Below are 55,523 nucleotides of genomic sequence, written 5' to 3'. Positions count from 1 at the left end.
GAACAAGACAAATTTACACTGTATAGACATGGTCTTTGAATGCCAGCCGATAGCCGCGAAAGTACCGTAATTTCCTCTATATAACTGGAGGAGAGAAAATCTGCAGGGTAATAATGAATCCAAAATTTGAAACTGCTGTACACGTCCCCTCATTTATGGAAGTAATTAGAGATCCCTCATCTTATTCTTCAACAACCCGTGTATATATCAAAACAGTACAGTGTACAAAGTAGTAAAACCAGTTTTTCAAGGTCGCGCGATCATGATACACGGTGGGAAAAGTGTTGGGGAGAGGGTTTTCTCTCTACCTTTTTTGCTTAGAACTAGGAAAGAGCGTGTCCCGGAGGACGCGTGAACAAAATTTTTACGCGTAGTTTTCCGAAATTCTGGGTATTTGACACGTTATAGCGCATCAATGGCATCTCTGAGCCTCAAGAGAGACATGGCAACAATTTTTTATTTGGGTTTTTTAGGACGGTGTTTGTATGAAAAGTTACTTTTTTTAATTTTAATAATTATACAACCTTTTGTAACGTGAATGACATATCTGAGCAATACACATTATTTTGATACTTTTTTCTAATTGGAATTATGCATCTAGGATGAACAGTTCCCCAATAATTCAACGTAAGAGAGAGAGGAGTTGGCTGCACCCTGTATATAAAGACTCAGTATATATCTGTAAATTAAAAGGAGCTGCAAGTTATAAATATAAAACATTTAATTAAAAATACACATGTTTCGTCATTGGCACAGAAGATTCATGTTGAACAAATGTCTCATTGTTGGGCGACCATGAGGGCAGTTCTAGAAGATCAATAGTAAAATAAAAAGTATGAGAAACATGCTCGTATAATTGAACTTTTAAAAAATGGGTATGAAATTAAAATTTAAGAAATTTGCAAAAATATTTAATTTGGAGAAAATTATTTTAATACTTGAAATATTTGTAAAAATTAGGATATCCATATTGCTAAAGGTTTAGCTTAGAGTTCTGATAACTGATTTTGTAAGTGTCATCGTTATAAAAGAAAAACATACAACATATTATAAACAGGTTAGAACAGAGAAAAGAAGTTATTTGTTTGCAAAAGTAATTACTAAACCGGAGTAAACTTTTCACATTATTTCAGGGCCTGACAAATTTAAGAAAAATTTAGGCACCAGCGAAATTTTAGGAGCCAAACATATTTTTTTCTAAGAAAAAATGGTTCTGAATAATGTATTTTTTGGACTTAGAAACCCTTTTCTGTGTTAATAGATATGCTAAAATAAATTCAAAAAATGTTATGTTGTCCTCAACCCCCAATTTAATGATCAGGCTTAAAAAATTCTAGTTGCCAATACAGATTTTTCAGTTGCTATGACCACCTAGCACCTTTGATTTATCAAGCCCTGCATTATTTAACTTTTGAAAATATACACATATCAAAACTCTAGGAATAAATTGAGCATCAGTATATAGATAGATCTATTGCCAGACATGCTCGGACATGTGAAAATTTTGACCAGGCATGTTTTTTTTTTCAATCATGTTTGACATTGGCAAGTGAAATATTTATTTGTGCATGTATTATTTAAACCAGTGTTTCCCAAAGTGGGCGATGGAATGGTCCAGGGGGCCATCGATTTAGGATTTTATATTCGAATTAAGATTTAATATGGAATATAGGATTATATGCTTGATTTATGATTTTATACTTAGATTGTGATTTTATAGTTGTTATGATTGTAATGTGTATTTTGTAACGTATGCTTTTTTATGAATAAATTGCCAGAGGTATTCAGTCCGTGACAACAATGAGTCGGTATTGCCATATGGCGATACGGCCTGGGTATCTTTCGGTTTGATGGTCCAGGGGACCAATAGAAGCTACAGACTTAACATTGGATTCTATGGGTTCACTTGAGTTGGGGACGATGAGAGGAAAAAAAATTGCTGATGAAGGGGCGATGGAATGCAAAGTTTGGGAAACTATGATTTAAACCCTTTAAAGGGCTATTTTTTTTCTAGTACATAATGGTACATTATTTTTGGGATTGAGATTAATTTAAGAAAAGAAATTCATTTAGCTTATTAGATAAAATTAATTTTTTTAAATAATAAATTAGATAAATTTTTTTCTGTTTCTGAAGTTATTGATAGATGTTACCTGTAATAAGATGTGGTAAAATAGCTTTCCATGGACATTTAAAAATTGATGAATTTGGTGGGAGGTGTACTTCCAATGGCCTTTAGAAAGGGTTAAGTAACATAGTTACATGCCTAGTCTACTTCACCGTGCACCAACTCTGGCCATATCATTATGCTGTAATTTACTGCTGTTAAGGAGTTGGGATGGAAATGAAGGCACTATCTCTTGGTGTTAGCATCAAGCTTATCCAGATATAATATCTAGTTATATATATATACGTATATATTCTAGGCTGTTGAACAGTCTTTACGTGTTAAATAGAAGACCCTTCAATTGCTTCATTATGAAGACTAGAAGGAATCGACTAGGAGTCAATTCCTTTTCATGGTGCAGCCTGTAAGTAGCCAGGTTTAGCACATGGTGAACGGATGCAGATGGGCATCCTCCAACCCGCACTGGCCCGCGTGAAGGATTACAGCCAAAAACCCTCTAAAAAGAAATATGAACTTTGTCTGTAAACTAAGGTCCTCAGTTCTCAGCAGTCTGAGTGTCCCTGGTTACGGCAGCGACCAGCAAGGCATGAAGACAGAAGATGCTAAGAATCTTTAGGTTGGACCAGGATGCCATAAGATGACCTTGGCCACGTATAATGGATGATCTCTTTCTTCTGAAATTCGTTTGCAGGAGTTAGAAGAACTGGAAGGAATAAACTGGGGCATCCTAGGCATCTGTGAAGTAAGAAGTAAAGAAGAGGAGAAAATCGAACTTGCCAGTCGACAGAGGAACAGATAATGGAAGAACTAGTGGAGTAGGATTTATCATTTATAAAAAGTGGGAATGCCACATGGTTGAGTTGAATAGTACATCTGATAGAGTTGCAAAGTTGGTTATGCATATATCGGATACAGATTATACAAGTCTATGCACCAACAAGCGAGTCTGAGGAAGAAGTAGAAGACTTTTATGAAGAATGAGACGAGATGAATAGTAAAGAAAACCATCATATCAAAATAGTAATGGGTGACTTCAATGCTAGAATTGGAGGGAGAAGAAATGGCGAAAGCTCAGTGAAAAGTCATGGTTACGGTGTACAAAATGAGAGAGGAGACAGACTCATTGAATTTGCAGTGGGTAAACAGTTATGCATCATGAATTCGTTCTTTAAGAAGAAACCCCAAATAAAGTGGACCAGGAGAAGCCCAACTGGAACAACAACCAAGATCGTCTAAATCCTATCTAATAAAAAGCATATGATCCAAGACTGAAGTGTTCTCAACAAATTCAATACAAGAAGTGATTATCGACTGGTTAGATGTAGAATAATGCTTAATACTAGAATGGAAAGAGTGAAACTTATCAAAAATACAAAAACAGTCACTGATATGGGAAAGCTTCAAGAACATCGATATAAATTCCAGTTAGAGATGATTTGACAACCGATTTGATTTGCTATATAACACCACTGAAGATGGACAAGATGTCACCATGATGAACAGAACTTTAACCACATCCCTAAAACAAGTAGCAAAAAAGTCGCTGGAGAAAAAGAAATCGAACCAGTGAAAAAAATAACAGATGAGAGACCGGAGAGAATTTCAGATTAAGAAGAATGACCCTAAATCAAAAGTGAAATATGCAGAACTTTGTAAGACAACATGAAAGTGAATTACAGATGATGTCAGGAAGTTCAATTGCTATATTGTAAAGAAAACATTGGAAGATAATAGGAGCTTAAAATCAGCAAACAAAAATTGTGTGTTGAGAGAAAAGAAATTTTTGCGCTAAAAAGGAGAGATGGAACCATCACAAAAGATGGAAGTAAAATTATTAGTGTTATTGAGGAATTTTATAATACCCTATGCATACATGAAGAACAGGACCGGAACAAAGGAAAGGGAGCGGGAAAAAAAGAAAATTGAGCAGAATTCGTACAAGTAGCACCTGTGCTGAAAGAAGAAAGCTATAAGATGCATGAAAAAAAAAATGCCCAGGTGAAGATGGGATTACAATAGACATCATTAAAGAAGCAGGAGAATAATTTGCCAGCATGCTAGCTGCTTTGTTCACAAATTGTCTCACAAAATCGGATGTGCCTGAAGATTGGAATAACGCAATGATGGTGCTTCTTTACAAAAAGGATGAACAAGAGGATATCAAGAATTATCGACCAATCAATCTCTTAAATCTTATAAAATCTTCACCAATGTGCTGACATATAGGCTTGAATCCAAATTGGACGAAGCTCAACCAAAAGAACAGGCAGGATTTCGAAGTGGATTCAGTACAATGGATCACATCCAAACAAACTGGGAACTCGTAAAGACACACAAGGAATACAAATCACTATTGTGTATGACCTTCATTGATTTTGAGAAAGCGTTTGACTCTGTCTTCACATCTGCTGTTGTTAAAGCTCTAGATGTAATTGTGGTAAAGAAGACTTACATCAATATCATCAAGAAAATATATGACAAAGCAACTGTAACGACTCGCTTGGATAAAGGAAAAGCAAAGATTGAACTTGAAAAAAGTCAGACAGGGTGATACTATATCATAAAAACTCTTTACCCTGTTTTAGAAGAAGTATTCAGAAAACTGAATTGAGATGAGAGAAAGGAATTAAAACAAATGGAGAAGTTTTCAACCATTTGTGTTTTGCTGACGACATTGTTATTATCAGCAGTAATGGTAAAAGAACTTGCGAAGGCAAGTATTTAGGTGGGTTTGAAAATGAATCAACAAAAGTTATGTTCAACTCCTTTATGTTGAAGAAGAACGATCTTGCTCAACAACAGAAAGATAAAAGTAGTAGAAAGCTATGTATACCTGGGACAATAAATTACCATGGACAACGGAATCATTAATGAAATAAACAGAAGTATCAGGATTGGATAGAGCACTTTTGGCAAAAACTGTGTAATTCTGAAGTCACAAGCCACTATGCCTGAGAAGAAAAATGTTTAACCAGTGTGTGTGCTGCTAGCGCTGACTTATGGAGCTGAAACTGGACACTCACAAGTAAGACGATACAAAGGCTACAGACAACACAAAGGAGCATAGAAAGATGTATGCTAGGCATCGCAAGAAGAGACAGTAAACAAATCACTTGGATAAAGAACCACACAAAGGTATATGATATCATGGAGAGAATTAAAAGTCTAAAATGGAAATGGGCTGGACATATTGAAAGAATACGAGACAACAGATGGGCCTCCAGTATTCTAGATTGGTACCCCAAGGGTGTTAAATGTCCAAGAAGGTGTCCCCACGCAAGATGGATCGACGAGATCATAAAAGTGGCTGGAGTCAACTGGAAGGCTAAAACATCAGACAATCAGACAGAGCAAAATAGAAAAATTGAAGAGACCCTTCATCCAGCAGTGGATTGAAAATTGTTGACGATGAAATATATATTCTATATATATTTTCCCCCCAGATTGAACCTGGGACCTGACGGCAACCTTCATGATGGTAAACGAGAATCTTACCACCACACCACTCGGGCAATAAATGTCTAGTCTGGCATGTAAAGTTTTGAAGATTTGGTCAACATTGGTATATAATCAGTCTTCTCTAAGGAAAATGAATGTTCACTCACCCAGGGATGTTCAATTTCTCCCATGTGTTGTACCAGCTAAAAAAGTTAATGAACAAAGTTTTAATGAGAAACATAGGGGAAAAAATCAACTGTTTCACAATACTATTACTAATTTTTTAATGAAGTTTTCTTAATAATTAGCCTCAAATACAAGCCAGTTCCCCCCCCCCCCTAAAAATAGCCTTACTGCAAAGAGCAGGCAGACCCACAAACAGCAAAATTGTTACAAGACATACATTTTAGTCTAATCTTTATAAGACAGTGGTTCTTAAACATTTATAATTTGCAGTTCCTTCATCTCAGTCAAAGTTTATTCATGGCTCCCTAGTGTAGTAAAATACAATCAGCTGCTGTGCATTCATGCTGGACTCTCAATGTGATGATCCAGGTTTGAACCCTCTTGACGCACAGTGGTGGTCGGCTGAAGTCAATTTTCCAACATTGAGGTGAGAATGCAAGCTAGTCTCCCATTTACAAAGGTCTCTCCGCTGAGAGCAGGCAGACCTACAACAGTCACGTGCCTGACATAACATAAGTATTTCTATCTTTACTTCAAAATATGGAAGTTTGATGGCAGCACCAGCAAGAAGACAAAACAAGCACGATTCCGACAATATAAATACATTAGGACCACACATACCCCTCAAAACACACATTCTGGCATACACCAATTTGTAGAATTAGAAATTCTGTAAAGGAATGTGTATGGGTGCATATTTGAATACACTGAACAGGTGCACATCAATATCAATAGCTCATTGTGATGCCCCTAGGAGCCACAACACGCATTTTGAGAAACATTGTAGCAAGGGTTTTTGAACTTCAAAAATCTGCATGCAGCATCTCAGAGATTTCAATGTTTGGACACGCCTCCCCATGTTTTATTTTTTTTTAAATATAGTGCTCAAAATTATTGTAAAAAAGACCATCGTTAAGTTTCTTTACAAATTAGAAGGTATCCTGTAAAAGGATATGTATCTATTCCTAGACTCCCTAAAAATGCTCACAGTGTTGAAAACTCCTGATCTATTATGCTTATTTAATGACAAGCATCGCATCAATTTCAATTACAGAAAAGTAATTTCACAATCCATTGGTTATAGTAAAAATGAGAATAGTTAAAAGTTTTTAATAGAAATGAAGATATTTTCAGGTTTATAAACATATACATTATATCTATATAAATAATTGATTTTCTGTCTGTGCATGTTTTCTAAACAAATCTATAATTTTAGATTGATCGTCACTAAATTTTGCATATATATACCCAACAGGGCCTGGATTGAACAATAGGCTACTTTAAAAGTTTCTCAGGGCAGGGCAAACGCCTGAAATGAACGAAAAACCATTGGTCAACATTGGTTCCTGGAACTCAATGATCACTTTCGGAATGTTTACTTTGGTTACTGTGGTTCCCTAGCAGTACGTTTCAGATATACATATGCCTTTACAATGGTTTGTCACTTCTTTAATTCTACCAGTATTATGTATAATAGTTTATAATGGTGTATCACTTTTTCAATCCTCCCAGTAATTGAAGAAAACCCGGGTAGCGTCTGGTATTATAGCTAGTACCCAATAAGTCAGAGATTTTTTGCAAATTTCTAGAACAATACTGGATGAATTGTTTGAAATTTTGTTCATGTAAATTCTATATTTATGCACACAATTTCAAGTGAAAATTTGAGAGACCAATACAAAATTAATTTTGAAAAAAAAGGGGGGATTTTGATAGACCCTATATTAGAAAAAGCTGCAAAAGATTTGTAACTTCCACAAAATATTTTACTTGCTATTTCCATGAAAATTGTACATATATCTTTACAAAGATATGAATGTTTCTTTTAAACATTCAAATTTTTATCTCATGTTTTTTGCTTACAAGTACAGAATTATAAGTACTGAATTTCACGAAACTTCGAGAATTTGACATCATAAAAATTACACATTATCTTGGAATTTAAAATCAAACTATCTAATGAGCATTTAACCCTTTAAATGACAATAGAAATCACTAAACTCTCTTTAAAATGCCACATCTTTTTGATGAAGTAGGCTTTCTGCTGATTTTCAGAAGGTGCAAACTAAAGGGTATAGGAAACATTTTTCCATGGAAAAATCAAATTCATAAAATATCTGGCCTTGTCAGTGCTAAAATAAGAAACTTATGGAGGCAAGATATATCATCATCGCCGCTTAAAGGAAATAATTTTTAAGTATGCATGTGCAAAAGATGTCAATTTTTTTTTTCATAATTTAGTTGACAACCATATAGAGCAATTTTTATGGAAATTACAGTTGAATATCATGAAAAAACGATATTGGCGATACATTGGCTGTATTACTTCCTGAAAGTAGCTGGATGACGAGGGATTTTCCACAAATCGTCTTATCGGTTATCTTCTGTCATTTGATTATTTTGAGAATAAGCCCACAGCATTATGTGAATGAGCAAAGACGTTTGGCTGATGCTGTACAAGACAAACACTTGAGTATTATGTCAATAGAAAAAAAAAGATAAGAAATAATCAAATGACAGAAAATAACCGAAATATTGATTTGTGGAAAACTCCTTGTCATCCAGATACTTTCAGGCAGTAACTTGAATACAGCTCATTCTATTGCGTACATCTGTTTTTTCATGATATTCAACTGTATTTCTCACAAACGTTGCTCTATATAGTGGGCAATGAAATTGTAAAAAATAAATTTGATATCTTTTGCACAAGCATACATAAAAATCATTTTCTTTAAATGCTCATATCTCATGAAATATTGCATGCTTTTATTTTAAATTTCAATATATGAAATTTTTACATTGCCAAATTCTTTGCAAGTTTTGTCAAATTTCGTGGAGAAAGCTCCACTTTTCAAAGCAGAAAAAATTCAATGAAAATTAGAATTTTTAGAAAAAACATTCATATCTTTGTGGAAGTACGTGAAATTTACACAAAAATTCATACAAACATTGAAAATAAAATATCAAACATTTTGTGAGAAAGTTACAAATCATTTGCAGTTTTTTCTGATAAAGGGTTGATCAAAAATACCTTATTATTTAATTTTTTGTCTTTCCCCTAGATACACCCGTGAATATCATGAAATGAATATATCGGAAAACACAATGCATAAAATGTAAATAAGTAAGAACAAATAAAAATCATTAAAATGGATAAAATAAAGGGATATAAAATTGACAGTATGTCACATAGATATGAAAAATTCGAAAAACATAAAATGAATAAAAATTGATAATAAAATGCAAGGAAAAAAACAATGTATAAAATAGATAATAAAACATGAAATCTTAAATATTTACACATTACACATGAAATCTATTAAATTTTAAAGGGAATTGTGAGTACAAGCATAGAGTTTACATGATCGAAATTTCGGAACAATTTATTAATTTTCTAGAAATTTGAAAAAAACTCTTTTTATTCCAAAGTTTCCCGTGACTTACAATTTTATTTGCGTGTATTACAGTTAAAACTTGATAATAAATACAAGCAATGCTAATGCAACATTTGAAATAATTTACCTTCTTCATGATTCTATGTGAGATGGGTGTCCCTATCATCACAGACTTACGACATGCTCTTGAGGCAAACATTTTACATATTTTGGATGGTCTACACATTCTTCCCTAGTGTGAATAAAAAAGAGGAAATTAGTGAGAGAACAATCAATCACAAGTTCTACTGGTATTTGCAATATGAAAAAACTTTCTTTCAACTCTTCATGCAACTTGTTACTTTGACTATATACTGTGAAACCTAAGAACGAACACTGTACGAGGCAGAAACCTGTCTTAAACACAATAAAAATATAGTCTATTCAATGATTAGTGCTTTTATTTGCACTTTTATAAAATGAAAATTTGTCTGAAACGGAATATTATTTCAGTCTATTGACTTTCTGTTTCGTACAGTCACCCATCAGCACCCCTGTTTTACATCCAAATAAAAATATCCCCTCAAAAAGCCTATTTAAAGTATGTATTTCAAACTCCTGTTTAACAGTCATCCTCAGATACTTTCACGGACACCATTTTCATCATTTGTTCCTTTGGACAACCCAATATATATGTTACTGCTAAAACCCGAAGTTTGTCACTTCACAAACTGGCTGGCCCAGTTAATCTGGTGAATGTCCGAATTTGGAGCTTTTGCTGGGCTTTGGCCGGCCCCATATATGGGTAACATTCTGTCGATCCCTGTGGGATAACGAAGGTCTTGATATTCAGATTCCTTTGATCATTAAGATTACCATAGCTAACCATATTATGGTTAGTTGTGGCTAATCATAAATGGCCATAATTATCCCAAAGAAATATGGCAGAGGTGATGACCCCAAATCATAGGAATCGATATATATGGGCTGAATAAAACCTGAATTTCAGACATTGACAGGGTCAACTGGACCACCCATTTCGTAAAGTCGCCACCTTTGGGCAAATAGTGAGAGAGGGTATGGCATTTTACTGGCAAACCATTGATCCTAGAGGTATGCTTCCAATTAGAAAAAGTTTTCAAATAACGTTTAGAACTAACAAGACATTTATGTTGCAAGGGGTTGTATAGTTATTGAAACAAAAAAACAACTTTTTAGACAGACACACCGTGCCGAAAAACCCAATTAAAAAATTGTTGCCAACAAAAAAAATTCCCTGTTTCTAATCGCAATATTCACTGTGATATCCAAATTCAAAAAACAGAGGAAAGTTGGGGAAAAACAGTTCTAGATGCGGAAAAACTTTTACCAGCATTTAACAGGGTTTTTTTTTTTTGTGCAAATTTGAATCTCTCAGTGAAAATTGCACTTAGAAACATGGATTTTTTTTTTCCAATCAGGAGAGACAGGGCATCAACTTCCTATTTGGGTTTTGGGGCACTGTTATAAAAGTTATTTTTTGTACTCTGATAAGTCATTCATGTTGCAAGGGGTTGTATAGTAATTAAAATAAAAAAGGTAACTTTTTATATGGACACCCTGTGCTCAAAATCCAATTAGAAAGTTATTGCCGTTTCTCATGATGCCACGAAAAAAAAGAAAATTTGTGTTTCTAAGAGCAATATACACTGAGATATTCGAATTCAAAAAACAGAGGAAAGTTGGGAAAAAACAAAGTTAAATGTGGAGAAAACATATTACCAGTATTTAACACTGTTTCTTTTATTAATTTTCTTCTGTTTTTTGAATTTGAATATCTTAGTCAATATTGCAGAGATATTACAAACATGGAATTTTTTTTGTTGTTATCAGGAGAGACAGGGCAACAACTTTGCAATTGAGTTTTTGAACACAGCGTGTCGGTATAGAATGTTTGAATTTTTATTTTAATAGCCCCTTGCAACATGAATGACATATCTGTGTACTACAAGTTATTTGGATACTTTTTCTAATTAGAAGTATGCCTCTAGGATCAATGGTTCACCAGTAAAATGCCATACACCCTGTTTTACCTAGGCACCCTGTATTATATATATGTATATAAGAGTGGTCATAAAATAACTTTGCTGATATACACATAGGTGCCGGGGGGTAAGGGGGTATTTGAGCCCCCCAAATAATTAATGAATGTGTAACGCAATGCAATCCTACCTTCTCACGTACATGCTCGACTCCCCTATATACAGGACGACTGGCAACCCCCCTCCCCAACAATGTTTTCTTCATGTCCGTGCCTCTGAATATACAAGTTTCTACAAATCCCAGATGCCAAGAGGACTAGAAAAATCTGTATAGATGGTGCTTACAATTTTTCATGTGTGATCATTAAAAATTGTTGTTTGAGGACAAACTAAAATTTATTTCAGCACATCTACTAACACCGAAAGGGATCATTAAGTCAAAAACAAAATCATTATTTTTTCATTTTACACACGGTTTTTCTTGGAGAAAAATATGCTTGGCTCCTAAGAAATTTGACAGGAGCATAAATGTTTCTTCAATTTTTCAAGCTCTGCTGTAAGTTAGGTGTCTTTTGAACTGTTTCGAACATTTTACTTGTCCTCTGGTTCAAGAAAGTAGCAGAAGTGCTGATCTAACCCTTTCACAAACATATTTTATTTTGTCATGAAAAACAAAAATTCCTATTATAATTTCACATTTAGTGATTCTTTCCCTTTTTGAAATTACTGTAGTGTAAAATTTACTTTTTCATACTCACAGGGTTATCTGCCAACATAAATATGAGTTCATCAATATCTGTAAAAAGATACAAAAAGTATTAACATCCCAGTTGCATATTACCATCAACTGTAATAACTGAAAAATATTTACGGACAATAAATGATAAAATGACATTTATAATTTTTTTGCAGTATATGAATCATCATGCATGAAAAGCTAAGGTACTGAAAATGCAAAACCATGCAGCTTCCTCTATGTTTTTAGTAAATACAGTAGGATTTGCATATAGCAAGGAGCTTCTTGCTAACGAAAATGCTCGTAAAATCTGGTCAATTGCTAAATCTGTTTTTAAGTTTAAAAAAATCCAGAAATTCCTCAACCCCTCCAATGGTTTTTTCCTCACTTCTTTCAATGAAATGCATTTTATCTTCCCTGATGAAGAAATTCACCAAAAATGTAAACTGGGTTTTCGAGAAAACAGGGGGGAAAAGAAATTATATTCTTGGTTAGATTATTTTTTATATGCTTCCACATGCAAGATCACTTTCACAAACAGGTTTCGGGGGTTCAATAACAATAGAAGATGTGGTATATATAGATGGGGGGGGGGACAAGGGGACACCTATTAGTAAATATTCAGCATTGGATTAGGTAGCGATTTTCGACCCTTCAGGAACAAAGTATTTATCATATGTTTCTCATTTTGAAACAAGCCCCGTTTTTTTTTACACAAGAGATTTTAAAACTGAATTAGGAACATTAGGAACTTTTTATACTACTACGTTACAAATTTTTTAGACTTATTTTATTACGGAAGAATGAATACAGATAGAACCTGTTTATTTGGAGTTTTTTTTAAGTAACTCTCCTGTGAAATTATGTATTTTTGCCATTGTTGGGAACCACAGAAAACCAGCTTCAACCGACCACCACTGTGGCAACGGTGGGGTTCGAACCTGTGACCTCACGACGTGAGTCCGTCACTATGACCACTCAACCACCACAACGGCTTGCTATGTAACCGTACATACACCTTGCACATATTCCTCTGCAGAATTTCCAAAGAATCTGTGCATGCCAGAATGTGTGTTCTGAGTTGTATGTATGGCCTCTAACATATTTATATTGTCAGAGTTGTGTTTATTTTGTGTTGCTGCTGGTGTTGCTATCTCTTTTCTTTTATATTTTGAAGTAAAGATGGTAAACTAGTCTGCAATACTATGCAACAACAAAATCATATGCTCAAAATGTATTTATTGATCTCAAACAGAGTAGCTGAAAAGTATTTTATATGTAAATATGCAAACCTTCTTTGCCAAAGCTCCATTTTTGACTGACAGGAACAGAGATGAGTTTGACTCTTTGGCCATGCCTACCTTCTTCAGAAACACTGAACTTGAAGCCATTCTTTTCAAACACACTAATGTTGTCAATCAATGTTGCTTCTGATACAGCTGTGAGTTCAAGGATCTGTGGACTATTAAATAAATATTGAAATTCATCACATTCAATATGGATAAAATTTTCCTTGGTTCTATTACTGGTAATAGATTCAAATTAATTCAAATTCATAAAGAAAAAGAAAAAAGACACAGGTTTTTTTTTTTTTTTTTTACTGGTATTTCACTTGAAAAATATAAACCATGTGACAGCAACTAATAAAATTCACTTAACGATGGCACTTGGTTGATAGGAAGAGTAATAGGTAGTTTCAGTGATTTTATATGAATGGTGTTCTGATGCTATTGTCTGTTTGTGTCACACCAAGGCCACTGTATCAACTACATGTTGTAACTGGAACTGGGCCTTTACTTCAGAGCCAATACCAAGAGGCTGGATGAAGACAACCATACCTCTATACCTGTGATTCACAATGTGTGGTCCATGCCTGACATGGGCAATTTGATTTTTAACGGGAGTAATCAGGATTTATGAAAATAAATATTTGATGAAAAATAATTTTTAAGAAAATGAAAACTTCATATCCAATGAAAAAATAATTTCAGAATTAATGGGAATTAATATTTGATAAATATAATAGATAAGGGAATAATCTAGCAAACTAATGAAAATTCATATTTAATGAAAAAATAATTTCCTAATTAATGACATGCATATCCAACAAAAAAAAATCATTCCTAAATTAATGAAAATTCATACCATACTTAATGAGGAAAACAATTTAAGTATCAATCAAAATTTATATTTAATGAAAAAATAACTTCAGAATTAATGGAAATTCATACTTAATGAAAAAAAATCTGAGAATAAATAAAATTCCCCAGTAATATATGGCTTAAGCTTTAGGCGTCATAAAATTTTTTTTTTGGCCCACACAGTCTATAAGGTTGAAAAACTGCTGTAGATCAGGTTAATAGCCTTTTGGGCTTTCCTCTCATGGACAGGAATTCCCTTTTTGAATAAAAACTGTCATGGAAAGGGGATAGGGATATAAGCAGGAACTACTTTTGGGGAAGGGGATACACAGGCTAATTTTGAGGTTTGAAGGAGCAGAAAATCTTACGAAGAAGAAATTGAGTTTTTAACTTTCAGAAAGTGTTTCAAAATCATAGAAATCGATTGAAATAGCATTAAAAAATTTTTTCCACTATTTTAACTTTTTTTTCTTCAATTTTCAATCATCTTGGGGAGGGGGGCTGGATGGGCTCCATATTCCTGTCATGTGTGTCTTTTAGAGGGGAAATATCAGGATTTTACAAGATGCTTAGGTGGGGCATGAGGAAAAAGGTTGGGAATCACTGCTTTATACCCTGTGCAGCCAAAAGTTGCTATACCGACTACATGACTACTAAACTGTGTGCTCTGAGCAAAATTAATAGCCAAATTACTGTTCAAATTTAATTACTGCATTTACTTTTTAAACTGATCATGGATTTTCTTAGAAATGAACATTAGAATTTAAAAACTCTTTGAAATCCCTCAATCAGCTTGATCCCATTTAATTAAATTTTTTTTAAGGTTAACTGAACTATAAAATTAAAAAATATTTCTAATTTAATTTCTTTTCATTTTGTGGAAACAGTAAGCTATTAGATTGGCTTGTAGCTATAATTTGGATCAAAACCTTCTTTGCCATCACACATTCTCTATCTCATGTTTTTCAGTCATGTGGATTGTTTTGTCTTAATATGTAAGACTGTTAACCACTAATGCAATCAGTATTCTTTATTGTTGTGGGATGCACAATATATGCCTATAAGAAATGTTACATTAATGCAACCAATATATAGTTTGCACACCAGAGATGGGACGAATGGTGATTTTGACGAATAACCAAATACTGAATATTCCAGCTAATGTTTTGACAAAACACTGAATATTTGGTGACCCAATATTTATTTTCTTAAAATTCATTACAATTATAGATAAAATTAGTGTTTTCAATGGAAAATAAAATTATTGATAATTTCAAATGATTGATATTGAATTTCAATTACGCAATTTATTATTTAAAATAAATACAGTTGAACCTTGTTTTAACGAATACTGTTATAGCAAAAACCTTGTTTTAACGAACATTTTTCTAATCCCTCAGATAAGCGTACATAGGAACAATGTAAAAACCTGGAATTCCTTTATAATAAAATTTCATTATAACGAAGTGATTTCTCCGGTCTCTTGCAGTTCGTTATAAAGGATTCGACTGTATTAAAAAACTGGTAATTGGAAGATTTTTATTGCCATGATACTGATAATCTAATTTAACGATACATTGTATTTTAATATTACTTACAGAATCAATTTTTTTTCAACACTTGCTAAAGTTTTACGTCGCATCAAGAAAATGTCAACCATTATTTACTCTCAACTAGTATTACATAATAAAATTTACAACTTCATTTCTTGTTTTCCCTGTTTAGATATTTGTGGCCCCTTTTGTCGCTTTCAATAGCTTAATGCGCATCTTGTCTACATACATCCTTTAATTGGTGAACTTGTGTGCTCACAATTCATGCTCACTTTCTAGGATTCTATTTTCACATTTTCCTTATTCTAGAAATTCACCCTGACATAACCTCTTTCACAGAAAGGGATATACACCACACAATAAAATATCATCAGTGAATTTTAATTTATAGGAAAAATTCTAATTAATATAATTTTTAAAATTTAGTTTTTATGTATAAACCATTGAAGTAAAAAACTAACTTCACAAGTAGCTGGGTTTCCATTACAGTATCCCGCTGAAGCATTTCAAAATTGTATTTCTCATCAGTAGCATGTTGATCTATGATGAAAAGATCTTCGTCAAGCTTTGTCACAATAAATCCAAGATTGAACTTTAGGATAGAGGGGAAAAAAACATGAAACAGGCATTAAATGTCAAGCAAAAATAAACTGATTTTTAGGAACATGGTTTTTAAATATTTGCAAATGATATTGCTGTAATAAATACATTCTTTCTTCATAATGAAATAAATCATACATCAACTATGACAATGTAGATCAAAATAAAAAGCGGTTCATGAGGTATTTTATCTGGTTGTGTATAATCTAAGAGATTGTGGTTAAAAAAATAGAATCTTCCTTCTGAAAAAGTAACCCTGTTCCAGTATTTTCCCTGGAATATAAAGTAATTCATAAAACAACTAAATGACTAACCACACAAAATGATAACAAACTGATAATTTTATCACAGGCAAGCCTTTAGCTCGCAGGGTTCTCAGCAAAATCTGTTTAATCATTTCCCTGTACAAAGAAACATAACTCAAAAGCTTTTAGCGTTCCAAATGTTTTTTAAATTTCAGTTTTTCGCTTCGCAGAATTTTTCCTTACTTTATATTGAATGACACATCCTGATTTATTATGAAATATTTGCATATTTTTCTGACCCTTGCCACATAGTTTTTTTCCCAGACTCTTGAGGTTGCTGGGAATCTTGACCTGCTTGAAAATGCAATGAATGATTTTTTTTCTATTTCTCAAGAACGTGAATATTGAAAGATTCTGAAAGCTCTTAAAATGTAGAGCAAGGAACAGAACCTAGGATGAACCACAATCACCTCTACTACTGATATAAATATACAGTGAAACCTCTCTTAACTGCGGTTAATGTGGTGACCTATCTAACAATCTTACACAATAAATCGCTCCTCCCGACACATCACCATGGATTTGTGCTTGCCTCAAAGAAGAGTTTTAATGCATATAAGTGTCCAGACAATTACTGGTAGGTTGTGTATGTTTTAATAGAAATAAAATCATATAGCTTACACACACAGAGCATAAATTTCCTATAACATAATTTAAAGTATATTACCTGTCCTATGACCTTCATTTCCGCAAACATGTCTTTGCTGTAAAAAAAATATTCCAAACAGTTAAAAAAACTGTTTCTAGTAAACTCAAAAAGAGGAATCATTTTCAAACAAAAACATAAAATTCGAATAGAGATAGGCCGCTTTTTTTCAGCCCAATATATCAAGCAAACATATTTTCTGGATTTTATGCAGAGGTGAACTCGAAAGAAAAGTCATCTGGTCTACGCCGTGACTGTCTATCTCTATCTCCGCCATCCTACCTGGGGGCCATTTGCTTAAGTTAAGAGAGGCTACTTATGCCTCTACTTCAGTGTCTCAAATCACAGTGCGTGAAATAAAGAAGGCAGGGTCGAGTGTCCAGTGGTGTAGATGGTAGCATGCTCGCCTGGAATGCAAGAGGGCCTGGGTTGGAGTTCCAACAGAGACCAGATCGCTTTTCTTTCAGAGTTCACCTCGGCATAAAATCCAGAAAAAATATCTGTTTCCTAAACATACAATTCATTTCAAGAGCCTCCTCTGTAACTACTTTTTAGAACAAAGTGGCAAGGATCACTAGATTAAAATTTTTAATATACTACATGTATCATTCAGCTTCAGATAAAAATTTCAAAGTAATCAACTAAACCCATTTTACGATTTTTTTTTCAGCATTGCTTCAGCAGTTCTTATCTTTGGTTCAAATATATTTTCCATTCAATTTTTTGAAAATAATTATGCAGTGTACTTACACGTCCAAAAGTTAAGGACGGAGTAGTGTTTTGCACACATGTTGAGAAAACTGTCCTACAAACATGTAAATGCCTTGCATGAAAACACATTAAAAACATGCATTGTATGTTCAGGGGTGGGAAGTGACTAAGTCCATTTCGGAGCAGCTTTGGAGCAGCAAAATTCAGGATTCGGAGCAGTTTTGGAGCAGCAAATTCGGGATTTGGAGCAGCAAAATATGGGATTTGGAGCAGATATTTATAAATTGGAACAGTGAAATTAACAAGAATATTTTCGTTAACCCTCAACCCTTTTCAAAATAAAACTGCATTGTCTTTTGTTATCAAACATCTTTTCGTCAGCTTGATTTTTGTTTTTGGTGTTTTAGGCTTTTGACACCTTGTTTGAAAGAGCGGCTGTCATAAAATTTTTTGCACCCGTCTATTTAAGATGATTTTTGCTTACTGTGGGCACTATTTGCTGCCTTGAACAGCAGCACTTCAAATGAGCTAAAAAAATTTTATAAGTTTTTAATTTTTTTATACTTGGAAAGAAATTGTTGCAAAATGGGAGAGAATTTCGGAACAATCAACTCGATGTTTGGCGATTCAGCACTCATTATCTGGCGAGATTGGCGATCTGACACTCGCTATTTGGCGAGATTGACGATTTAACGCTCGTTATTTGGCGATATTGACGATTTAACGCTCGTTATTCGGCAACATTAGCGATTTAACGCTCGTTATTCGGCAAAATTAGCAATTTAACGCTCGTTATTCGGCAAAATTAGCGATTTAACGCTCGTTATTCGGCAAAGTTTCTAAACTAACATTCGTAATTTGGCGGATATGCGCTTTTTACTCCCGGAATGAAAATTTTTTTTCACGAAACATCGGGATTTAACACAATGACAATCGACTACAGTAATTTCTGCTGCTTCCAGTGACGACTTTTTTTTTTTTAAACGGAAACACTCGAATTTGCACTTTAAAGCTGAAAGGCATTGCAAGCCATCTCCAGTTCCACGATCACGGACAATATCGGGGTTTCGCGATGGTTAAACCCGATCAGGGGCCGATAGTTTAAGTATAGTGGAATAAAACACGCTTTTCTCTCTCGTAAAGAAACGTTTCGTGGCTAGCAGGAACAAAATTTTTTTGGCGTCCTTTCCGAAATTCCGGACATACTGAAGCAAAATTCGCTATTTGGCGCAGTGCGGCGCAATTGGCGCAGAGTTCCCACCCCTGTATGTTTTTAATTGTCAGAAAAATGCTTATTTACTGAAGAAACTAAAACAAGTAAAGTCTATGATGTGTGATGAAGATATAGGCTAGCTAAATCTGGCCCCACTGCTTTGAGTCAATTTTCTACATTCTCAACAAATAAGATGTACTGCACTTTTAACTATTAATGCTTTCAACTGATTATAAACTTGCAGAAAATAATTTAGTTCCAATTGATTAAATATTTGTGATCTGGATCAAAATTTACAATGGATATAAAAAGTAATAAATAATTAAAGTAGTAATAAATTTACGGTGGAAATTCTAGGACAAAATATATTCCTACCTTATCTCTTTTTGAAGTTCAGCCTCGGCATCAATCGCATCAATTTTTGAACGAAACTTACGATACTTTGGTTCATTTTCAAGCTTTTTGGATACTTCTAGAGTATCAAAGAATTATCAAATTTTTATGCATTCTTAAAATATCAGATAGGTTATTTCAATGTACAAACAGAAGACTTCAAATATATAGAAAAAAAAAAAATTGCCAAATTTAATCCCTTCTCTTCCTGAAGAGGAAGGAAGGGGGACAACACCATTAGGGAAAACTTCACATCGACTTACATTATTTTTTACTTGTGGTTATGTTTGTCTTGAAATACAAATTGCTGGCATAAGTCATGGTATTACTGTATTCTTTAAAATATAATCAGATGTTGGAATTCGGAATCAGCAATAAAATGTATGTCCCAGTCTAATTAATCCTCACATGCACAAAATGTCCGTGGCAAGACAAAAATTATCAATGATTTAAAAGTATGCATTCATACAATTTTTAATGTTCTACTTGAACTAAATTCATTACCACTGCATTGTTAAAAGTAGCAAAAGCCAACCTCTCATTATTAACACTGATGGTGGCACTGAATCTCAGAGATCTCGATAGCATTTTGTTATGAACGTTCAACAAGTTTTAAGGCTTGTAGAGCCCTTCCCTATCAATCACAGGTGCGTATCGTACCATTAAAAGTCTGGTGGATTTATGAGTTCCCCTTGCGACCAAATAAGTAAATATTCTCAATCATTTCAAATTTTGAAATTCAATTGTAGATGGTCATAAGAATATCATTGATATCAAGTGTAATCAAATGAGTCATTCTAGTGTGTTTTACAATAATTTTTAAGTCAGTTTTAATTTTATGTAGTTATTTTATTTTCAAAATAATTTTTCAAGAAATTTTTTTGATGATTAAGTGATATTTCTTCAACAAGAGTTTTATATTAATGCATCTGCATTACATTCTATTACTTTTTCCCAAAAAAATATGATATGCATTTGTGAATATATAATCAGTTTTCGGTCATGGCTCTTACAGATCTGATGCCACTACTCATATTACTCCAAAGGCGCAACCATCAGAGTGTTAGCAAACATTTAAAATAACAAGAGGTTGAAAAAATTACTTTTAATAACCTCAAAATTGTTTTTCAATGGAAAACCAAACATAACTAAAATTGACTTGCACTCACTACTAGACACCACACGCAGTCAATCAGAGCACGACACATCCACACAAGTCAACCAATGTGGTTTTTCTGCGGCTGATCAAGCCTCAGAAGTGTACATAGAGAATGAGTCAATGACACTTGATGTACAAAGCCTTTCTCGCTTGTCGCTGAAATCTTTGTAACCTCAGAAGATGCTTACCACAGATTTGGCTGAAACGTGAGGTAGGAAATCCCTTAGACCATGCCATAATAACCCGGAAACTGCTTGTAAGTCATTGAACGCTGACTATGAAAGCCTCAGACAATAACTAAAATACTTTGAAAATAATAGAATTTTATGTGGGGAATATGAAGAAGAAAGAATTAGTTTACAAAATCTTACTATATTATTTTTAACTTTCTCTCTTTTTTATTCTTTCTGATTATAATGCTCGTTAAGTTTAATAGCCACCCAAAACTTGAGTTGGAAGTATGACAGCTTGACAAGCTTTGATAGAACTTTGATTTATGAATATTGTTTATGGTTTTAAACTAAAGTTGCATGCTTGTGAACAAAAATACTTTAAAATTTCAGAAAATTACCTAATGATTTCAATTTTTCTTTTATCACATCAATAGAAAATTCACACATTATAGTTCTTTTTCTACGAAGTTGGAGTTCATCAATGGAGCATTCTTCTTCATCTGGACTGTCTCCCTCCTTTGATAATGTGATCTCATGAGCAGAATCAATGCACGATGGTGTAATGCAATTCTCCCTATCACCAACAGGAGTTATCAATTTTTTCTCTTTAGCCTCAACATGGTTAGACAAATCACTTAATTCCATAATATGCTGCTCTATATCTAGATCCACATTCTGCTCTGATATGGATGAAAAGTGGCTAGCTTTGTATTTTTTCTTTAATACTTTATTGGAGTGTTTATTAACTTTGTCTGAATTCTTGTTTGAGCTGTCGATCGAGCCATAAACTTTTCCAGAATTCATAGCAAATTTGGAGAATGTCTTGAGAACGCTGTCATTGCCAGCACCATTATAATCTTTCATTTCAGCTTCCATTTGGCTTTCTTTAAGAGACTCAGTCAATGGCAAATTTATACTCTGATAAGTCTCATCTGCACTCACACAAAACGAGCTAATACTCTGCTGATCACTTGCTTGGTCACAGGCATTCTTCACAGGATTTTGGTCAACAGATTCATCTGAGGCTTCTGCAATATTCTTAAACTTTTGACCACTTACTGCCTTTGAATAAGGTGCTCCGGAGATAGATGCATCACTGCTTTCAATCAGCTACAAAAACGATTTACATTGAATTATAAATGAGATAATTTAATAATATATTATATGATAAGAACATACACAGAAAAATTTGATATTGCATTTAAAAAAAACATTCATTTTTTTTAATTCCTCTTATTAAAAAAAAGAAAACCAAAGCATCTATTTTTTTTACAATTTTTGAAGTATTGCTAATGTATGGTCAACCTTAGTTACCTCTGTTGTAATGACACCTCAACTATAACATCAATAATAATTATGGCCTCAGAAGCCCATCAGTGTAAGTCAATAAACATTAAAAATGAGATGCGAGGGCATCTCTTTATTCCATAGTCAGTATAAGTGATGCTATCAGCTATTGCAATGTAAAGATAGCAACTTGAATGCTTTGGCAACTGAAAGTTTTAACACTGAAGAGGCACTTGCAATACGAAAGTCATTTTCAGAAAATTGACACACTGCTTGGCTAGCTTTGACAGCTGATTCCAATAGATAATAATGTTAATAAACCTTGCTTATAACATCGATGAAAAGGAACTGTCTTGGATACAATGACAAATTTTTCAGCTTTTTGTTTAAATTTTGATACCATTTTTCTAGAAATTCCTATGCTTACGTTGTTCGTAAATTCCTAATGTTCGTTTGTTGTTCTGTTTATACTAAAAAAAAAATATATACTCTAATAAAAAAATTTATTATATGGTTGATACTCTGACTTGCTCATTGACATAACCAGTATAAAAAACATATTCCTGTATTTTGCCCTTCCCAACTATTTCCCTAAAAAAGGTCCGTTTTTTTCAGTGTAGATTACTTTAACTATACTTCATACTTCAAAGCTTACTTCACTGTAATCAAAGATGAAGGTAATTTGCATACAGACGTGCCAACTTTTGGAATCCAGAAATCCGGAGATTCTCCCAAGGGGGGAACCCCCTCCGCTACTCATAGACTCAATCAAAAAAAAAATTCGATTTTTTTTTTAATCAATTAAGAAAAAGTTCCATTCTTCCACCCCCAGGTTCTGCATTGCCCCTGAGCAGAATATAATTCCATGTCAGTCTTTCCATGCAGAATAGAGAAATCACATCTATATACTGTTCATAAAACATAAGTGTTCCCTTCCGTGGATGCTATCAGTGATTATCTTGGGTATATGAACTCTTAAAAGCTTTATATTTAGCTTTATATAGCTTAAAGTTTTATATTTTCTTTCTAAAGACATTTTTAATCAGAGGAAACAATTTAAAAATTTAAAAATACAAAGCTACTGACGAAAAAATTTGTGTTTACCACACGGCTATTAATGAAATACAATAACGATCATACAGGAATTTTGGCAACCAAGGTCGTGCCCCTGATAAATGGTTGCCAATAAACGCTATGTAAACAAAGTCACGTTTTTGCCAGTTGCTTAAATGCGATCACCAAGACCCTTTTTTATGGCTGCTCGATGGAAATTACCACGGCTGTCCTCTCTGGGTGTTTTCCCTAATGCCGACGGCAGTCATTGACGTCATGACACTCTGAAAGCTAGCGTAAAATCTAATTTTCTGCCAATATCTGGAGAAATTTTAACAAATCCGGAGAGCGGGAGGAAGGATGAAAAATCCGGAGTCTCCCGCCTAAAATCGGAGAGTTGGCAGGTCTGTGCATAATTTATAAATTGTGTCATAATGAATATATGACTATAAATATTCATCTTACGTACGTATGTGTGTGTTGAACTTTTTCCTTTCCGAAACCTTTAATACATGTTTTAAAGACCTTTCAAAGAAGGTCTCAAAAAGTCAAAATCGGTTGTAATGATACCTCAATTATAATGATGAAGTTTCGTGGAAGCTTCATACAGGGTTCATACTCATTTTCGTAAAAAAATTTCCCTGACTTTTCCAGGTTTTCCAGTCAAATTTTCAAAAAATTACAGGTTTTTTTTAAAATACAAAAATTAATATAAATTAATAAAAATTTAGAAAAAATTAATTATATTATAAAATTATTTATATTATAAAATTAATAATTTTAATTACAATACCATAATGACATCATAATCGTAGATTTTTTTTACACGCATTTATGCTTTTCAAATACACCTGATGGAGAAGAAAAATGGAACACAATTAAGGAATGAAAGATTTCCCTTTTCGGCAATTTCAATGCCCACAAGATTTAAGCCTTTACAGTTGTTTCCTTTGTGACATAATTAGTCAAAGATGTGGTTGGTTTCACTGCATCAAAATTCTTTACAGTTGGCTTCCACTCGCGTAAGCGCTAGAACCGAGAAGCTACGCAATCTGGGGGTTGTTCACTGAACTCTGATTTCACGTGCTTGGCATAGTTCTGGATAACTTATCTGTCCATGTTGCGAGTTTTACCGCAAAGCTGCCATGCTTTATACGGGTCATTTTTGAATGCTTCGATCCAATCAGCCTACTGATGATCCACTCAGACAAGTTTTCTTACAACATATTGTTTTCAAATAAAAATACCCACGTGGAAAATCAAAACATACCCGTGCGTCATCTGTCATTCCTAACTGAAGTCAACTTACGAAATTATCGCAACTGAGCTTTCTACGATGCGTAGTTATGATGTTTCTGGAAGCACTAGAAAAAGTTACGATAAAGTCGTAGCAATAAGCTTTTCCAAGTGGACTTACAAAATTCCCTCTTCCTCCATGGCAGTATCTAACGTTTTTTGCGATATATTGCAATATTTTACGGATTATCAATATTTACGATGTTATCGGAATTCCCTCTTTCATCCCGACGGATTTTTTTTCATTATTATTTTTTATCAATCTTTTTTCCCAATCAGACGACAATCGTGACGATTTTCCAGGTCCTTGTCTGAAATTTCCAGGTTTTAAAGCAAAAATGGGCCATTTTCCCTGATTTCCCTGACTTTTGTTAGTAAAAATTTTTTTCCCTGACATTTCCAGGTTTTCCCGGTTTTCCCTGACCTGTACAAACCCCGTTCAATGTAGTTATAACTGAATTTGACTGTGTGTTCCTTTTTTTTTATTCCAGTTGATTTTTCTATGATTATTTTTTATTACAATTATTTCAAATTTTGAAACACCATTATCTCGAGTTCAACTTCAAAGTCATACATATAGCTTTCTGTTATCATATAAATATCATGTTGCTTATTTGTATCAGCATGTATTTTTTATTATTCTATGCATGCTGGGAAATCTGGTTTTGAATCGTCACATCATTTTTTCGTTAATATTGATTTAGAAAATTATGACCCCACAGGAACTTGTATCACCTAATACCAAATCCTATTCATCCACTTATCTCAAAACTGAATTAATTGCATATATTAGAGTGTGGGGGGAGGGATGTACAGGTTTCACTGTATATTATTTTTCCAATTACGCACAAGAGACTGAAATAGTACTCTGTTTTAGACAACTCTCCATTTTATTTATAAAAGTTTTAAAATTTATAAAAGTGCAGATCAAAGCACTAATCATTGAACAGACCATCTTTCTGTTTCGAATAGGTTTCACCAAGGCCACAACTAAGGGGAAGCAGGTGGGTCCAGTGCCCATGCCACGAGATGGGGGCACAAATTTTATTCTCAAACCTCTCTAACATTACAAGGGGGTGCCAAAATGTGCACTTGCCCCGGGTGACCAAGCATCTAGTTGTGGCCCTGGGTTTTGCTGTACATAGTTTTTCCGTTAGTACCAAAGAATTCCTTAAAATTTAAAGACGTACAAATTTATTATTTTAAGCCAACATTCATTATTCTAAGAGAGAATTTAGCTATCAAAATTAAATTAATGAATTAATTTAAATTAATGAATGACAAAATACATACATATGTTTCAGAATATCCAGCATTTTTTCCTTTGAACAATGCTGTGGAAAATTCATCGTAACTATCACCATCTAGTCTTGGATCTAAAAAATATTTGAATAAATTTAGTCATAAAATTTAGAGCGTAAAGACATCTCACTTTCTAGGGAAAATTAAAAATTGATTCCAGGGAATCTTAGGATAGAACCTTTGACTGACTAATCAGTAAATTTATTTTCCAATAAATAGTTAAAAAAAAAATTATGTAGAAATACGAAACTGAACACCACCTAACTCTAGGTGAGATGAAAGAGAAACCATTGAAACATTCTAATTAAAAAAAAATCCTGTTAGTCCACAGTGACATTTTATTTGCAATCAGTATGATCTTTGAGGATGCTTGCACCAGTTGCGGAAGAAAAGTGTTATGTTATAACAGCTGAACTATGGCTATTACATATATGGCTAAACAATTAAAAAAAATTGTTTTTCTTTTATTAGCTTGCTCCTAAAAAGTTTGCCCATCACTGGACTAGCCGATGTGAAGAATGATTCAACTGAAATTAACAGATACTTGACAATCCTAAAACAGAATAAGCTGAAATCTGTAACAAACATTGTAGAACAATCAGTGCTACTGCAGAACAATCTGGAAGAATTTTGATAAAAGTTTAGAAAACATACTATTATGGGAATTTTATCACAGAACATTTCCAGTCAGCCGAGGGCTCATTGCAGAACAATGCAAAACATTCTGCTTTAGGGCTTGACAATGCTGATTGCACATATATGAAGCTAAAGAAACTTCTTTTTTTCCCCTCACTTATTCTCAGTGTACTAGAAACCATGTCTAATCCTAGGATTTTTTTTGAATGCCGCCATTTTAGAGTTCAGGCTGTATCTAAACTCGTGAAACTAGCCAATGCTTTGGATATAGAGTTTTACCAGCTCAGCTATCATGAGAATAATTTTCAAACTTCAGATTTATACAATTTACTCACATTTTTTAATACTTTTTTCTGCATCACTCACAGGCCTTTTAAGACTTGATGAAGGCACAAAACTCTGTTTATAGAAAAAAAATTTGAAATGATAAAATTATAAGTATATTTATATCTGGTCACTCACAAAGATGCTTCCCTGTTATATTATATAATAGATACATCTTTCTCTATTCTTTGAAAATTACATTTGTTATTTTTAATATATGGCTGGCTTTAACCCTTAAACTGCCATCATTGCAAATAGCCTGTACTAAGCTTGCATTTGCATGATTACAGGATTAGTACAGGCTATAACTACTTAAATGTACATACAGTGGATCCCAATTATAACTTTGTTTAAAAAGTCATCATGAAAAACGCTGTAAGTGGGAAAATGCTTTAAACGGGAAATCTTAATGAGAATTACTAAGAGTTGAAACCACGAAAATAAGTCGTACTAAGTGGGAAAACGTTATAAGCGGGATCAACTGTGCACCTTGTAAACAATCCTCTGAAGAATTTCTATTGAATTTGTACATACCAGAACTTGTGTTCTGAGTGTATGTGTGGGTCACCTACTTATGTTTTCAGATTTATGAGTGTTTCTAATGGTGCTACCATCTGTCTTCTATATTTTGAAGTGAAAAGGGAACATGGTAAATGCTTGAATTTTTGTGTTATGTGTTACAGTAAATGTCATACACTTGGTTACAATTTATCTCATTTACAAGTATTGTGTAGAAGATCTGCCAAGGTTGAATTGTTCGTAGGACACTCAATCACTTATTGAATGTTTGTGATGCAGGAAAAGACACATTTTTCTTTTGAGCATACAGAAAAGTACAGGGTTGTGCATGAAAAAGCTGTCTGTCTCACTGCATAAAAATCATTCTGTGATAGTGATAAGAAAATAAGATACATGAAATCTCTTTCTGTCACATGCATATACTGTACAGTTTCGTCGAAGGCTAAATTCGTTGAGAGTCCAGGACAATCACCACCATTGTTTTTTCCTACTATAAATTCACTACAGACCCCCCTCATTCCCGTGAAAACTTGCTTGTGAACCCGCCAAAAATCCAACAGCCTATGGGCACTCCTCCATGATGTTGGGGAAGGGGGGGTCAAGTCCTTTCTAAGTAACACCAATATTGTTCCCAAGAGGACTCCCTACTGATATGGTCAACCACCCCTACTGATATGGTCAACCCCTCCTCTAAGAATTATCACGTGATCCTCAGAACACTGCTTTAGGGGAAATATTACAGATGTTGAAAGGTCCAGACAAAGAAAGAAAAGTTATTTTTTGCTCATCCAGGCTAAATAGTTTTTTTGTTTTTTTTTGCCCCATCTATATAATGTCTGCCCCAATGTAGAGTAGTTACACATTGGCATTGTTCTTTTCTGTTGCTACTCACCCATCCCTCCAGGGCAAAAAAAGAAAAGAAACCTGAGAGAGAAGAAAAGATATTGAATGCCAGCGCTTTTCTGAAGCCTAGATATTAGGGGGAAAAAATCGAAAAAAGATGTCTGGAGAATAAAAAAAATTTGTGGCCCTTCACTCAAATTTTGACTTTTTCGGGACTACCATGACCTTTTCCTCATTTCGTGGCTTTTTAGGGACATCATGACTTTTCTGTGATGGAGAAATCACTCTGCTGGGGATGAAAAATACACCCTGCTGAAGAAATCACTTCTGTGAAATTCTGTTATGAAGAAATTCCAAATTTTTTACATTCTTCTTATGTACCTTATATACACGTGTATAAGTCAAGTTTTTTTGTGAAAAAATTTGTTTCTCAAGTGGAGGGGTCGGCTTATACTCGGGTCAGTTTTTGATGAGAAAATATCGACCCCTGCAATCATTAGTCATTTTTGGAGCAGTGTTCGAGAAACCGGCATTATTGGTATGGGATATGTTCAAAACCCACAGAACTGTTAATGTCAAAGCTGAAAAAAAGAAATTGAAAACATCATTGGTTTTGATACCAAGTGGGCTACCGTCGATTGTACAGCCTTTAGATGTGAGAATCAACAATCCTCTCAAAGACTATTTGAAGAGTTTGTGGATCGAATAGATGATTTCTGGTGATAAAGAAACTACAAAAAGTGGTGCCTTAAAGAAATTGGCCTAGTGTGCCAATGGGTACATGAGGCATTGAATTCTGTTTCTGCCGATCCTTGAAAAAGTGTTTTATCAGCAATGCGATGGACGGAACTGAAGATGATATCTTCTTTGAAAGTGACAATGGCGATGACAGCCCAGATGAGGATAAAAACAAAGATGCTGCACACCTATGATGATCTGATGGATTGTGATGAGCTTGGAGACTCAGAAGAAATGGATTAAAAAGTTTATATCATTTTCTATTGTAAATATTCATTTTGCATGAAAATATAATAATTTTTTTTCTTTAAAATGCACAGATTTTTTGGGGTCGGCTTATACACTGGTTTTTAATTTATTGAGGTTTTGGTGGTTGACTTATACGCGAGTATATACGGTAAACCTATTTGGGGAATTAGAAAAGTTGTCATTAAAATGAGATTTTCGTTATAATGGTATTCGTTAAAATGGGAATCGACTATTTGGGGAATTAGAAAAGTTGTCATTAAAACGAGATTTTCGTTATAATGGTATTCAATAAAACGGGAATCGACTATATACACACATTTATACAATAGAATTATTAAAGGCTGACAAATTACCGTCTCACTTGAACAGATATCACTACTGGGACTGCAATGAGTCTCTGTAGAAAATGAAACAAAAAATAATTTATTATTTAATTCAAAATGCAGTAAAACTTTAACAGATTCTCTGATTTAACAATACAATTATATAGTCCAGAGGATAGAACTCCATTGAGATCTATAGTCTCATCTATATATATATATCCAAATTTTTAATTATATCCTCGGTTTAACAACAAAATTTATGAAGCTTGTTTCACAAGCAATTTTAGTTAGAATTTGAGCCACTGTCAAGGTCCATGGGTTCAAATGCAGCCAATAGAACATCAGAAAAAGTTCTTTACCTATCAAGCCTGGGGCGACCACCGATAGATGGTGCCTTCATTTCCTACCCAACTCCACTAGTTGGAAATTGTCATATGGCGATATATAAGGATGACGTCACTCTCCGCCAAAGCCGCTTGTAAGTTAAGCGTACCCACTCAATGTTAAAGAAAGGCCGCGGAATTGATGGCAGCGCCATCTGAAGTTTGATGGGTCAAACTTGCCGATTGATCACGTGGCTCCCATGCTTCTCTTCCCCCCTTCCCTTGATCGCGTTATTCCGATTTCAACTTTGATTTATTTTTCAGTCTATTGCTACGGAACCTAAAAATCTTAATTCCCACTAAAGCGGACATTTTTTACTTCTTTATAGGAGACGTACTTGTGCCTAAAAGTATAAATCACTCAGTAACAATAACAATGTTATCGACACTTCAACAGCTAAATCTATACTTGTGAACACCCGTCTTCGTGTCATTTTACACCCATCAAATGCACGCGGACTTATTCAATAAATATAATTTTAGTTGGCCCTCAGAAGGCCCGTTTTTATAATTTTAAAGATGAACAATTTGCCAAAATAACCACGAGCAATAGCTAACCATCCTAACCGAGAGTCTTCACATGAGTAAGTAAACAAAATGGCGCCGTGATGGGGAAATGCATTATGGGAAATGACTTTCCTACCCGATGCTAGCAGCCAATCACAGGCCAGCAGGCACCCATCTAAACAGAGAGGGCGCTGATGCCGTTCGGCTACCAGTTTAACGATAGGACTGTTTACGCTTACTCTTAATGCAGCTTTGCTCTCCACTACCATACTCCACGATATATGTCTAGAGTTGGTGTGTGGTAAAGTAGACATACAAACAATAATAAAAAGTGATGTATTGCCCATTGGTTCCAAAATATGTGTAGTATTCATCAGCATCTTTATAAACCTAGTGGAGAAAAAAGGCAGAACTGAAAGGGTTTGGGCAAATGTTCCTTCTGATTTTTTTTACCTACACATACTTATTTGCTTTTGTTGTTTGTTTTGTGCTGTAAGGCAATGCGCCATATACATCAATGTTTTATTTAGAGCATTTGTGTGTGCGGAAGCATTCCTACAGTGTATGGCTGTGGGCTAATAAGCATTCAAGAAATAAGAATAGAGTGGATTCATTCATAAACAAGTTAATGTGACGTCTATTTCAATAATGAGATTGAAGGTTGTCAATTACTTTGGCAATGGTTGTCAAATTTTTTTCCATTGCAACTGGCCAAATTGTAGATATTCCCAGTACTATAATAACTGTAAATAGCTAGAGAGTTCAAAAACAAAATGCATATGATTTTAATTTATCCTACAGAAAATTTTATGTTGTTGATTCAAGATAAAAATAATTCACTCTTGATAGGAAAAGAAAAAGTCATCTTTAATCACTATACTAGATGATACAGTGAAAAATAAAATAACTGTCATCTACTGCGTAAGCAGAATCATGTGATAATGTTTACTGTCCTAATGTAATAGCCCCCTCTCAAGAAAATTCCTCTTTCCCATTACCCAGAAAAATAGAAATAAAGGATTGAAATCAGTTGGGCCACAGAAATTTCATGGCTATCCCATTGTATTTACATCAGGCTGATTTGAAATTTAATGTCTTGCGCTTGCAAATATTGGTGAGGACGGGTGGGTCAAAACAATAAAGAATTAAATTTATTCTTTATAACTAAAGAAGTGGAAATTGTATGTTATGTTGGCAAAGTCTGAAAAAAGCGCAAGTAAAGCTAAAAATACCCATTTTTGGTAACTTTGCAGTTATTGTTTTAGCATACCTGATTTAGTAATATTTTCAATTCAACAATTACTACTGCTGGTCCTGTGACTCATTAAATTGGGGGTTTGGCTGTATCAGAAAACCGGAAAGAGAATTTGAACACTATTTTTGTTTTTCTTCTCTGTGAATCTACTTACTAGAACTTCCTTTCATCAGTATTGGTGAAGAGAAATCTTTAATGGTCAGTGGCTGTTGTCCATACATATTCATAACAGAGGCCTATGGAGAAATAAGTTATTATTTATTTTATTTTTTTGTCTTGAAATTTATGTTGCAATTACAGTCAACACACACCGGATGGTTTGCATCCAAAATAATAAATGGCTACTTAAATTGAATTTATTTCACAAAAAAAACAGTAAAATGAAGTAAAGATTCTGGTATGATCAATAAAATCGGTGACAAATAAAATACCTGTATTTTCCAGAATAAATGTCATGAATAAATGATAAGAAACATAAATAAAATGAATGGGAAATTAAATAACACTGTTGAGGGTATGCGTAACATCATAGCAGGATGTTACGCATACCCTCAACAGTGTTATGCGTAACATCATAGCAGGATAAAATCTTTCACATAATTTATAATCTACAAACGATGTTCACCAAATGTTTGAGATCATTTTTTAATAATTGAAATCCAGTTAAATTAACTGATATTACTGAATGCTAAAACAATGCTTAATATCTGTATGGTTTTTTTTAGGTTACTTTAAATGCAATAGCTGTGCTACATAAGTAAAAGTACTGAACTCCTCTAGAGTCAAATATAGGAATGTTGCAGACTTTGCCAGGTGCATATGTATTCATTAATGAAAGATAAAACTTTATCAAAAATAATTCAATGCACCAGTAAAAGTTTCCATTTTCATTCTGGAAACCTGTATACAAGCAATATTAAGACAGTTCAGATAAGGAAAAGCATCTACAAATCTGACATTGCCAAACATTTCAGCATAGTTTAGGCATTACTTGTAAGAAATCAATTGTAAAACAACAATATTTTCAATATCAAAGTTTATGAAATGGTCTTACTTTGATAGTTGCAAGAAGCAATTTTTCATGAGATACAAAAATCTGACGTTTATCTGGAGTAACATTAATATCAGCAGAACCTAAAACACAAACAAGGTTATCAGAATTCACAAACAATTTAAAAAATAGAAATTGCATAGTTTATAGTGACAGATCATGTTGTCACTCTTAGCCATTCTTAGAAAGCACAGATAATCATGTGATGCAAAGATGGAATTTTTGGAAAGAAAATTATGCATGCCTCTGCGGCGGAATCAAACAGCAGTAGCCTTGAAATGCCTTATCACACTTTCCCAGATTGTGAAGTGACTGTGGTTTGATTCCTCGAAAAGGCATGTAGAATTTTGCTTCAAAATTTCATCTCTATATCAAATCTAGTTATCTATGCTTTGTTGTTCGTGCTTCATAATCTTGATCAACACACTAAGTATATTTCGATCAGTCCTTCATATCTTTGAGTGAGAATCATTACATCAAGACAAATCCTTCTTCTTTTTGAGCTTTCATTAAAGTAGGTATTATGGAATTTCAAGAATCTAAATCCGGATCTGTTCTATATGGAGCTACTGAAAACCGAAAAAAATCTTGCTGTAACTTAAAATAATCTTACCTGAACTAAAAACCTCAACCATAATACAATAGGGTTTACAAAATATTTTTTATTAATTCAATAAAATAAAAAGGGACATAAAGGTGAACATGATGTATACGATTCTACAGTATACCAGAAATGTAAGGAAACTAAGGATTGATTCATTCTGTTGCATATCCCTTACAACATGCTAAAAACAGGCATATCTGTTAATTGATGAAATAAATTATTTCTCTGCATTATAAAAAGCAGAGAATATTTTCTTTCATGCTATCAAATGAAAATATTACCTTTATCAACTACAATGTTCAAGCACACAAATGGATATTGATGTTTGTTGAATCCATGGTACAGATCATTAACAATTTTTGCTACCTGCAAAAGTACAAGAAATTTTTAAATCATCATTTAAAGATACAAAGAGAAGATTCGTGCAGCATATTCTTTATCTCTCATTGGAATATACACTTGGGTTCTTATTCAATTGACCATCATTCTCTAACTGCCAATTTCATCGATTTCAAACAAGTAACATGTTTTAGATCAGGAAAGTTCCAGTATCAGAGAGAGAGAGAGAGTATGTGTGACCAAAAAATTAATAAGTTCATTCAGATGTTGATAATATAACCTTTGTTTCTGCAAACTGAGTGAAATATGATTATAATTTCATACTGAATGTAGTAGATGATCAATTGGAATTTACTGATATGAATAGCATACAGTGAAATCCCTCTTAATTGCCACCACTCTTTTACGGTCAAAAACTAATTATGCATTTTTTAACTCTTCAATAACAACCTCCACTCAGATGAGGTCAGCTTTCTTCCATGGAAATTTTTTTGTCCCATCAGTGGGTGCAAAAGAGGGGTTTTACTGCATACAAAATCATTTTACTTATTTTTACAATACCTTAGGTAAGTCGCATGGTCGCCCATTAATAAAAAAGAACTGCCTGTCAGCTGTTCCTCTTCCGGACCCATGAGTAGAAGAGGAGATATAACCTTCTATTCTGAAACAAATGAAGGCAGTAATTACAACAAATGCTTCAGATAAACCATAATGGATACAGACAAAAACTTATTAAGGCAAAATAAAGAGGTGCCTGGAATTGTAACACTAACCCATCATTGATTGTGGGGGCAATATTTCTTATTGGGCAATTTCATCAATGTGCACAAATGCAGTCTTGAGAAATTCAAACATTGAATTGTGAGGTACCACAATGCTTCTAAACGTATTTCAATTCAATAAAGTGTATTTTTTCAAGGAAGAAAGGAAAGATATATCAGCTTCATCAAAATTAAATGAAACAAAATTTGCTATAACACAATAAAGACCAATGATAAAGGCAAATAACAAAGAAAATGATAAATTTTAGGTGTTAAAATACACTTTGGAAAAAAAAGTCACACTAATAAAATAAGCTGAAATTTGAAGAAAGGAAACACTGGAGTTTTTAAGACCATTTATTTTACTTTTAAGACCAATGTGTTTCAAATAACTGAATTCCACAAGCAATTCAATCCAAATGTTGCTTTAGACTTACATACTTTTTTTTTCATTAAGCAACCAAAAGTTAAGATTTGATAACCAGTGGTAGTCAATCAATAATAAATATGGTCAAAGTGATAATGGTTCGATACATCCTCTGGCTAAATGGCATCCATGGTGTCTTGAAATGTATAATGAAATTTGTTTTCCTCGTTATTTGCCTTTATTGTTTACTTCCTCTGCACTGTGTTTGTATCAGGCACAAGAGCACAAGATTATCCTTTCACCAGAATTTGTCATCACTTAATTTTTTTTTCAAATAAATTGTGACAAGAAAGAAAAAATTTATTACTTATTTAATATCCAAAAGCTTCACCTGTAACTACTGTTGATGCATTCCGATAAGCTGAACTCTTCCAAAATTTCTTTATAGGGCTCTGTCTGGACAAAGTCAATCAAACTGTCAACCTGAAAAAAAATTTATGTAATTCTGTAGTGCAATTTTTATTTGAAAATGGTTAGAATATTTTCCATCAAAACATCACCAATTAAAATATGATCCGTAAGAAAATAAATTGTTGTCAACCTGTTTGTTTCCAAAAATGCATGCTATATGACCTTTCATGGTCTGATCAGCACTTGTTGATATGACTGTCGATTTTCTCCTATGGATAGAAAAATAATTGCATTTTACTAACATTTAAATTAATAATCAACATTCGTCTTTATCTGAAGATGATGTCACTATTCGCTTATCTATACAAAGGTTTTTCAACAGCTGTCTGATGCGAAGATATATTTTGGAAAGAGAGAAAATTCAACTGCCCCTGCGAGGAATCTAACCTATGTTCTTTCACTTTCTTCGGGTGTTCACCCGGAAAGTGAAAGGATGTGGGTTCAATTCCCCCGAAGGAGCAGTTGAATTTTCTCTCTTTCCAAAATATATCTTTGCATCAGACAGCTGTTGAAAAACCTTTATATTCAATCTCTCTTTCATATAATAGAAAAATACTTCCCAATCATATCTTTTTATACAAGTTAATTGTGTCTTTTCCTACTTCTACAAAATTAAAGAATGAAACTATACGTGAAAAAAAAAATAATAACTGCACACGAAATTACAATTATAATTTTCAATTATAATCAACCTTCAGAACTTCATGCTCCATATGCAAAGCTGATTTAATATTTTTAAACTACAGCCATATTTTTTCACTTTCTCATATTCTTGATTGCAACCACGAAGAAAAATAATTTTAATTTAAAAAAAAAAAAAAAATACAGTTTTTTTTTTAAAGTCGTTAAAAACAAAGGTATCATTTAGCTGAAACTGAAGTAAGATGTGTTTTAGATGTGATGTGTGTGTGTGAACTGTGTTTTCCATACACACAGTCGGCCTCCGATATAATGAACTCTGATTTAACTAAATTTTTTTAGAAATCTCTGAGTACATATGTGTTAATCTCTATCCCGATTTAACAATTAAAAATATTGGTTTTATCTAATTGGTTAAATTGAGGTTAGAATGTATTTATTTTCTTTTTTGAACCAGATAGAATGTGTAAACTCTTGGCTTGTAGGGCCATATTTTGCACACGTAGGATTGTGAAATTTAAATCACTTTTTCGTGGATGTGGATCAAATATGAATTTAAAACACTGATAAAACTGATTTGGACCACATTTAATTTGTGCTAGGGCACATTCCGCACAGTTACCATCACACTAAAATCAGTAATGCATTATAATGCCTTATATAAAATGAAATAGAATCATAACGGTATAATCTATTTCATATACAGTAAAACACTTCTTAATGGACACCCCTCAGATGTGGTCAACCCTCTTTTAAGGCCAAATAATGAATTCCATTTTCATTATAAAAATATGAATTTCAAACCCTTGATAAATGGTCACCCCCCCCCTCCACTCCTCTTTTACAGACAATTTTTTTTTTTGCTCCGTCGGTATCCGCAAAAGAGAGATTTCACTGCACATATCAAATTTAATTGCATGTCCTAAAGCACATTTTGAAATACAGTAGAACCTCAATTATCTGTGTGTGGATTAACTGTGCTACAAAAATTTCAATTACTGTTCAGCTCTTCCCTATCTGTGTTGTTTTTTTATTGGTTATGTAAGATTTTGTGAAGGTTTGTGATGAAAACAAGCAGTTTCATTTCGTAGAACAGGATTTCTTCATTCTTTTACACAGAACCGCCCCCCCCCCATTCCTAGAGCTGAACTTCCATGTCAACATGTTGAAATGTCACAGCCCCCACATGAACACATACAAACGGGATGTTGTCCTGGGGCAATCCACACTTGAATATTTACCACCAATTGCAGGAAACGCCAGCAAGTTAGTCAAAATATATTGGTTTTTTTTTTGCAACTGAAAGATGGTGTATTTGCACAAGAATGGTGTAACTTGGGATGCGGTCATGGCTCATCAATTGGACCAGTGATATTTTTTGTTTGTGTCATTCTCAAAGTACATTTTATAACTGTGTAGAATGGCTGGCAAGAGAAGAATAACTGTATTTTTTGGTTATCCGTGATCAATGTCCCCAACATTAGCCAGGATAATCAAGGTTCTACTGTATTTCTGCCATCAATGAAACCCAGTATATTAGTAGCATGGCTATCATTCAATTAAGTAATTTTTTTATTAAATTTTCTCGCACAGATAATATTAATATATACAGTAGATAGTCATTTTAAACAGATAAAATACATAATTACTCCTTTTTTTTATTTTGTTTGTTATTTTTTTTAATCTGGCAGTTTAACTGTGTTCACCTTCCCCACCATTGTTGGGATAATCAAGATCCTACTGTAGCTAAATCACTGCTTTGCAGGCCAAATATCAATTGAAAACATCAATAAAATCAGATAAAAACATCAGAAACAGATATTTTCTGAATATTATGCCGAGGTGAACTCAGAAAGAAAAGTCATCTGGTGTCTGCCAGGATTCGAACCCAGGTCCTCTTCAAAACTAGGCAAGCGTGCTACCATCTACACCACTGGAGACATAACCCTGACTTCCTTATTTCACGCACTGTGGCGTGAGGTGCTGAAGTAGAGGCATTAGTAGCCTCTCTTAGCTTCAGCAAATGGCCCTAGGTGGGATGGTAGGGAGAGATAGACCACATTTTTTCCCAGCCCAATACATCAATTGATATATTGGTGAAGTTAAGAGAGGCTACTAATGCCTCTACTTCAGTGCCTCACGGCACAGTGCGTGCAATAATGAAGGCAGGGTCCAGTGGTGCAGATGGTAGCATCCTTGCCTGGTTTTCAAGAGGGCCTTGGTTTAAGTTCCAGTGGTGACCAGATGATGACTTTTCTTTCTGAATTCACCTCGGCATAATATCCAAAATAATATCTGCTTTCTTTATATATTAGGCTGAGAAAAAAGCTGTCTGTCTTTCAATACCTGTGATGTTAGAACAAGTGGCTTTATGCAATAATGAACAAAAAAAATTCTATATTGATTTTTCCCATATATGACACATTACCCCTTTTGCAAAATGTTGACACAAGTTATTCGCTTTCCTGTGCTTATCAGGCAATAGGCTGTCAAAAGATTCACCAGTTTTCCAAATTCTTTCTTCAGGTTCCGGTGGAACTCCTTGTGTCGAACAGGCAGAGTGCTAAACAGTTTGTCAATAATGACTGTCGTGCCAACCTGTGTAATGACAATTAATTACAAAGAGTTCAGTTCCTTCAAAAATATGGATGTATACTCTGATAATTCAGTGATTTTGGAAATGGATATCACTTCCAGTTATCAAAAAGGTTGTGTATATAATTTAGATTCATAAGAAGTGTTACACAGGACTTCATAATTATTTCAGAATAATGAAAATATCTCAATTCTATTTGGGATTGTGAAAATATTCCAAAGGATACTGATAGTGATGCATAAGTTTGCATTGTAATTTATTAGAAATTAATTATGAATGGATAATTCTATAGGAACATAAATCATAGCTGCCAACCCTATAAAATGAAAATTAAGGAAATGACTTAAGAACAAAAACCTTAAGGAGAAAATATAAAAGGTATTTTTCCCACAATTAAAATAGGGGATTTCTTATCAACCCTTTAAGTGGCAAAGCAGAAATCACTAAACCCCTATAAAATGTTATATCATTTTTAATTAAGAAGGCTTTCTTCTGATTTTCAACAGGCACAAAGTAAAGGGTATAAGGAAAAGTGTTCCATTGAGAAATCACCTATATAAAATATCTAGGCTTTCCAATGCTAAACTAAGAGGCCTTTCAGGAGAATGGATATCTCAGCAATGCAGCTTAAAGAGTTAAATGAAAGTAAACTCATAAGGATTTTTTTCTCAGACTATCTCAAGTGGAATAATAAATAACCAAAGATTCTTATGATGGTCTAAATCTGCATGAAAAGAAATATTGAAAAATCAGATGCAAAAATGAATTGAAGGAGCCATAATCAGGCCATATAAGTAGCCATAATGGCTACTAATTGGCCAAAAAAAAGAGGATATCATGCCAGCCATTGCCAATTATCATTTGATAGGTTAAATTACCTACCAAATCCAAATTATCAATAAAAAAAGGCATCAGATTCAAAAATAGGATGGACCTACTTTAAAAAAATAGACGTAGTCATCACATGAGTCATTCCACCGACTCATGTGTCTGTGCAGGATTTTTTTTGGGTAATTTTATCTTTCCCTCACAAAAATTTAACATTTTGTCATGATTTGAAACAATGGGAACTCTTAACGTAACACATTTGACATCATTTTGGAGGAAAAACAAGAGTAGGGAACAAATTCCCCTCCCCAAAAAATTACGGAAATATGTGAAAATTTTTTTAGAGTTTGGGAGATAGAGTAGAAATTCAGGAGACTTGACAGCTATAATAAATGTATGGGTGAATTATTTCTGAATTTTTCTTCATTAAAATTACATAATTTGAAAACCTTGTGCAATAAAATTTTGTTCCATTCAGCATTGCATTCAATATATATAAAGTTCAGATTAAACTAATTAGATGGATACAAGATAACTACTGTTATGATGGTTATTTCAACAAAGATATTGTTTTAGATATTCGCTAACAGAGAAATTATTAAGAGACATGATCCACCTCTTTGGCAACAGAACAGTAGTAAATTATCTGAAGATGAAGATTCAATCTCCATCTAAAAATTGATGATTGACTTTCTGATTATCTGAGAATGAATCCTCAGATAAGTTGAAACATCCCTGCTTGTGACCTAGATTCCAGTTCGGAGAATTGGTGCAAAGGTAGGATACTAAGAGGTGGGGTTCCCAACTCTTGTTATAAAGTCACCGTCTGGTGGCAGTGTTATGAGTCAGTAATGCAAGCAGTTGGCTGAGTTAGGTCTGATTGTCCATATATGGTCCCATTCAGCGCTTGAAAGCTCTAAGGAAAGAGGTTTGTTGCCTTTGTAGCATAGTCTTCTAGGGTGCTCCCGGCATGTGAGAGGACATTGGTTTGATCATCCATAGAGGCAATTAAACTTTCTTTCCAAAATTTGTAACATATCCATAGACCCCCGACATAAAGGTCCGAAATAGTCATATATATTCAGTTAAATACATGATTGTTTACCTTTTGTTCTATCCCTTGTCAATAATTGGTTGTGGTGATCGCAACCGATTGCATTGTTGCCACCTTGAAATAATGTTCAAAAGTTGTCATAATATGCAAATGATTTTCACATCTCAACTATTGTTGTATATATGCTGCTTGTGACTGAAGTTGCACTCGCATCCACTTCTCATATTTACTTGCGTTGCATTTGGCCGTTGGCTGGGAAATTAGTCCAATACGAGTCTTAATACTTGATAGTATATACCAGTAATTCCCAACATGGGCGTTAATGCCCCCCCCCCCTTGGGGGCGATGGAATGTTTCGGGGGGCAGTAGAAGCTACAGGTATAACATAGGATCCTATGGGTTAGATTGCGTTGGGGGTGATGGGGAAAAAAATTCTGAAGGGGATGATGGGAAAAATATTTGGGAACTATGGTCTATACTGAGGTACATCTAGCAGTCCGAATATTTTTAATTGTGAACTGAAATCATTTTTAAGTTCGTTGCAGAAATGCGATCATGGTCCCGCGATGATCTAGCAACAAAGTTTTGGTGATGATCTGCCAATCATGGTCAAATGAAGATATGATGATTGTGATCTAATAACGGTGCAGTAATCATGATCTGATCAGCTCTTGTGCTGTACAACATCCACACCCAACAACAATGTTTGAAGGATTTACAGTTTTCACTGCCCAAAATCTTGACTTTTAAAAAAAATTTAAGTCATGCATTTTACAGGATTGTGGAGTAGAGATGTATGGTTTTGGGATTCAGTGAGATACCTTGAAATTACTCATAAATTCTGTTCGATTGATGGCTTCTCTGAGGCTGACCTTAAACTGTAAAGTGCATTGCTATATTTGAAAGTTATATTTGAAAGTTTATAAAGCGTGAAATCAATGCTGATTTATATGAATAAATGAGTTGTGTGTGAGTTTTCATTTTGTTGCCTGCAAATCTGGGATGTCAAAGCGCAGAATCTGGGAATGTACCAGTTTGGTACAAATTCATCTTTGCATCAGCCAGATGTGAAAAACCTTCAAGTATTATCTTAATTATTACGATTTGTAATAGACAAAAAAAAAGTTTGCGACAGTTTCAGAGGATAATGAAAACACATTTGTGAAGCTTCAAAAAATGACCAAACTCCATAGCCCAAATAATTAATAACAAAAATACAGACAAAAAAATGAGAATTTATATATTTCATAGCTGCCAACTTTTGAAAATGAAAATTCGGGAGATTTTCGCGCAAACCCGTATTTTATTCTAAAACCACTCCCTAATAAATACAATAGGGATTTTTCCAAATAAAATAGGGATTTTCCAAACATAAAAGTTAAAGCGTAGGGAATAAAATCCCTACTCAAAAACTGAAGTTAAATTAAAATAGGGATTTTACACACATGGAAGTTAAACCCTTGGGAATAAAATTCCTACGCAAAAAACAAGTGAAATTGGAGGTCAAAACATCAATGATGTAAAAATAAATATTGTGTTCAATCAGAAACGCTGTGAACAAACATTCTGCGCGAATGACCCCAAAATCATTGGAAGATGAAGGAAAACACCGTCAATTTTTGAAGAACACTGACTTTTTGTGACACTTGCTTGTTTTTTTTTTCATTTCACATGAGTGATGATGTCACTCTTTCCACCATGACCGATGTTTATGTCCGTAACACAACTTGTACAAAAAGGAAAAGTCGGCCCTCTTCTGGAACATTTGATGAAAGGAAATTCATCGGAATAAGTATCTTTAAAATTGATTAAATATGTTTTTGCTTATCATTATTCATGCTTTGTTATATCGCACGTACGTAACTTCAACAAAAGAATTTTTGACCATATGAGCGTCACTATAATCTTCAATTATTATCCAGGACTATTGGCTGCTAAGCCATTCCCCTGCACGATAAGACAAACAACTTTCTTGTTACCATCAGAGGGTTTGTAAAACTTCCTTAAAAAGGGTATTTCCCCATTTACGAAGTGTGACATCATTTCGAAAGGGAAAAAAAAAGAGGCTTCATGCAGAGACGGCCCTGCTTCATGCCCCACAAGAAATTCCTTAGGGATTCTTTTCATAAGCGGGGATTTTTTTTAATGAAGTAGGAAATTTTTAGGGACAATTAAGAATTTTTGTGATTTTCGTAAAATTTCGGGAGATTTAAGAACTTTTCGGGAGGTCAAGCGATGAAGTTAAAATTCGGGAGATTCCCGAAAAATTCGGGAGACTTGGCAGCTATGATATTTATTCATAACTTCATCGTTTTTCAACACATTTCTTTTCCATGTGTGTAAGAGAAGCGAGCCAATAAAGCTTCATGAAAAATTATATCAATATATCAATGTCTGAGAAACAATGAAGATACACTATCATATTTCTTCAAAAGTGCTTGAATGCACAATAAATTACTTACTGAGCGTGCAACTGAAGCTTGTTTTGTGATTTTCCCATCACTGTCATACTCCAAACGCGTACCAACCTGAGCATCCTCGTGGCATGTTATGATTGACAAAGAACTGGGAGAAAAATTAAATCATTCAACATGTCAAAAAATATTCAGATTTAAAACAAATTAGAGGAAGCAATGAATACTTGTCAAAATGATGCCATTTAGCTTATTATTTTGGAAATTTGTTACATTTTCTACTACAAGATATCATAAAATAACCTACTACAGCGGAACTACGATAACGAATGGTGGTCATTAATCTGGTGGAGTAGTGCTTCAATGTACAAAGGATTGTTTGGAAAGTAATGATACTTGACATATGGGAAGAAAAGTCATGTTTTATTGCATTTGTTGGCAATGCTTACTTCAATCATGATTCTTTGGCTTTTCCCTTGTGGACTTTGGTCCATAGACTGTGCCAAGTCTGGCTTGAGTAGCAAGAGTTTAAATGTTGTGGTGATTCAAAATCCCACTAGCAGAGAAGTGTGCTCTATAATATATTTTAAATATGAGCATCCACCAAATATTTGCAAAGAAAATTTGTCTTCATTTATGGGAACTGAATTGACAAAATGCAATGAAATAGTTCTGGGAATTCTCTGAAGGTTAGACAAATGCTAATGAATCCAAGCAATAATCATCAGCAATGGTTCTATATACATTCACCAAAAGCCAAGACATTCAAAACCTCAATTTCAGTACCAAAATAACTCTTGGAGTGTAATTTCTCTTTTCCGGTACAGAGAAAGCATTCTTCTGATTGGTTTTACATCTCCCAACATCACAATTAATGCTACTGCATATTGCCAAACCTGCAATGCTTTCGGCAGGCTATTGAAAACAAATGGAGGATAATGTTGACAAAAGATGTCATACACCCACTAATGCACTTCTCAAAAAGATTCAAGTGGTAAGTTTCGACCCGACAGCCTGGACTTTGTGCCAAGTCACTTCCATTTGTTTCTTCAACAGAAGAAACATCTTAGGGGGACATGAATGAATGCCAGGACTCTCTTCCACTGGATGTACCCAGTTGCAGAGATCTCTTCCAGTCCAGCTTAGTGGCAGAGTCTGGATCAAAGTGTGTGTATCTAACAGGCTTGAGTGCATATCTAGTTTTGTGTCTGATGATTTTTCAGTGCTGCCATCTGTGTTTCAGGAGTGAAATGTAATGATTGAATAATTGTACCATTGCAAGTCTGCTGCTCTCTGTGGCAAGGCTTTTTTTAATGGTGAGATCAGCTCAAATTCATACTTTGATGTTGGGAACCACAGAAAAAAAACCAACTTTAGTCAACCACCATTGTGGCACCTGTGGTGTTCGAACATGGACGGAGATTAGGGGAGGGGGATGCCTCTCCCATTATCAAAGATGGAGACTACTGATCTAATTTATATGCGTACATATGAATTGACATCATCATCATCGTGCAACCCCAACTTCCTTGTCTATCTTCGCCTATGTGTGTGAACCCCACCTTAGGGTACAGAACACACATCCATGATGATGACACAATACAAAATGAAGTTACATCATAGTTCCAGTAGACTGCACAAATTTCTATGACAATCAGGCCGGAAACTAGAATCCAGACCCAATAAATGTTAGGACAATCGTAACAATTATGTAAAAAACCAACGAATGAACTAATGAGTAATTTGTAGTAGATATTTTGTCAAGCAAAAATGTTTTTAATAAACAGCACAGAGATATTGTATCTTTATATATACTTTCTGAACACCCCTTGTATTTTATAAGGACACTCTCTATTTTTTGTGGAAAAACTTTTCTGTGTCATGGGTAGATCGAGAGTTTTTACTGTATTCGAACACCTAGTTTAAATTTTGATAATCAACATTTTTTTTTTCCTTGAGTAAGGTATAAATGGGGGGAAAAACCTCCAATTGTACATAAAAGACTGTTCATTATAAGCCATTAGCAGTGACTTTTATGTAACTCCAAAGTCACACTCTTGTACTCTCTCTCTCTCACACATATACTGACAATATTTAAAAGAAAATTTATAAAAATTTGTTTTTTTAAAAAAAACTATCGCAATCTTATCATACCCAAGTGCACATAATGAACTTAATGCTTCGCCTCTAAAGCCAAAGGTATCCACATTCAACATATCTGAAAAGTCTTTTAGTTTTGAGGTGTGATGCTTCAAGGCTATAATGAGAAAAAATAATAGCAATCAGGGAAATCCCATGGACCATCATATTAATACCAAAACTTTGACAAACAAACAATGGGGCCCCTCTCCCCTAGAGAAAAGAACTAAAAATGAAATACTTATGTTTATTTCACAGTACATGCCTAGTGCTTTTACCCAGATAAAGCATACAAAAAAAGTGTGAATATTTTCATAAATAATTTAAAAGAAAAGGGTTTTTTTTTTATATCAGGGGATGCACACTCTTTTCACTCTGCGGGCCAGAAACTGCTGTAGGGTGACCATATAACCCCTTTTTATGGGATGTTCCCATAATTTTAGCCATCCCAACTTCTTTTAAAATGTCGTTTTTTCCCTTATATACTTGACTTTATTAAATTGAGATTATTTTCATGACTTTACAAATTTCATTATGATTCTTGTCACATAATTATATTCCACACATATTTATCAAACGTATACTTTTTCAGAAACGATCATTTGAATTACGTTTACCTATTGCATCTTTCAATAGCCCTTTTTAGCATTGGAGATTTTTCAGCAATTTTAGCAATAGTTAGGATCCCTTTCCTTTAAAATTTTTTTGGCTGCAATTGGCAACTTTATTTACTTCCTTTCAAAAAAAATTTTGGATGCGATTAGCAACTTCACTTGCCTTTGATAATTTTTTGACAGTAATTGGCAACTTTACTTGCATTTGATTTTTTTTTTTTTTGGCTGTAAGTGGAAACTTTACTTGCCTTTGACAATTTTTTTTTTCATCCTAATTGACAACTTTACTTGCCTTTGACAACTTTCTTGTCATAATTGACAGTTTTTCCAGCTTTCAAAAACTTTTTTCGTTCTAATTGACAACTCTACTTCCCTTTGACAATTTTTTTCTTTGGCTGCAATTAACTACACGTGCCTTTTTGTTTTGTCTGTAAATATGGTCATGCTAGGGAATTGTGCATGTGTGCGTTGATACTTTTCTATCAGAACAAATTTTGCGAACCAGAAGTTGTGCACCCCCTCGTGTATATGCTCATACAGAGCAGGACATGGCAAACCTGAAAAATAATTTAGACATTAGCTATTTTTCTCAAGAAAAACAGTCCTACTTAATGTCTTTCTCTAACTTTTTGGGGAGTCAATTATCTGTTCCGATATTGGAAGATATTATCAAATCAGAAAATTTTGTGTCATTCATGGATCCCAAAATTTAGCAAGCACATACAGAAAATTTTAGGTGCAAATATTAATTTTCTAGTTACTATAGCACTAGGGATTTGTCAAGTCATGATAAAGGGTGTTTAAAAAAAAATATGGAAAAGACTTTAAGATGTGGTAGAAACATGCCACCAAAATCATTTTTTATCACAGGATGTATGGTCAGAAATGAAACGTGAAAGGAAGCAGAAGGTGAAACAAATGTGAATTTTATGTTAGCAAAGTGGGTGCTTGGTGCCACCTATAATGTTTTTATATCCCTATTTACATATGCAAGAATGGGGTTAGAATGAAGGCTGGTTAGATGAACATAAACTGTTTGGCAACTTCAGGGAAAAAAAGATTTGCAGCCTCTTCAGAATTTTTGCAGTTTCATGCCCCTTTTCCATAATCCTTTGGAATTTTTTTTCCCCTTCTGCGAAAGGAACCAACTTTTTCATTTCCCATATAAAGGGAGGGAGGGCTAGCCCCTATATGTTTCATTATGAACAATGCATCCCACAGCCAGAAATGGTTGTCTCGGTGCGTTTTACCACAGACCTCTCAAAGTTTCTCTCCATCTTTTTTTTTAGTATGTGCATACATAATACACATATCTTTAACATAAGCTTACTAAGGTTTTGAAAGTCGCAATCCTTCACACCACAGCCATTATCAGAGACCTCTATACTCTCACTTCCATATTCTTTCAGTTTCACCTCTGGAAAAAATAATAATTTGCAAACATTTTTTTTTCTAAATTGTTTAATCATTTGAAACAATCCTACATAAAAAGTAATAAAATTATGAACTTTTAATACATTATCAATTAGATTTTACAGTTACTACGACATTGATTGATATTTTTAGGATAAACTATACATACAGTAGCCACTGCTTGTAAGAATCACTGGTTATAAGAATCAATAACTTATAAGAATCAAATTAGCAAAACGAAAACCAAACGCTGTTTACGTAGGAAAATTATTAGTTATAAAAAAATCAGATTTCCACTTATAAGAATCAAAAAAGAAAATTCTCCAACATTCATCTCAGTGGTAGGAACTTGTAGAAACCAGTATTTTTGTTATTTACAAGGTTATTTGTAAGACTACTTATGGTCACTTAACCATGCCATACTGACTGTTGCCTTCTCCGTCAAACAGGGAGGATTACAGCTTCCATGAATGACAGAACTTATCTGCAAGAGGTTTATCATAAAAAACACAAAAAAAAAAAAACTGGTCAGAAACCAGTTTTGTCTTTTGTAACAGAAGTTATTGACAAGCGAATCTATCTGGAGTTATTCTTGCAGAATAACTTATTATCCAAAACCATTGCGCCCCCCCCCCCTCCTTCTTCAGGAATTTCTTTCTCTCATCACCCCCTTCCAAACTCAATGAAGCCAACCTATAGAGTCCCATGTTACACCCATCGTTCCTACCGCCCCCGAACCTAATTGCTCACTACACGCTTGCAAAATAGTACAGTAGTTGTACTGTTACTATGTAACATTTCAGTCATTCTACATTGACAATGAACTAATGCCTAAAGATTTCAACTGTTTCAAAGTTAAAATCAAAATTTTATATATAATAAGAAATTACTAAGGGTTTTCTTGTGTTTTTACTTCAAAAACATCATAATCTCTGCTTAAGCTCCCCCCCTCTTGTGTATTCCATTGTTAATTACAGTAGAGCATTGATTATCTGAATACCAATCAACCGAAACATCTGTTAACTGAAAGCGTTCCAATCTGCATATTCAAATTTGTATGCCATGTAGAAGTTCCGCTATTGGCCGCTAGTTGCTTTCCTGAAATGATATAAATGATACATTTCCCGAAGTGATACAAAATGTATAGTTTAGTGTTTAACGTCTCTGTTTCTTTGTTCCGTATTGAGCCTACGATACTGGTATAATTTGTTTTCACCATGAATGATCGGTTATATGAAAAATCAGTTATCCGAACACTTCCAGTCCCCAATTGTTTCGGATAATTGATGCCCCACTGTACATAAACAGAAAAGAAATCTCTGGATATAAGAATTGAGATGGCTGAAATATGATTCTTATAAGTGGCGGCTACTTTACTTCAGAGCATTGCAACAAAATTGGTTTAATACGGTGAGGGTATAAAGGAGATTCTACTGCACTTGCCGATATTAGTGGCACCAGCATCTATGCTGTTTTCGACTAGCTCTTTGACAGCCATTGCAAGAGTAAGAACAACTTGACCGGAACATATCTGATGAACACTCCTGCGGTCTATGGGAATTATGTTGCCACATTTCTTCTGGATTTCCTCATCCATTGCGGATGGCCAGTCCCTAGTTTAAAAAAGAAAAGAAATACTCTTAATTTACTTAAAATACGGAAAATAACTTTTTTTTTAATATTGATTAGCTTACATACTAAAGTTGCATAACCAAAAAAAACGGCATCAAAACCTGCAATTTGAGGTCACACTAAAACTTATAAGTTTGAACAAAGTGTAGTACTGTAAAGGGTCATTCAAGGGTTACATCAGCATCGATAGAGGGTGGGAGAATTCTGGTTTGCTGACTTTTGGTGACGGGTGGGAGGTTGAACGATGCTTACATCATCAACCACCCTTTATAAAGATAATTCTTAACAGCATCTTTACTAATTCTTAATGTGATCTTTAAATGCTCAGCGGATTCTTCAATCCATCTGGAAATGTGTCCGGGCCACTTAAGTGTTCTAGATATGTGTTGCGGACCACCTCAATGCTCTAGAAATGTAAGGGGGGCTGCATTTCCAGTATCATTTAAGATTACTTAAATGATACTGGAAATGTGCCATGGGTAATTTATGCTATGTAGAACTATATTGCGGGCCACTTAAGTGCTCTGATAATTGTGTCACATGAAACTTAAGGGATTGCTAAATGTGCCATGAACCACTTAAGTGTTCTGGAACTGTGCCGCAAGTGACTTGCGGCACAGTGTGATCTGCACATGTGAAACAGGTCACATAAGTGATCTGTGAATGTGCCATGGGTCACCTAAATGCTCTGGAATTAAGCCACGGGTTACTTAAGTGATCTGTTAATGTACTGCTTATAATTGATTTTTACAAAATTAGGTTTGAAGTGGCAGGCCGCATCGAATAACCCAGAGGGCCACATTTGGCCCACAGGCCATGGGTTTGGCATATATGGCTTAGAGGGTGGGTCGCAACGAATTTCTTACAGAAAATATTTTGCATTAATTAGATATTTTCATATATTTTCATGGGTCAGTGCTCAGCGTTGCTGTGGTGGTCGAGTGATCATAGTGGTGGACTCAAATCACAAGGATCTAGGTTCGAACATCACCATTGTCACAGTGGTGATCAACTGAAGTTAGTTCTCTGTGGTTCCCAACTTCAAAGTATGAATGCAAAAACCTATCTCTTCATTAAAAAGTCTCACTACAGAGAGCAGCGAACCTACAATGGTATAATTATTCCATCAACAATTAAAAACATAGATGGCAGCACTGAAAAAAACAGACACTATACCAGCTATACACTCAGATTGCTAGGTACACACCCACACAGGTAGCAAATTGCCCATGGCGATAGACCAGAGTTTTGTAAGGTTTAAAGAGTGTCTAGTGTCAGCCTAATACCATAAAATGAGGTGCTGCATTGTCGTTGGGGGGGGGGGGAAGACCCCCATCTCATTGCTGTTTTTCACAAATTGACATGGCTTTGTAACTGCTGCTAATGCTGATAGAACAAATGCAGATGATATACAAATCTGACATGTGCTTGCAGTGATTGACCGCATCTCCTGTAGACACCCTTGCATCGTCTCATTATACTAACACTCCCAGTTCATCCACATTCAACCAGTCTCCAGCTCACCATTTCTCAGTTCAGTTGCTCACTGACCTGGTCCCCACTCAGTAGGTCAGTCTTTTGGTCATTGCCATGCTTGCACACACTGACCTGGTCCCTTGATCTCTAGCATAGGCGGAGATAGACTTGAAAGTCTGGGGGGTGGGAAGCATGATGACATCAATTCATATACATGTAAATACATTAGATCAGTCGACTTTACCTTTAATGCTGACGTTCCCGGTATCACCGTCCATGATTTCGAGATCACTCACATGCTTGCAAACTCCTCACTAGGTCATTTTTCTCTTACTTACTGGCCTTTCTCTTGCTCTCTCGGTCACTCTTTTCATCACTCAAGTGCTTGCAAACTTTCTACATCACTCTTTTTGTTACTAACGTGCTTGCAAACGCTCTAGGTCACTCCTTGATAACTCACTGACTAGTCCTTCGCTCTCTTTCAGACGCGGATTAATGGTTCTACCGCCTGTGGGCTATACTAATTTTACCTGTTTTCTTGATCAATCATTTCTTAAATTTGCCGCCCTCGGCTATAGCCCGCCAGGTGTCTCCTCTCCCCCCCCCCATATAAGTACATTATGCTGTTTATACTCACAGCAAGATAACAGTTCACGTACTCGCTCCGGTCATCTGATCATGGCTTCTGACGTCCGACAACGCCGTCTATAAAATGTAACGTCAACATAAAATCAAAACCCTCTAAAATTGACCGCCATGAGATGATTGTTTACTTTTTTTTACAAAAACATGTGTTGCCAAAAGTGTTCTTGTAAAAAATAATTCACAGCCATTCTCCTTCTGACAAAATTATACGTTGTTATCGGCTGTAAAGACTTTTTCCTGCAAACTGTTTCAACAGAACAATATTTTTTTTTACATATTTGCACGTGAAAAAATTTTCATTTATTTTTATGAGACATTTTTATCAAATTTCTCGTCTGTCTTGACGTTTCGATAAAAATAATCTCCATTTATTCGTAAGACGTCATTTAAAAAAAAAATCGCAAAGGGTATGCTTGTGCTGCCATCTAGTAGTACTACATAGAAACACTATAGTTTTCAAGTGTAGATATTGTAGTGCAGCCCCCTCACAGCCCCCCCCCCTCCGCCCATGTGAAGGTTATATTTTTTTTTGTTGGAAGTAAAATATCTGTGGGGAAAATTAAATTACATTTAAAAAATGGATTTAAAAATAAAAATTAATTAAATTAATTTGAAATTAACTACAGTATTTTAACTTGTATAAGGAACCCCCATACCCTGGAGCAGGTTCCTAGGCTGGGATCTTTTGCGGGCTCCCAGATCAGACTTTCACGGGCCCCCTTTATAGCGTGAAAAAAAAAAGACGAGAATCGTCCCGAGCCCTGTCAGCCTCGACCTTCTGGGGGCTATGTTGACCCCCCCCCCCCCCGATATTTTGGAATTAAAATTTGGAGGAAAAAAAAAGTTTACAATATATACTGTATCTACAGCGGATCCCACTTATAACGTTTTTCAAAAAAATATCGTGAAAAAGAATTGCAATCGAGAAAACGCTTGTAAAGCGAGAAAAAGAAAAATCTTAATGACAATTGCTTAGAGTTGGGACACTTACTTTGGGACACGTAATAAGCGGGGAAAACGTTATAAAAGGGAACGTTATAAGCGGGATCGACTATATAATACAGTGAAACCTGTATAAAACGTGAGGTCAAGAAACTGAAATTATTGTCCGTTCAAGACAGGTTTCCGTTTTATAGAGGTGGCACATAAAAATACATGCAGTGATTTATTTCCATGGTTTACGAAACTTGAGTTTTGAGAACATCACTCTGTAACTTCTATAAACCCACGAGTGTTAAACAGAGGCACGCATATTATTAGTTTGAATTTTTTGCATGTTTACTGTTTCAAATAACTATACATTAGATATTTAAAAAGTTCTCCTGAATAGCAATAGAAAGAACACTTACTTTTGTCAAAAATGAAATTTTTTTAATACAGCGAGAGAAACCTCGATGTAACGACATTCTGCGGATCAAGAAAAAATATCGTTGAGATATTATTATATATATCGTTATATTGAGAGGCAAGATTATCCTTACGTGTGATCAAATTTATGCTGTTGTTGTCATCTTTTCTACGTTGGCAACGAAAATACGCTTTTATGTATTTATTCGCCACAAGAAATTTAATTGATTAATTTATTATAAGAATTCACAGGTGCATTGCCCCTGTAAAGAAGGTAACCGCATTGTACTTTCGTGTCCTGCACAGAAAGTAGCAGTACCAATAACTTAAACTTTCGGTTGTTTTTTAGAGCAAAATATTATTGTTATCACATGACTTTCAGACTATGCCGTCTTAACGCATGGGCCCCACCTACGCACGGCCTCAAAAGAAGAGGGGCCTCAGAAAAATAAGAAGTGGTTGAAGTTTTCGAGAATTTGCCAGGGAGGGCCTCAGAAAAAAATCTCTTGGCCCGGGGGGGGGGGGGGGGTCCATGGTGCTCTTAACACGGCCCTGCCTTCAGAAGAAGGAAAACAAGTGACAAAGATAAAATTAAATTCACAAAATTTTTAAGTAAAATATAAAAAAATATATCGTTTTATACGACGGTTTCAAAAATCTCCTAAAAATATCGTTATGGAGCAGTGATTCCCAACGTGGGCGTTAACGCCCCCTGGGGGGTGATGGGATGTTCCAGGGGGGCGGTAGAAGCTACGGGTATAGCATAGATTGCGTTGGGGGGGCGGTGGGAGAAAAAAATTTCTGAAGAAGGGGGCGGTGGGACAAAAAACGTTGGGAAACTATGTTATAGAGGGATTTATCCTAATAAAGGATATCGTCATAGCGTGTATGATCGTTGTAGTGAGAGGTTTCACTGTATTTAAAATAAAAATTGAGAAATTGATACCTTTTCAAAAAAACAGTGACAATGAGATCAACAGCCTATGTATAACTAGTTTGTGGAAGAAAAATTCTACATATCTGTAACACTTTTTTTTAAATTTTGCTTTTCTTTACACCTCTACGAACTCCACTTTTGCGTTAGAATTCAATGCTTGTTTCTTGTGGCTGGTGGGGCTATCTCTACACTGAATGAAAATCTCTACAGCAGCCGAAACACGGTATCGCTCAATTGTATAGAATAATTCAATCTCCCTCGCGTATTTAGTCTTCCGAAATTTTCCGAGAATAAACGGTAATAAGTATTATTACTTTTATAGTTATAATAACTACTTTTTTCCAAGAAACAGGATCGAAGGTTTTCAAACAAAAGTCACCATTTCCATCACGTAATTAATATGTAGTAATAATTAATAAGTAAGTAATTAATAATTCGTAGTAATTAATAAATGTTACGTAAGTATATTAGTATGTAGAAGCGTTTCAAAAAGTTTATTCAAAAAAATGCTGTTTAACAAAAATGAAAGAATTTTTTGGGCAAAAAGAACTGAGTCTGACTATGTTGGATGGGCTAACTCCAGCAACCTATTCACGGGCGCTATCCCACTACTGCACGATGCGGGAGCTTTTGCCTGCTACGTTTCCGCCCTGGGCCGGTGCGCTCCTCCTTAGAAATCGACCTGGAGGCCACGGGCTCCCCCGAAGCCACCATATCGACATCGGGCTTAGTGCGGACGCCCGATCTACATAGCACTACTGGGGTTAGAACTCCCAACCTCAAGCCATCCGCCAGATCAGGCTCCCAAAGTAGCTGGGTTACACGAACACGCCACGGTTCGCAGCCATTAGCGTGCGCTTATCTAACGTTTATAAAGCTATTTTATATTATGTTTTGCATCTGTTAATGGCATTGTTTGTATTCTTCCTTTTTTTAAAGTTCATTTTATGAGTTTTTTTGGGTTTTTTTCTATTGTAACCACGAACAAATCAAGGAAAAACAATCTTCATTGAAATAACATAATTCAATGCAGTCTGTTAGTGCTGCCATCTTTTGATCCAAATATGAACTAATCATTTTCTTTCTGTACAATTGATGAAAAAGTTATATAGTAATTAATGAAAAAATAGTCACACACACAGAATTACTAAAAAGAGAAATGCGGAATTGTGTGAGTAAACTCAGAATAGTAAAAAAAAATTCAGAATTTTCAAGATTCATTTCAGAATTGTTAATAGCAATAATTCATGAAAAAAATTAAGAATTTTTGTTAAAGAAGAAATAATTGCATATTAAAATTTAAAATTAATGAAGAGAAATTCAGAATTATATCGGGATATATTCCAGATTTAATGAAAAGAATAAGTGATTCATGAGAATAATTTGAGGACCCCTCAATTATTAACCCATTTAATAACCGGGATTACCACGATATGACTTGGTGGCCCGTGGGCTTCGTGGAAAGTTTAATTTGGCCCGGTTGTTTTTGAAAGGTTGAATGAGACTCCAGCTGTGCATAAACCCCAGAACCAATGAAAAATACTTCTAGAATTATTGACGATTTTTTATCAGATAATGAACATAAGGGACAGACAGTAAGTACATCAAAAAACAAAGCAAAGAACGCTTGTTTCGATTTTTATTAGACGATATTGACTTCAAAAGAGAATAAAAATTTTTTTTTCATATCACATAAATATTTGCTTTGTTTTTTGATGTACTCCCTTATGCAAGATGGAAGTGTAGCGAGGTGTATGGTCCTTGATTTTCGCATACAGGGTAGGGTGATTAAGAAAGAATCAGTCGATTTCAAAATGATTCTACAATGATTCTGAAATCGACCATTAAGAAAAATTCTTCATAAAACGAAAACACATTTTATATAGGCATTCTTTAGTTTTGACATATTTTTAAATAAAAATGAATGTCTTATTTGGAAGTTTTTATTTCTGGGAATCTCTCGTGCCACCCCCCACCCCCCAAGTTCATCGATGTGACCCCCGGGGGTCGCTACCGACCCATGGTTTGCACACCTCTGGTGTAGACAATCAAATGGAAAACAGCAAGTAATGAATAATTTTCCGTGGAACTTTTTCCCGCGCACGCACTTAACCAAACCGAAAGTGATTTATATTTTGAGTTTTAGGCCAATTTATCATGTACCGTGTGTAGGAAAATGTATTTGAATAGCCTGAATTGAAAAAACATCATATTTGTTTCTGTGGAAAAATTAGCGCGAGCTTTATTTGTTTATTAATTTTCTGTGTACCATCAATATTTCTATACTGGAAGGGTACCTAATGTTTGTTATGCTGGATTTTTATACGTCGATAATTACTCTTTTGTGTAAAAAAAATTAAGTATAAAAAATATTCATACAAATAACAAAGGTATTCGAACGGGGGGAGGGGAAGGTGGACTTCCCACCTCCACCCTCCCGCCTATGCTAATAACACAAATTTAAACGGCGGGGGGAGGGTCGTTGATAAACTTGGTATTTTCTCTTCTTTTTTTTTACTCATAAATTTAGTAAAAAATAAACATAATAATAAATAATAATTATTCGGGAAGTGCTCGTGCGCTCAAGTGCGGCGGAAAAGACGTAAGGAGGAAAGCGACCAAAATGGGCGTGGAACATTTCCGTATATAGTTATCCTTAAAAATAGTGATATTCACCACACCATTTTTTCTAAATTGATGTCTG

The 55,523-nt window shown here is 34.5% G+C and overlaps 1 protein-coding gene and 1 non-coding gene across 3 annotated transcripts; both read right to left on the bottom strand.

Moving 5' to 3' along the window:
- Window positions 1-658: 658 nt before the first annotated feature.
- On the bottom strand, window positions 659-50,706 carry Pms2 (mismatch repair endonuclease PMS2). 2 transcript variants are annotated; one of them, XM_089236257.1, is made up of 24 exons: window positions 50,528-50,706; window positions 48,226-48,395; window positions 46,700-46,786; window positions 44,771-44,873; window positions 42,665-42,767; window positions 38,153-38,322; window positions 35,216-35,294; window positions 35,006-35,097; window positions 34,048-34,147; window positions 33,429-33,513; window positions 32,547-32,626; window positions 31,647-31,728; window positions 29,378-29,421; window positions 26,687-26,750; window positions 25,707-25,789; window positions 21,176-21,887; window positions 19,428-19,524; window positions 17,150-17,186; window positions 16,039-16,169; window positions 13,176-13,345; window positions 11,906-11,943; window positions 9,275-9,379; window positions 5,734-5,769; window positions 659-807 (listed from the first exon to the last, which is right to left on the bottom strand). In XM_089236257.1, the coding sequence occupies exons 2-24, from the start codon at window positions 48,377-48,379 to the stop codon at window positions 745-747; spliced, it is 2,715 nt and encodes a 904-aa protein (XP_089092383.1). In that variant the 5' UTR covers window positions 48,380-48,395; window positions 50,528-50,706; the 3' UTR covers window positions 659-744. The 2 variants fall into 2 exon arrangements, with proteins under 2 accessions (XP_089092383.1, XP_089092384.1); XM_089236258.1 differs by having other exon boundaries at window positions 50,135-50,661.
- Window positions 50,707-53,362: 2,656 nt separating this feature from the next.
- Window positions 53,363-53,664, bottom strand: LOC149083116 (signal recognition particle RNA). Its single transcript, XR_016193334.1, has one exon.
- Window positions 53,665-55,523: the final 1,859 nt, after the last annotated feature.

This window comes from Pholcus phalangioides, unplaced genomic scaffold (assembly GCF_987345545.1).
Source record: "Pholcus phalangioides strain wild (caught in Gottingen) unplaced genomic scaffold, Ppha-v1.0 ptg000009l_1, whole genome shotgun sequence".
Lineage (NCBI taxonomy): Eukaryota > Metazoa > Arthropoda > Arachnida > Araneae > Pholcidae > Pholcus > Pholcus phalangioides.
This window is presented reverse-complemented; position numbering and strand designations above follow the sequence as displayed.

Bases quoted from the DNA above. Each gene is read 5' to 3' on its own strand.
- Pms2 (XM_089236257.1), bottom strand. From the start codon at position 48,379: ATGGATGAGGAAATCCAGAAGAAATGTGGCAACATAATTCCCATAGAC. The intron at 38,323-42,664 runs GTAAGTAATTTA...GTCATTACACAG, and splicing joins AAGCTTCAGTTGCACGCTCA to GTTGGCACGACAGTCATTAT. The intron at 35,098-35,215 runs GTTGACAACAAT...ATTTTTTTTCAG, and splicing joins GCATTTTTGGAAACAAACAG to GTTGACAGTTTGATTGACTT.